Genomic DNA, 72,089 nt, shown 5'->3' on the forward strand with positions numbered 1-72,089 from the left:
CATGGTATAAAGGTCTCTCTAACTTCTGATGTTCCAAAAAAGATAAATGAAATAGCTTGTGGAGCTGATGTAGAGTTTGAGCACATTTGCATAAAAAGATACAGATGTAAAATACATTCACAGAAAAACCGCCAATGTGCGAATATGGTCAAAACAAAACATCTGTGCAGTAGGTTTATACTAGAAACACTTACACTCAGTATTTTAAACTATGGTTTCGAAACGCATATGCTACTTGTTGGAATACAATTTAAAAAAAAAAAAAATGCTCACAAAATCATATAATATATGTACGATCAATGAAGAAAGCACAAGCATACGTGCTTCTCTGTGCAGGTCTGCATCTGTCCTCCATCACGCAAATACATCTTTACTGAACTCGGTCTATGATAGAGCGCCTTTTCCTTCCACTGTAACGCGCCTCAAGCTGTAAGCAGATGCAATCTGCATATGTGTGTGGGCATGTGCAGTACAAATTTACGCTATTCAAGCAGCGTCGGATTCTGTGTGTGTAGATGAGCAAACTGTCTGTCCTGGTGCTTATATGTAGGCAGCTTTATTGTATACGACAGGCTAAACAGTGGCAGCAATGAGAAGGTGATTGGATGTATAGCCAAATTTACTGGTGATAAATTTTGGACAAAGATTGTTTGGGTTTTTATAAAGCTGCAAGACCTGAAATGTGTTATTTTTTTTAACATGTTTTTTTCCCCAAGTTAAAGATTGCAGATCAAGAGATATAAATATATGGACATGGACAATCATGGATTACAGATGAAGACCCTGGATGTTGGTGAGTATTAATGGGAGGTTTTATTTATTTTTTTCCAATACAATTATTTTGGCAATGAGGTATGTGATTTATTTGCATTTTGTCTTGGTGCACTACAGGTCCCAATGGGTCCTGGGTGCCAGGGCATGCTGGCACTTGTGTCCCCTGGGTATCCTGATGTTTGTAGTACTACAAGCACCAGCATGCCAAACTGTTAATGGCAGCCTGGGCTTGCTGGAACCTATAATGTACCAAAGCAAAACAATATATTTTTACTACTCTACACCCATCGCCCGGGGGAGAAAGGGAGGGGGGTCTGCTTGTTTTTTTTGCTCATCCCATCTCCCTTGGGAATCCAGCCCTGTTCTGACCTGGGGCTGGTTGTCATTATGGCAGGGGGACCCCACGTTGCGGGGTTCCCCTGCCATAGTGCCATGGGTCCTGGCAGGCGAAGCCTAATTCTGGTTCTCGTAAAATTGAGGGGGGGGATGCTCTTTGAGTCCTCCAAATTTGACTAGTACCAGCCTAGGTTGGCAGCACTAGGGTTAATGTGTTTGTGTGTTAATGTTTTTTTGTTTGTTTGTTTTTTAATACTATTTCAATGTTGACATTGTGACTGTCAATATTACTACGGTACATTTTAAACATGTCAACAGAATGAATCTGTCGACATTTACACTGTCACCATATCATACCCAACACCTTTGGGCCGGCTTCATGTTTGAACACAAGTCCGTTTACATGTCATATCTTGCGATAAAAAGCTCTGCGCATTCTCAGCCAATAACATGACTGACTTGAATGGTGGAGCTGTGGGTGGGGAAGGGCTGATGGATGTAGGTAATGTACAGTAAATGTGAGCTGACGCAGATGCTACTGATTCACATCCTAGGCTTCTCTTAAGTACGCTTGATTTCAGATGCGTATCATTTGCACCAGCAGGGTCACCAAGAGGAATTTGGGGCCCTGGATTAGCAACTTTCTGCCCCCCCCCCCCCCCCCCTCCTCCACACATAGTAGGAGAAGCCATCGAAGGGGGCGTGGTCACATAGTGATGGAGTGATGGGGCTGCGCCCCCTTGACATGACATGACATTTTATGTATTAAAATGGTGTTGCTCTCATCTATTGCTTACTCCCTCCCCTTAACCCCCCCTATCTCACTCCTATACACAAAAAGCTATTTAAAACAAAGAACAATTAACAGGCTGCACCCTCTCTCTGTGCCCCTGTGCACCAGTAACAGGGCAGATGAAAGTGTCGACTGACAGTGATGACTGGCATAGTGGTATATTTACAAAACTGAAAAAAATGGAGATGTTGCCTATAGCAACCAATCAGATTCTAGCTGTTTAGTACATTCTACAAAATGACAGCTAAAATCTGATTGGTTGCTATAGGCAACATCTCCACTTTTTCAAACCTGCAGTTTAGTAAATATACCCCAGTGTTCAATTTGAGAAATACACACACGTGTGCCACTAGCTTGCACAGAATATGTGTATGCAAGTAAGAGAGACCATAAAAATGCATCTTGCTTTATGTTTTTAGTTTATAGCATATATAAAAAAAAATTAAACCAACTTTATTTTTATTAAGGATTATACTGTTCATTTATTTTATAATATATATTTTTTTGTATACATTTCAATGTGACATTATATTGTACATATGCTTGTGCGTATACTGCACTCTTCTATCTGTCTACATATGGCAAGTAATGTTTAGGCAGGGCATACTTACACCCAGATCCAAACAAAACGCATCTTGAGATCCGCATGGATTTGAATATGTTCAGAACCACTTTCATGTTCTGTGATATTTTTTAAACAGCAACTTGCATGCAAGTTGTGTTCCAATTTGAATCAGGCCCTTTATGTCTCGTATCTCATTGATGTCACTGGATCCAAAATCGATATATTCTCTTTTGTACTGGTCCAGCTCACAAAATATCTGCCTCTACTCTGTGTAGACATCAGGTACAATTTAACATTTTAAGGCTTCTTTAAAGAAAGCAACAGATGACAAAAATGCAAAAAAATTCATGTTTACATCAGCAGCATCAGGTTTAGTCATACTTGCCAACTTTTGAAAATTCATTTCAGGGAGATTGTAAAAACCATTGTGGGTGTGACCAGCTCCGCCCACTGGGCATGACCAGCTACGCCCACTGGGCGTGACCCTCTCTGTAATAAAGGCCAATCTCTATTTCTCTCTATGATTTTTGCAATAAAAGCCCCCTCCCTATGTGATAAAGGCACTGCTCGCTCTCCCTTCACTGTAATAAAAGCCAATCTCTCAGTTTCTCTTTGCTGTACTTAAGGTCTCTCACTTTCTCCCCACTTTATCATTCTCCCATGTCTATAATAAAACTGCCCCCCCCCTTATGTCTCTCCCCCTCTCTCTGCAATAAAGACCCCCCCCCTCTGTAATTAAGGCCCCTCTGTCTCTCCACCCTCTGAAATAAAGGCCCCTCTCTCTCCTCTGTATAATAAAGGCCCCCTCCTCTCTTCCCTATCTATAATAAAGGCCCCTCTTTCTCCCCCCCTCTCTGTAATAAAGGCCCCCCTCTCTCTCCCCTCTCTGTAATAAAGGCCCCTCTCACTCTCCTCTATCTATAATAAAGGCCCCTGTCATCCCTCTCGGCCCCCTAACTACAATAAGCATTCCTACCCCATTAAAAAGTATTATTAATTCATTTAAAATAAATCATCAAACAAGACAGCTTGCAGAAAAATATTGATTAATATTTTATAGTGCTTCAAACTTACAACTGAGTTATCTGCCACCTCCGTATATGGTCCAGGTAACTCAGCTGTAAGTTTGAAGCACTATAAAACATTAATCAAAATTTTTCTGCAAGCTGTCTTGTTGGAAAGCAGTATTAGATGGTAATTACCTGTTGGCTTTGTTATATATGCCTCCGAGTCCTCACTTACTGGTCTCCACTCTCCAGCTGTATATATTTTATCCAGAGGGCATGTGCGTGGGAGCTCCGTGCTCCGCAATGGCCGGGGTGTTCTGGGGGAGAGGCCGCGCGTCGCGTCATCACGCCGATGACGTCATCGGCACATGCGCAGTTTTCAATCACCGCTCCGCCGCAAAATTCGGGATTTTAGAGTACTCTCCCGGGAGTCCGGGAGATTTTCCAGTGTTCCGGGAGTCTCCCGGACGTTCCGGGAGAGTTGGCAACCATGGGTTTAGGAGCTGCATATGAATGCTAACTATCCCCTGCATTGATATCCTGTTTGTGAGTAACACCTACTTAAACTTGGTGTTACCACTATAACATTTTTATTGCTTGCCTTGAATGGCCCATAACGATGATTGCATTTTTGTGACCATTTAGTCACCTTTTGCAGAAATCGGAATCACTCCCTTTGCAAACTATAATTTAAGCAGCTTATGAGATTTTTGCACAATTTACCAACACAGAAAAAAAGACAATTTGCAAGCTTCAATTGAAAAATCCCAAGTATGTAAAGTAGGCAAGATGAATTAAAAAGCCTCAATTCAGTCTGATAACACATAGCAGTCACAACATTATATAAGAAACTGGGAGTGTCACATTGTAAAGGTCTACTGTATATATACACACACCCTGTACAAACAGCAGTATGCATCTGAAAAAAAAATATATTTACATATCCAGTTGCTCAGCATGAACAAATTCATGTACATATCTCCCAAACGAAGTAATACTGTTCAAAGTCAGTTCTTAATATTTTTTGTTACCACAGCGTAAATTACACTTGTACAATTTCTGTACAAACTGTTAAAATTACAGTGCAAACAGTTTTACATCACATGCAAACTGGCAAAAATGTCATTGTATCATTGTGTAAACAGAAAATGAAAATGCTTAAAACAAACAATAGTATAAACATTATATTCAGGAAGAAAATGTCTCCTTCTGTATCCTCCAACCAGGCCACTTTTCAGCTTAAAGATTAATTAACCCTTCACCCTAATGTTGCTCACATACACTGATACCTGTAGTGATTTCTGTCAATTATCCTGATATTGGAATGTATGTGGTCCCAAAACAACCCCTATGCCCGATAGTAATCCAAACTACATTGATCAGCTCATTATTGGTCTTATCAACATGTTATATGCAGTATCATGCCAATGTAACATTTATTGTCCTAAAGTTCAGAGTATAACTTAGGGATCTATCCAGTGGTGGGATTCAAAAAAATTAACAACAGGTTCTATGTCCTAATGACCATTTTAACTATACCAAAAGATAAACCGAAAGGTAGTCTAACAATTCACGCATTAAATACTGCAATAAGAACAGTAAAAGAGGTAAAGACAACTAGATTATGTGTAACGTAAGATTTTAAATATTAAATACCTCATAAACAGTTAGTGAAGATATTTCCATATTGCTGTTTGATTGGCGTCCTCACTTGCAATTTTCTTTGCTTTTATCCGAGCATCATCAGCTGTGTGATTTACCCTTAACCATCTTTGCACTGTAGGAGTAGGATTCCATTCCTTCAGCGGTAGGCCGATAAGACCGATAATCATAATGTTTGATATATTGGAAACAGTTAGCCGACTTCTCTTCTCAGAACATATAATGTTCATCTTTGAAAAACCCCTTTCTGCTTCTGCTGAACTTACAGCAATTGTTCTGACAATATTTCTAGCTCTTTGAACACTTTCAGGAATTGAATAGTTCTCGTTGCTTTTTAACACATTTTCCACAAAATCTCGATACTCATTAATCTCAATTTGGTAATTGAAAAATGTATTAAATACATGCAATTGCTCTTCAGCTGCTTTCCATGGAACTATTACTTCTTCAATATTCCAGTAATCTGGCTCCAAAAACTTGAGAAATTGTAATGCATTATTATCATCAAATTGGCTACAACTTGCTTTTAAATGGCCACAATCCATTAATCTTTTTTTAAAATTCGTTACAATGCCTTGTAAGAGTGTTTTCCGAGGAAGGCCAACAAACCGATGATTTTCTACAAAATCGATTTTTTTGTAGCTTTCTGAAGTAATTAATTCATTAACCTTTTTTTCGTATGGACCCTTTTCTTTTTCAAGCATTTCAAATGCTTTAATAGATCGAATCACAAGCTTTTCAGCCTTTATTATGTCGGTATTTCTTGCTTGCAGTGCATTGGAAAGCAGAGAAATTTCGTGTAAAATATCAATCATTAATGCCAAATCAGTTAAAAAAAATATATTTTTAAGACGGGTAGCCATACCCAAGTACTTGGCATTTGAAGAAAAATAGTGATGTAGTGCAGGATAAGCGCGCCACACAGCTAGGGTTGACCTTAAACTACAGGCAGCCCATCTTGGTCCCAAAATTCTACCAATCTTAATAATTTCAATTCCAAGTTGTTCGGATATTTTGGTAAGTTCAATCTGGTTCTTATTGGATTGATGAAAAATAGTATATATCTTATCAAGGAATATTTTGAAATGATTTACTTGCTTTATTTCCTTTATTGAGTCATCTAAAACAAGTTGGAGGCGATGGTTTAAACAGTGCCATATTATTATGTTTGGGAAGTCTTTTGTGATCCTAGTGCTCACTCCAGATTTTCGCCCAAGCATAACACTTGCACCATCAGAGCAAAATCCGATTAAATTTTTTTGTAAGTAGTTCTTGGTAAGCCCAATTTTATGTAAGCTTTCCAGAACTGAAGAACATATTGTCTCTGCATCTTGTTTTTCCAATTCAACTAGCTCAACAAAAATTGTTAGAGATGAAACTGAGTCCTCAACTTTTAAGAACAGTATTATAACTGGTTTGCAAGATATAGTTGAAGCTTCATCAATAATCAAACATATTTTCTTATCTTTTGCAGTAATTTTACTAAATATTTCTTTTTTAATTTCCTTGGCAATAAAATCTACTATTTTCACAGCAGTTTTACGTGAATGCAATCCTATTCCCATATCTAATCCATTTTTCATTTGCAGTTCGATCTCATCTTCTATGTCTGAAAATGGTTTACATCTTTTTGTCAGGCTGTAAATTGTATTAAATACTCTACAAGTAGTACTGAAATATTTTTTATTCATTGTATCTACTACGTTTGTTATAGTATCCTGCTCACGTATTTTGAAGTTGTCTTTACAAATGTTATGAGCCTTTGATGAAAAATGTTCTTTCATTTTTTTCCTTAGAGAAGCTTGTTGTACCATTCTGTTTTTCCCTGATGCCTCAATCTGAAAACCTTTCCACTCTTTTGACACATGAACACTTTTCTCTTTTATGAAATCATATTTCGCACAATACTCACAACCTAACTTTTTGTTACAAATGCCCAGGTCTTCATATTTTTCTTTAAAATTTTTATATTGTTGCACTGACCAGCATTCCGGAAGACTGTCTGCAATATTGGAGTTGTTGTGATTTTCTATTTCAATTGACGTGCTGCTTTCTTCACACTGTATTGGTTGTGCTAGTGACTGTGTTGAACCTTCCAAGGGCAATTCTGATACAACAGCGGAATCTGACTTTGTTTTCTTATTGAAAAAATCTCTCAAAGTATGTTGCCTTTTCATCCTTGTTTCAAGGGCTACATAAAAAACATTAAAAAAATTGTATATAATAACATTTATTTATGGACATGGAAGTAGAAGCATACATCTCAGCCTCACTCTAAGTACAGAAATCATGGTCCCATGGCAGCATGAAGAATCTTCATCATACTACTGCGCCATTTTGATTCCCCCCTCCACCACTACAGGCTAATTAAAATGGCTCCTCTCCTCTCTGGCCAGCCCTCAGCCAGCCCAGCAACCAGCCCAGCCATACTGACAGCCCCTGAGCTAACCTTCTCCTCAGCAAGCTAGCAGCAGCCTTCAGCCGCCCTTCCCCTCTCTTGCCACATTAAACACTGCAGTGAAAATAATGTGCCTCAAAGCAAAGGTGTTAGTCTCGTTCCATATATATACAAATAAAATAACAATCAGCTCTCATGTTGATAAAAGGAAAACAGTGCAATCCGTTACTTACATATAAGTTTAGTAGAATCCAATTCCGCCTGATGTCACCACAACGGAGACTACCGCACTGCGTGTCCAAACTTTACACCTTCCAAGTTTTTTCACAGTAGCGATGTGCCCCAAGTTCTATTCAAATATGAAGGCGAGTGTACTCCTCACTGTTTAGCCCTCTTTCCGCCTCATAATCAAGCAGACGTATGTAGGTTGAAAGATTCCAATTCTGTTCACTGTCACCTCGCGGGAACCATCAAAAACGTATAGTGGTCAAATTAACCTCCAGAGATACCTGTAATAGCGCGGTATCCCAAATGCTGTTGCAGTGTAAAACAAGTGGTCTCCTCGTTAGTCACGCTCCTTCCTCTCACAGATCGAGTAGACAGATGGATCTTGAATAAAATAACTTTATTTTACATACAGATAATGACAGTTTACACGCTGTCATCAAAGTAAAAAACTGTTTAAAATGTCAAGTGCCAAAGTATCAAATGATAGCGGACCTCTGCGTTTCGTTCTATAAAGAACTTTTTCAAGAGCTATTAAAACTGATTTCTCCAGGCCAGCAGGCAGGGCCGGACTGGGACTAAAAATCAGCCCTGGCATTTACAGCACACAGGCCCACCTGCTGTGGGCTCCATGCACGATATAGTTGGACGCTGAAATGATGTTGCTGGTGCAGTCCAACATGAAGCAACAGCCAGTATTTTTCTTATGTGCAAAATAATAAACTAATTTGCACTCCTTGCATTGTAACATGGTTTGTTCAGGAGCAAACTTACTTCTTATTTTGCTTTGCTTTCCTCATTGACTCAGGCCCATATAATTTAACACAATAGACGTAAATTCAAAATGAAAAAATAAAAATCATTCTAAAATAAATAACTAATCCGGCACGTAGCATACACTAAAAGACTAAATCAGCACAAATACTGCACAACCAACAATGTGTTTAAATAAGTTGCATACCCTACAATAATGAAGCAATTGAAACAAATATGTTACTGAATACTCCTAAATATGAATATTCATAAGTGTTCTCCAGCATTAAATTTAGACAGATTGTGCCATTGTCTCTTACCTGTTCTTGCTCTTCTCTCTTGCAGCTTTGTTGTCCTCTCGCTGGCTTGTGAAAGTTGGAGTCCTGTATTGAAAATGCAAAAATTGTATTATAATGCAAAATGTTAACAAACCCTGAATGATTAGGCTCCTTAGTTCAAACAAAACACTTCATTATGGACAGATAAAACTACCCCATTGTACAGGCATATATAAGCAATATCTGAACATTTGTGGTCAATAAAATATTAACCTCTACCAGCCCCATTTCACTAGTATTTAATATTCTAGTGATCGCTGAGACCACAGAGAGCATCCATGTAACCGTCACGCAATAAAATTATCATGCCTCCCAAAGCTGCTCTATTTATTAAATACCCCCTAAGACATTTCATTACCCCTGCAGGTATTTTCATTACAATAACAACTTCAAACATGTAATAAACTCAGATACACAAAAATAAATTGTGTACTTCCAAAATAGTTATTACTTCCCACTGTAGCTGTTAATATGGACTATTGTGCTCCCTCTAACTAAACCACGCATCTAAACACAACATAAACAGCATTGTGGGGAGTAAACTGTATAAAGATGTATATAATTAGATATATATATATATATATATATATATATATATATATATATATATTTATATACATCTTTATACAGTTTACTCCCCACAACGCTGTTTTTGTTGTGTTTAGATGCGTGGGTTAGTTATTATATATATATATATATATATATATATATATATATATATTTTAACAAAATATGTATAGATAAAAAACTTGTTAATTCATTTAACTACCCACCTTCAGTAATTTTCATTTCCTCCTCTTATAGCCTCCTCTTATAGCCATTAACCGGCAGCCATTTTTCCTTACTCCCCCCTGCATGGTATTTTCATTAGCCCTTTCCTACAGTCCTTGCCTCCCCCTGCAATAAATTTTACTTATTCCCCCCCTGAAGGTATTTCCTTATACTCCCCCCTTAAAGTAATTTCCTTATACTTTCCCCTGCAGTCATTGCCCCCCCTGCAATAATTTTTACTTATTCCCCCCGCAGATATTTCCTTACACCCCCCCCCAGAAACAATGACAAAAAAAATACTCTTTCTTACTTAAAACCAAAACGAAGGACGAATACAAATTAATACCTGAGCAGGCTGCTGGCATTCACTGTGCGCACCCAGCTAGTGAAACCGCGTAGTCAGAGGCTCCTAGGCGACTGCGCATGACATCACGGCGGCTGCGTCAGGATGTCACATCGCGCAGCCGCATGAGGTAATATGCAGTTTTCTTTTCCAGCAGAGCATCGGAAGCTCTGCGTGACGGATCGGGAGAGGGAGCCAGTGCCGCACAGCAGGCCAGCAAACGGTTCTGCCGAACCGCAAGTATTTTAGGAATCGGTTCTATAGAACCGGTGCGAACCGGCTGAATCCCACCACTGGATCTATCTCTTGGTGGGCAGCGGTCTGCGGTAACTAACATTGTGTATTGCTGCATAATGTTGAAATACATAACGTTGTATCGCTGGTATGTATTAAACCCTACCTGGCCTTTGATGCTGTGCAAAACTCTCCCTCCTCTGCGTTGAGGATGGGTTTTCTCGCCGTCCTATCGCTGCACTGATGCTCTGGTCCTTCCTATTTCTATGTACATGATCTGACAACCGTCCGCGCATGTGCAGTTTATTGATTACCTAAAGCTGTGGGACATAGATCTGTAAAAGCTGCTTTTTGATTAGCAGCTGTAGTCATAGGAGGGAAGGTAAAAAGAAACATTTCTATTGGCGCTTATTATCATAGTGGTCGTGAGTTACCAATGCACGAGGTCTGCGTCCTCAATAACACATAACACATAAAGTAAAGAAGCAAATACCCTTTTAACAGTACACTGAGTGGATGGCTTGGGAGAGCCAGCGTGACAGTACAAGTGAAACGGTGTATCTCAATTTTATACTCCGGGGGGGTATTCAATTGTTAGCGAGTTTGGAAGTTCGAGCATGCAAAGTAATTTTTTTGCCATTTTACCTTATTTTTGAGCGCAAAAACTTCTCACGCAATTCTAATCTTTTTTTTTTTTTTTTTACCGAAACGGTGTTATCGCGCTCCAAGCGTTTGTCAATGTTAAAGTAGAGGCTGGCTGCGAACCCTTAGCGGAAAAAGCTATTCAATTGATTTTTAACGCCGAGTGTGAAAAAGGCAAATCTGCTGTTTTATCTCGCACCTCCATGGTCTGCTCAAAGAAAAATTTTTTTTATTAAGTTAAGAAAAATATACATTAAACTGAAAAAATAGGTGTAAAAGTTCATAAAAGTAACCTAAAAAAAGAAAAGTACTTAAAAAAGTGTATAATAATTAATAATTTTTGGAAATTTTCCCCTTTAGAAAAAACCATAGTGGTGCATGTATTTAAACTTTTTTATATTATTTTTTTGTTTTTAAGGGGGGCAGGGTGGTTGTGCCAAAAAGTATCATGTTTTTTTATTTTTTTTTTAAAAGCAAAATCGTTTGCTCCCCACTCTATTTAGTCTTCGCCCTAGTGCTGGCAGGCTATTGATGTGTGAAAAATTTGACGTAGGGTTCCCCCTAATTTAATTGAACTAGCACTAGGCAAACCAGCCGGGGTGATAGGCACTATAGCAGGGGGGGTCCCACGGCCATAATGACTAAACACCCACAGACTGTTCAGCGCTGGCCTGGATTCCCTAGGGATTGTGGTCCGCTGAAAAATGTAAGCGGGTCACCCCCCTAGGGACACCCAGGCCAGTGCCGATAGCACTAGGGCTCTTCCTACTACCCCTGGGCTATGGGTAGTAGGGTAATAAATGGGGATTTTGGATAAAAAAATAAAATAAATTATTTGTGGAACTACATGTCCCAGCCAGCCATGTTGTCCTAAATAGTGTGGGCATGCTGCTACTTGTCTAACTACAAGCACCAGCGTACCCATAGCACCCAGGGCATGTTTGCACTTGTAGTAGAACCACAAGTGCCAACCTGCTCTTACACCCACGGCTGGCTGTGATCTGTAGTTCTACAGAGCAAAATGTTAATTAAAAGCACAACACCCTCATTCCAACCACAAATCTTTATTAAAAATAATAAAACCCCAAGAAATACAGTAAACACCCTCATGTACACCATAGATTTTTATTAAAAAAAAATAAAAAAAATACTCACCATGGACGAAATCCTCAGTTTTATGATGCTTTACTTACACACACTCATTTACGCAAAGTCCCAACAAATATTTGTACCTTCGAAGAAAGGTCCGGCTTGCCCACTGTCCCACAAATATTTGTACCTTACAAATGTCCATGCTTGGCCAGTGTTCAAGAAATGTTTGTAAATTTCAAAAAATTTACCTCCTTGTAAAATCTTTAATTCTGCTGTACAGGGGGGGCCATTGTTGCTTTCAGTGCTGGGGCCCTTCTTCATTGCAGTGTGGGGGCCCATTCTCTTGTGCAGTGCTGGGGCCCTTCTTCATTGCAGTGTGTGGGCCCACTCTCTTGTGCAGTGCTGGGGCCCTTCTTGATTGCAGTTTAGGGGCCCAATCTCCTTTGCAGTGCTGGGGCCATTCTTGATTGCAGTAATTTACTTTTATTTTTTTATAGTAAAATGAGTGCCTTAAGCACTCCTCATTTCAAACTCGCTAGGACCAATAATAGAGCGCGAGGGGGTGCATGCAAAAAAACAATTGAATTGAGGGTTTGTTTTTTTTAAACGCGCGCTCAAACAGGAAAAAACGAGTGCGTTTTTTTTTTTTCCGAGCGCGAAATTTTAACACATCTCGCTAACAATTGAATACCCCCCCAGGAATCTGGTAAGAGGCGGTTTCTATTTTTTACTCCACGGACTGTTACCCCTTTATATTTACATCATTCTGGTCACGGATTTGGCTCTTATAGTCCAGGACATTGCATATATTATTTAAATATTTCCAAGGGTCCAACACGAATAATTGCCCTGACGCTTTCTTAGGAAAAATAAATCAGTATTACGATCACCATTAATACCTGGTCTGAACCTTGATTGACTATTTATTTGATTACAGTCATTATAAAGTAAATAGGTGCACCTTATATATATTTTTACCTATTGTGGTTCTTTTTACATCCAGGCTCTAAGTGGTATATTCATTGATTGTATAGTTTTAGTTGTGGATCCACAGCATTTGCGAGGCTTTTTATTGTTTTAACAGATTAAATAAAATACTTTTAATTGGTGTGGTGGCATGAGTAACCACTTCTATTTACTGCTTTACTTTATAGGAGGGAAGGTGCGTGTAGTTAGCTGGAGAGGGATCCAGGAAAGCTCCTGCTTTCTTTGATGTCTGTCCTCTCAGGCAGATCAGGTTCGGCAAAGCCTTTTGGCACTTGATAATTTGCAATGTCCATAGAGATCTACGGAGACTGCGTTAAGCAGCATAAAATAGGTTAAGGTAGGAGTAATCTGTGATTTGTGCGGATTGATGCAATAGCCGTTCTTTAGAATAGAAATGATTCCTCCAGATCAATCGCCAATAAACCAATTAGAGTTATATATAACATACTGGTGATGGCCCATACTGCCACATAAGATCTCCCCCTTAATTAACTGCTCATAGGGTCATATCAGTGAGAGGTAGAGACAAGCAAATGGAGTTAAAAATGTCCACTGGTAAAAACCAGGCATCTCCTGAGAAAAACAAGACATGTGGGATCCCTGTTTTTATGTAGCCAATAGCTGTTCCACCCTCTGTGCTTGATATATATGTCTGCAAAAGCCTTGATTTAAATACTGCACGTTATGACATCTGGACCACACACTCAATAAACTTAAAATATTGTCTATTTCAGATCCCTTTATGTAAGTGGAGATTGGAGCTGTCTAAATACATGTGGGTCTAGAAGAGGGTAGGGTAAGCAAGTGTGACAAGGTGAGTTTTTAGGGAGTGTTAGAAGGATTGTAGGTTGGGGAGAGTCTGGCAAGGCAAGGAATTCCATATGTGGGGAGCAGTGCGAGAGAAGTCTTGGAGATGGGGATTGGGGTGGTTATAAGGAGGAAAGAGTTGTAGGTTAGAAGTGGAGTGGTTGAGGTAAATGTATCTCATGGTGAGTTTAGAGATGTATAGAGGGGAATAGTTAGATGAAGGCCTGGTGTGAGGGCCATTATCTTTATAATGCTCAATCAGCAATCAGCTGAATCTTGCCATGCTTATCTGGGTACATGTCTGTAAACAGGCTACAAAGTGGCACATAAATCAGAAGGATATGACCCCCCAATGTATTTAAAAGTTATGTTTAACCCTTTTCCAGGCATAGGTCAGTTAGTCTGCTCTCTCGGCTTTTCACTATATAGCATTCTCTTGTTTCTCCGGTAGTAGCTTTTTTGTTTTTCTCCTCCCAAGTAAATGTTGTATTTTCTTTATTTAGTGGCAGATGGGGCTTTAATTTTGTACCATAGGTGAGTAAACAAATTTTTCATTTATAGACACTGTAAAGGGAAAACAGGGAAACATCGGTAAGTTTTACACAGTCTAACTAACAAAATATGTACCAAAATTTATTTTATTCTCGGACATGTCATGATTATAGGAATACCAAATACATATACTTTGTTTTATCTACTTGTGGATCATAATAAAGGTATGCTCGTTGTATGTTTTCATTATTTCTTTTTTGTTAACCCCCTAAAAAACTGTTTTTTTTTGTTACAGTAGCATGGTTGGTTCGGTCTCCTCCCAATTCGAGAAAGCTGCTGATTATTGTCACTAACCGTTACTACCCATTACTACCTGAAGTGTGGGATTAGAGCATTAACAAGATATAAGATTTATGTACATAACTTACTGGATGCAAAGGGGCACCAACGTAAATTTTACGTCTGTGGCACTCACAGCGTTGAACATACATTTAAATTGCACACAATTTGATGATAGTGTTCCTTGAAACAGGTAGTTGGATTACAAAATAATAATCTGCAAAGAAATAAAGTGCTTTTATTGTGAACATAGCTTTCAAATCACAAATCTATTTTTGAATGTGTCATTATTTTGATACCAGAAAATTCAAGACTCAGTTGCTTAGCAACTGTCATAGTAATGATGAAGAATATTTGCATATACTTTCAAAATTAGAAAGAGATAATCAAAGTAGATATATTGTAGAAATCTAAATACCTTCATATTTTACATTGCAACATTGTGAAAACCCTTCTTTAGTCTTTAGGGAATTTTTTGTTGTTGTTGGTATTCATTTGTTTCAACTTTATTTTATATTGAAGGATAATATTACTATACATCAGGGCCGGACTGGGACTAAAAATCAGCCCTGGCATTTAAGGTACACAGACCCACCCCAGTTCCAGCAGGAAAGAAAACATGTGCCGCCGCGCAGTGGCGGTGCCGAACAGGGCGTGACCTCATTGTGTTTTGGGTGTGGCCAACATGGGGCATTGATACATACATTATAAAGATACATTACATTTATCATTTTAGACAAATACACAGGCAATACTGTTAGAAGCACACAGCTCTGCCTTCACAAGCAGTATGTTGTGAAGCGGGACATACCTCCCAACTGTCCTTGCAGTCGGACCAAATCCTGACTAAGGGAGACATTCACCCAAAATTCAGGATTGCCCCACCAGATTCAGGACAGTTGGCAGACTGTCCTGCTCTCTCCTACCTGTCTTGGTCACTTAAACCACTTGTAGCAGCTGGTTTCTTTAGCTCAGTCTTGATCCTGGAATATTGAATGCCCTATTTTGAAAAAAAAAAAATGGGTACATGAGATTTAGAAAACTCCCCGGTGTTAAAACAATAGCACTCACGTTTTATAATTAGGCCTCCCTCCAGTCCCCACAATAATAATATTCACATTTAATAAGTAGACCTATTTCCCTCCAACCAGCCCCAACATTAAATTAACAGTATACCCATTTACTCAAAACATATTTCCCTCCCTCCAAACAGTCCCAGCAATAAATTAAATAGCATTACAGTTTAATAAATATAGCCATTTTCCAAAACCATCCCCGACAATAAATAATTCATATTCACATTTAATAAATAGCCCTCCTCCCCAAAATCAGCCCCTTATTTAACTGATAGCCCTAAACCACCTCAGCATTAAATTAAAGATTCCTTCACCTCACCTTAAATAATTAGCCTCCACCTACACTTCACCATTAAATAGCCTACCTCCCACACTATGTTAAGATCCTCCCTTCCCTCACATATTATATTAAAATACTGCACGCGCGCGCACACACGCACACTATATGAACATGGCCAAATGCCCACTATAGCAACATGGGGCCACACAGAAACACTATTAGCCACACACACTATTTGCCACACAGCCACACTATTAGCCACACAGACAATTTACCACACAGACACACTATTTGCCACACAGACACACTATTAGCCACGCAAATAGCCCCACACACACTATTTGCCACACAATAGCCACAAACACTATTTGCTACACAGCCACACTAATAGCTCCCACACACACTATTTGCCACAGACACACTATTTTCCACACTAATAGCCCCACAAACTATTTTCCACACAGACACACTATTAGCCACACACACTATTTGCTATACAGCCACACTAATAGCCCCCACACACTATTTGCCACACAGACATATTACACAAACAAACACAGACACTTACCTTACTTCCAGCAGCAGCACTCAGCGCGCTGCCCGGCAGAAGGAGAATCAGTGACAGCCGCCTATGCGAGCAATCACATGGGACAGCACCACGTGACAGGTGCCGTCCCATGTGATTTCTCGCATAGGCGGCTGCCACTGATTCTCCATCCGCCGAGCAGCGCACAGAGTGTTGCTGCTCGGCGGACATGGGGACCGGCCCCTCTGGCCATCGGCCCTTCTGCCATTTGCCAGAAAGGCCAGATGGCTAGTCCGGCACTGCTATACATATACACAATGTTGACAGACATTAGTATTTTTTAATATGATTCTTGATTATGAGAGAAAAACCACCCAACTCCCATAAAGGATTTATATCCCTGAATATTGTATAAAGGGATTAAATTTACTGAAACTATTTTATAATTTAGGCTTCATGCTTAATAATATACAAATTAGTATACAGTTTATCATTTGGTAGAATTTTTTTTAAAAGGATTCTGTTTATTGCTGAATGCTAACATTGAGGTTGTTTATATTTGAAAAGTTCTACATGCAATATTTTCTCAGATCCAGTGATCTGATAAAAAAATAGAGAATGAACTACCAGTTAAATACAACACACATTTAAAAGCTATAACCTCAAAAAAAATGTTTTTTTGGGGCATATATATACTATAGTTTTATACTATCCCCTTCTACAGTCTATGAGCAAAGTAAAGGTGATGCCTCTTTCCCTGTTGTCTGTCATGTAGTTGGTCCTATCTCAAAGGTAGATTGACATTGGTACATTTTGGGGCATATTCAATTGGCAGCGTTACTATTAAAAGTAACGCGGCCTGCGCATTATTACCGTTATTACGGCAATAGTGTGCGTAATTACTGTTATTACGGTAGTTCTAATGCCTGCTTTTTTTGTGAGCAGAAAGCCGAGTTAAAACTACCGTTATAATGGTAATATTTTTAACTCGGCGGTACTTTGGGGGGGAATTGAATTCCCCCCTTTGGAGTAAACTTCTCATAAATCTATTTTACTGACTTGCTGAGATTTCATTTTACAATGCAATGCAGATTATATTATGTCAGTTTTGTTACATTTTTTTTTTCATCTTTTGACCACCCAAAAAAATGGATCTGTGTTATAAAATTGTGATTTGATTCATCTAAAATACTGACCAGTCAATGATAAAACTGGTGTATACATGAAGGCAATAGGTAACCATAATCATGGGAGACTTTTAATCAACTGTAAGCATCCTTGCCATTTTTGGAGCAGAGCTACAAGTCCCAGCATACCCTTCCAGCAATAAGATGCTATATATTGGCATAGCATGCTGGGACCTGTAGTTTCACAGGTTAGCCAACACTGTTATATACCTTCTGTTTTCTGGAAGCACCACTGTCATTGAATTATTATTTTTTTTGGCAAATGAGACTCCAAGGGGTGAATTCAATTGACCACGTTACTGTAAAAAGTAACCCAGCCTGCACAATATTACCGATATTACGGTAATAGTGCGCATAATTACTGTTAATACAGTAATTTCAATGCCAGCCTGAAATTACAGTATTAATGGTAATCGACTCAGCGCAGCATTGTATCGGGAGAAATGAATTCCCCCCAGGAATATGCAATAAAAATTCTATGACTTTCAGGTTAAATGCATCTTATTTAAAAAAAAAATAGTTCAGCAATTTCTGATATGCAATAAATTATATCAGAAATATCTTCTGACACTTGGGGGGAGATCCATTTCTAGAAAAAATCTGTGGAAGATGTCTCTGAAACGGCGTCTTGCACACATTTTTTGTCCACAGAAATATCCCTAGTTTGCTGGCACTCCATTGAGGTGGCCATTCCCACAATGTTGGCTGCGCACTTTGCCGGCCGTTACGGTAAGAACCTATGCTAATTGTTCTGTGGACCTCTATAGAAAAAAATGAGCGGAGATTCCTGTAAAATCTGTCGGGAGATGTCTCCGAGGACTTTCCGGAAACACCTAGCGCTCAATTTAATCTCCCCTTAGGCCTCCTACTCACTGGTGTTAATTTCATGTGTATTACTAGCATGTAACTATGGGTGAAAACAGAAACCAATCTCAAGGTAAAAAGTCTAGTAACCTCCAACATCAGAATACTTATTAAGTAACAAATGCGGGTAACATACATTTCATTTTGTCAGTGGGTATAATGCCTTGAGTACCACTGGCACTGTGTTATAAGGCTCTTATAGAATGTCATTACTGCCCACGATTACACTGTAGTGAGCCAATGTCCAGGTTCCATGTGTGTCCCAGTGCTAGAAGGAATACGGTAGTGTAAGCAGCAGGGGGTGTGGTTCGAGTATAATACGTTTAGCACTGGGGATGCGACCGCCTTAGTTCTAGGAGCGGCTCCTGGCGACTGTTCCTCTCGGCTCCACCCCCTTCTACGTCACTCGCTCTGGTAAGTATGGCTGCGGGATATTTTTTCGCGGGCGCTTTACTCGGTTCAATAGCATGTGCCGCAGCCATTGTTTAATTTAATCCCTTAGTCAGGAACCGAACCTGCTGCATCCACCCGAGGATACGGGTTGGTTGGCTCGTGTGTGACACCTGTAGTTAAGCTATTCGCATTTGACCGGGGGTGCACAGATGTAAGCGGTATATCCCTGCCGGTGACAGCGAGCACGGTAATGCTACGGGGTGAGCGGGTGTATTGGAGCGCAGCGGTTTGCTTAGTGAGAGCGCACGCGATACGAGGCTCCGCCTCCTGGAGGGCGGGCCGACTAGAACCTTGGAGATCCCGATGTTTAAACCTCATTCTCTTCTTCTCTTTACCCAGAGGGCAGCGCGCTCCGTCCTTGTTTGTTTCGCCATTTTGAAGGAGTCGAGACGCAGGGAGAAGGAGCAGCCGCCATCGCGCCCACTCGCCCATCCTTACTTGGCTGACACTGTCTAGGAGCGGGTCCTAATCACACCCTGCAAACATGAGTTCTCCCATTAACGTGAAAAAGCTGAAGGTGTCGGAGCTCAAGGAGGAGCTGAAGAAGCGACAGCTGAACGATAAAGGGCTCAAGGCCGAGCTCATGGAGAGGCTGCAGACCGCCTTGGACGAGGAGAGCGAGTCCGGCGGCGGCGGGGTGGTCAGTGCAGTGTCGGATGAAGGAGCCGATGCGGTGGAAGGAGCTGATCTGGAGCAGGGAGGTGGTGAGGAGGAAGAAGAGGAGGACGAGGAAGGGATGGAGGTAGGCGGGGAGAATGGAGCCGAGGTGGCTCAGGACGAGGCTGCCGAGGGGGAAGAGGCTGCTGAAACCGGCCAAGATGACGAGAATGGGGACGATCAGGGTTTCCAGGAGGGTGAGGACGAGGATGAAGACGATGAGGGCATCCCCGTGGGGCTGGAGGAAGAAGAGGATGAGGAACAAGGAGACGAGAGCAGCCGCGGGAAGGAGCAGGAGAAGCAGGGAGAGAGCGTGCCCAGTGGGCCGCGGCCCCTCATGGCCATCAAGTGCGACGAGGCCGGAGGCTCCGGGAGAGGCGGTAAGTGCCCGGGCGGGTATTACATTGTGGTGGTTCTGCACGTGTGCTGGCCACGCCCACATCCCATGCACGGTGCCGGTGACCAGAGGCCGCAGGTCACGTATCTCGCTTGGCTGGGTGTAGTGACGTCACGTCCGGCCAAGGCTCAGAGACCCCTAGTGTGAGGGGCTGCACCTGCTCCCCTTCCATCCGTTCTATCCCTCCATAGCTTATTGTCCGAGATGGGGGGGGCAGTTAATTTACCCCGCTATGCATGAAGGCTTTCCCAGCATAGTGTACACTGGTTTACATACACCTTACTACATTGTAGCTCAGATGATCCCTGAACTAGTGGAATAGTAGATGCTTGGAGGTTATATATAGACTTATTGCCAGAAGCCTTTCAATAAGTTCCTGTGCATATATTGTGTTGACATTTTTAAGTGTTAGCAAGTCTTCACTTACTGGCTGTATTACATACAAGTGTTTTCTTTTAGCGATTTGTCTCTAATTGTACATTACTGCTATTTTATGTCAACTTTGTGGCTGCAAATGTGATATCATTTTTCTCATTTCCTTGTCTTATTGGTGTAAACAGTTCATAGTATATGGTGTTTAACTCCAAGGTTATAAATACTCTGTGATAAATGTGTAATGTTTTTTCTTGTAATACGCAGTTTCCCCATTCTTGCAGTCTTGTCTCCACACCATGCTGATTATCTTACATCTTTATTTTTTGAAAGCTGTTTGTAACACTTGTATGTACAACTCTTGTATACAAGGATTGCTAAAACTTATAGGGTGGTTTACTGCAATGTCATGACAAACTCGTGTGCTCTCAATTATTTAGTTGGTTTGTTTCTTAAGTTTGCAGTAAGACTATCAAGTGTTGCTCTGAATTACTTTAGTTGGAAGTGGATCACAGCTTATATGCTTGTAAAAAATGGTGATCTATTATTGAAATTGTTGTTAAAGCACTTTTAACACTGCAGTTGGTGAACAGTTGCCCAAAATGGTAATAGATTGGTATGACAATCCCTTGACTGTGTGGATATTTACTGATTTGTTTCTGAGTAAATATTTTAATTGTTCTGTGGTGCTACCATAGGCTGCAAAATTATCTAGAAGCCCAGTTAAAGCTTTGCACACATATAATTCATGTTTTAAATTTAAGGTCTACAGAGTAGTTTTGGAAGTCTCATTCTTGTGGCACATAATAGTGTCTATGCAGTGGTGTGCTATAGGAACATGAGGCTTAACAAGTCCCTCCTATGTTGCAGATGGTAAAGATCAAAAGGATAAGAAAAGAGGCGTCAAAAGGCCACGTGAAGATCACGGCCGCGGTTATTTTGAGTATATTGAAGAACACAAATATAGCAGGTTAGTTTGTACAACTTATGCATCTTTTTGGTCTTTCACACTTTCTCGTTTTCTAACTTGCATAATTATTGCAGGTCCAAGTCCCCTCAGCCACCAGTTGAAGAGGAAGATGAGAAACTGGATGAAAAAAATGTTCTCCTTGACACCTGTAAGTAGATGCTTCAAAGTAGTCGTTTTTTTTTTGTTCTGTATCTTAGAAAACCTCCAGGCCATTTACATTTGCACAAAATTTTGGGTGTTGTTGCAATGCTAGTGTAGTTAAATTTGCTATTGGCCTCATTTGTGATTAGCTGCTAATTAAGTTACCTGATTAAGGGGAATACTCAGTGGAGTTTCATCTGCTCTGTTAAATTATAATTGAGGCAATATATCATGAGTTATTTTTATATATTTGCATGTACATGGTTTAACTGCCATTTGGTGCTTTATTTGTGTTCACAAGCAAGCTGAAATGTAAAATGTAAATGTTTGACTTTGTTTGTGTTCAGGAGGATGATTTTCAATGTCAGACCAGATTACACATGTTATATGAGCTTTAAATACGCTAGTAAATATATATGAACACCAGTGGGTGTGAGGTCTTAAAAACAAAACTGTTTTCAAATACAGCTAATGTAATGGTTTGCCTGTGATTTCATTGAGGATAGTGAGTTATTTAGTGCTTTTTGTTACTTGGTTTCCATTTGGCATCATGTATGTTACTTGCACGGGTCATTTTACATTTGTAAATTGTTTATTTGTTATAGATAATTGTGACCTTCACTTCAAAATTTCACGGGATCGCTTAAGTGCTACTTCACTAACTATGGAGAGTTTTGCTTTCCTTTGGGCTGGTGGCAGGGCTACATATGGCGTTACTAAGGGCAAAGTGTGCTTTGAAATGAAGGTGAGTGGTATGCTAGAATAATGGTGGTTAATCCGCTTTCACCATTGTTGATCGCCAAATGCCAAAATATATTCTGCTTGTTCCAGGTTACAGAGAAGATACCTGTAAAACACTTGTACTCTAAAGACATTGATGTACATGAAGTGCGTGTTGGTTGGTCCTTAAGCTCCTGTGGATACATGTTGGGTATGTAAAATCTAACTTTGTATAAAATTCTTGGCTGGCATTTCAAGAATTATTTTAGTGAACTTTTTTAACAATAATTGAGCATCATTTTTTCCTATACTTTATAAACTATTATTCCTATACATCATCATTTATTTATTTAGCGCCACTAATTCCACAGCGCTGTACAGAGAACTTACTCGCATCAGTCCCTCCCACTTTGGAGCTTAGTCTAGGGTCAATTTGATAGCAGGCTATTAACCTACTAGTATGTTTTTAAATTGAGGGGAAACCCACGCAAACATGGGGAGATCATACAAACTCCACACAGATAAGGCAGAAGTGCTAACCACTAAGCCACCGTGCTGCCCATACACAATGGCACAAGCTTGGATAGATTAAAACTCAAACATAAAAAAGCAAGTTAAGTCTGCTATGGCTGTATGATATTCTAAGAAAAACTGCAATTCAATTCTCCCTATAAACATTAATTTCTAAGAACACTAATGGCTTCACTAAAATTACCTGTAGCAATAAGATTGCAGATATTGGTGGGATAGGCTGTAAAAGGAAGATGCAGTGATACAGCATTTTTTTAGTGAAGGACTGTCCAATTCTGTTTTAATTCATATAGGTTTGACTTTGGTCTGGTTTTATTTATCTCCTTATAATTTGAAATCCTAGGTGAAGATGAAAAATCGTATGGCTATTCGCTAAAGGGATCTAAGTATTCCAATGGTATTGCTGAAGACTATGGCGAGAAGTACGATGAGAATGATGTCATCACTTGTCTTGTTGTAAGTTTTACTCTAGACATTGTAGAGACTAATTTATCTTTCCATAATAAGCTTTGAGGCTCAGTACCCTTTATCTTTCTAGTTCAAGTACCTCGTACATATGTATTTAATGGTGGAATAATTACAGGAAAGCTGGCTTCGAAGGCCAAGCACCAGAACTGTCCATTTTGGTCACCCATGTTGCAGTTTTGTCCTTCGATGTTCCTTGTGCTTCACTGGGGCCTGTTGATATTGTTACACCTAAACATGTGTCCTAGAACATAACAAAAAGCTAGCAAATTAATTTTTAAAATTTTTTTTCTATTTATAGAAAACACTTTTTTTTTTTTTTCAGTACACCAGTAGTGCATCCCCAAAAACATAAGTTGTGTGATGTTAAGCTGTTAGTGTTTGTACAGATGAAGTTGTGTGATGTTAAGCTGTTAGTGTTTGTACAGATGAAGTTGTGTGATGTTAAGCTGTTAGTGTTTGTACAGATGAAGTTGTGTGATGTTAAGCTGTTAGTGTTTGTACAGATGCCAGTGATTTTACTTAGTCCATAGCTGAACAATTAATGTTGTATGTTTTTGATTTTTTTTTTTTAGAACTTTGAAGGTGACGAAGTTGAGCTTTCTTATATGAAAAATGGTCAGGATCTTGGAGTGGCTTTAAAAATTGGCAAAGATGTCTTTTCAGACGAGGCACTATTTCCACACGTTCTCTGCCACAATTGCGCTGTGGAGTTTAACTTTGGCCAACAGGCTGAACCATTCTTTCCAATTCCTGAAGGATATTCATTTATTCAAAATGTCCCACTTGAAGATCGTGAGAGAGCACCTACAGGGCCTGAATTGAAAAAGGACTGTGAGGTGAGTGGTGTGTTTATATTGGATGCCCTGTGCTGTACTTTTGCATCTCCTTAGTTTTCTGTAGTAATATAATCTGCATTTCATACATTGTATATTTGCCTTGTGTTCTCAGGTGATCATGATGATTGGCTTGCCAGGAGCTGGAAAAACTTCATGGGTCACTAACCAAGTTTCAGAGAATCCAGGGATGTATAATGTCCTTGGAACAAACAACATTATGGAAAGAATGATGGTAAGATAATATACTGAAGTTTAGGCTGAGATGATTTGTTGAAAATGCCACTAAACCTAAATACCATTTAAGCCAAAAAAGGCATGTCATGCACATATGTATGCAGCACTTCCCATATCCTGATCACATATTCGCTTTTGACATAAATAAGTTTCACTTTCATTGATTTAATTGTCATATTCTTGCATGTAGTTTGACAGCTCTCAAAATTTTTATTTTAGGTCGGCAATAAAAAGATGACTGACGCAGGAAAACTAAATGCTTTGCTTCAGAGGGCACCACAATGCCTTAGCAAGTTCATTGAAATTGCTGCTCGTAAAAAGAGGCACTTTATTCTCGATCAAGTAAGTTTTCCCATAAGAGAGACGCAAACTGATCCATATTTTTAGTTTTTTATTTTGTGTAGGGGAGTAAGTTTCCCTGAAATAAGTTATGTCAAACACCTCATAGTGACAATTTCAAAAACTCAAAGCGGAGACTAGATTATGTACTATTGTGCATAATAGGCCGGTTTCATGCTTTGGAGCCTATTCTGACAGCAATAGTCCTTGTTTGAAATTCAGAATTGGTTTTACCGAACATGTGAAATGCTGTAGAGCAGGTTTGGAGAACCTGTGGCTCTTAATGTGTTGTGAAACTAACAAGTACCAGCATACACTGCCAGCTATCAACTGGTGAAGGATGCTGGGGCTTGTAGTTGCATAACACCTGGGGTACCACAGGTTGTCCAAACCTGCTATTCTGTCTGTAAATAGCATTGAGGATTTAGAAAGACTTAGGCTGTGCTCTGGACTTCTGGGTAATATTGCCCAATTGTAATATTGTGAATCATTTGCAGGAAAACAGTTATACATCTAATAAGGTTTGCATGCCTTGATATGACTAGGTTTGCAAAGCTTTATATTGGAATAAAAAAATTAAAGAAAAATAGACTTAATAGCTGCTTTTGTCTTAATTCTTTTAGACAAACGTGTCTGCTGCTGCTCAGAGGAGGAAAATGTGCCTGTTTGCAGGCTTTCAACGTAAAGCTGTTGTTGTGTGCCCAAGTGATGAGGTGTATAAAGAGAGAACCCAGAAAAAGGCAGAGGTTGAAGGCAAAGACCTTCCAGAACATGCTGTTCTTAAGATGAAAGGTAAGCTTTACAGTCCCTTTCTTAGTATATACCTAAGTTTCAAAGAATAATGGTACATTGTGGGCCACTCTGTATAGCATGCTAGCTAGGATAGTAGCTTGGCGGCTCTTTCCTACTGTATTTTCTAGTGGTAAACGGACAAAAGCCTAAAGGTTACTGTTATGCTAGAGTTGAGCTGTAGATTTAAAATGTTAATGTTGTCTTCTTTACATCCTTGTCATTGGGTTGTTTTTAACGTTTTGACCTTTCTGTAGGGAGCTTTACTCTACCAGAAGCCAGTGAGTGCTTTGATGAAATATTTTACGTTGAGTTGCAAAAGGAAGAAGCTGAGAAACTTGTAGAACAGTACAAAGAGGAGAGCAAAAAATCCCTCCCCCCTGAGAAGAAGCAAAATCTTGGAGTGAAGAAACTGAACAAGAACAAGAATAACAAGACCAGAGGTGGAATGCCACATGGGCATGGCGGGCATAGAGGCCGTGGAGGTGGAGGCTTCAATATGCGTGGAGGAAACTTCCGAGGTGGAGGTAAGTTGACCGTATTAAAACAGTGCTCAGAAAACTCTGGCTTTGCGTTTCAAATGGATTAATGCTGTTTAGGCTATAAGTGGAAAGCATACACTAGTCTCTCACTGCTCGGTCTCAGCCATATTTACTCGTTTAAACATCTGTTTTGTCATGGCTCTTAATGCCATCTGAGCCTTTTGCTCACATCTGCTTTGTGATCAAAAAGTTATGACTTGGGAAATAATTACCAACTCGTATAAACAAGCCCTAATTGTGTTACTGGAATGAGTCTTGCAGTGACTTGTAGGTAAATATTCACCACATTTTTGTTTCAAACTTGTGTATATTTAGGTGTAACTTAAGGTGTTTTATTACAATATATATTTCTCTTTCAGCTCCAGTGAATCGTGGAGGATTCAACAGGAGGGGAGGTAACATGCCACAGCGTGGAGGAGGAGGAGGAGGAGGCGGCGGTGGTGGAGCTATTGGCTATCCATATCCTCGTGCACCTGTCTATCATAACAGAGGTGGCTACAATAACCGTGGGAACTTTGGCCGTGGTGGAGGTGGTGCTGTTATGCCCAGCCGTGGAAACTACAATCAGGTAAGACTGGTTATGGTTAGTGTCATAATTCATGACCATTAAACCACTTCAAATGCTTTAGGACCTTTTGGCTGTGATTTTGCGTTCATTAATCAGTTTGTAAACTCTGTTACATCTGCAGAACTTTAGAGGAAGGGGAAACAACCGTGGCTTCAAAAACCATTCTCAGGGTTACAACCAGTGGCAGCAGCAGGGTGTAAGTATCTCATCTGTGCCATTCTAGGCGCCGTCCATTAGAAGTGGCCTTCTCTGTACTGAAACCGCTAACTGAGGCATCTGACTCTAGCTTTAGCCAATTTCATTTATATACGCCACATACTATAGGCTACATAAGACTTAATACTGAATTTCTTGGTATCTAGTCTGTATTGGGCTCCTAGATATAATGAACAATGGGGTGAAAAAGAAATCAAATGTTACACATAACCTAAGCAATTCTTGTTGGCATAGAAGCTTACAAGCTTGTTAACATGTTAATATTTACCCCTTTTTCTAATTGCAGCAATACTGGGGTCAAAAGCCATGGAGCCAGCAGTACCACCAAGGATATTATTGAATACCCAAATAAAAATGAACTGATACATATTTCTCTTCAAAACCTTCACAAGAAGTCGACTGTTTTCTTTAGGCTAACTTTTTAAAAACATTCCACAAGAGGAAGTGCCTGTGGGTTCTTTATTGGTTTTGTTTAAACTTCTTTTGTTTTTTTTTTTCTTTGTTTGTTTTTTAGTTACTTGGGTTCATTTTTATTTTTTTTGTACATTTTATTGCAGTTTTAAAGTGATTCATAAGAACCTCCGCATTGTGCACAATAAGAGGAATGTGTCAGTATTTAAGGGTTCTACTTTTTTTATCTGTAACGTTTTTTTCTTTTCTTTTTTTATCATACGAAAAGTAAAGATGTTGCTTTGTACCTGGTGTCTTTTTATTAAGGAATTTACTCCATTAATTAAGCCCATTGGAAGGAAGTCAGGATTTACTGTCAAAGTTTACATGTTGACATTCAAATTGTAGACTTGTGTAGTGGACTGTAGTGACTTAAAAATTATGTAATTCTCCATTGCCTCGCTAGTTTTAGGATGGAGCTTCCTAAGTTGAGTGCTTGACGGCTATTTGCAGTCTAAGGGAATAGATTGAAAAAATAAAGCTTGCCGAGCAAATTTGAGAGGTTGGAGAGTCAATGGCTCTTAATGTTCTGCTTTACCTGTGGAAACCGCAGACTTTAACTTGTGAAGGTTTAACACTGTTTTTTTTTTTTTGTTTTTTTTGGAATTGTTAAACATTTTGATTCTGCAAAGAAAAGGCTTAACTGCCTGTTTCTTATTAAACTAAACTTGTTGTAAATCTAGTTGTCTGATGGGATCTATATGAAGTTAGCTGTGTTTGTATCTCCACTTCCCCTCCCCTTGCAATATATAATTTGCCTAGTATGCTTGTAGTTGCACCATTAATGTAAACGAATGATATTGTGAGTTAACATTACTACATAGCATTTTTTTGCAATAATGTCAGTTCTTTATATTTTGCCTGCTAACCTTTTACAAGGGTGAGCTGGAATACATCCGTAGAACTTTATTTGCAATAAATAAAAGTGAATTACACTCTTGTGTTTGGGATTGTCACAGACTTTTAAGAAACCTAATCCCTGCCCCATACAACTGCCATGTCTGCGTTATGCTTAGACTTGCTGCAATTAAAGAGCTCAAAGGAATGTGCTGATGTCCACACTCTTTCCACTATAAAGTAGTGGATTGGGATTCCGTCCATTACAGCAGTTTGGCCTGGTCCGTATGCACATCTTTAAAGGCCATTGCATGGCAGTCGCCTCAGATATACACCAGCTGCTTTATTTTGCTACCAAAGACCTGTGCAAAGCAGTTCAGCGGTGTCCCAACCCTGCGATGAGAAGCATGGTGTAAAGTAACCCGTTACACGGAGGGATTTTCACCTATATCCCAGCTGAATGGTACAAAATACTTTGGAGCAACTGACGTTCTGTGGCTTAATGCCCTTAAGGTAAAGTTTGACAAGCTATAACGGCCTCCCGTCTTTTAACTATGGATGGGAGCATCTCCTATGAACTGACTTTGTAAATAAAGTACATGCTTGACCACTATTTTAACTAACAAGTTTCTGGTAAGTTGTATACCTCCGTTAATCCCTTTTACATAAAGGGATCTTCCCCTCTTCTAGTCTGAAATAAAGTACTCTTTAATTTCTCTGGTGCCTTTTTTAATTTCATGTGTGAACATTTGAGAAACAAAGCCATCAATATCTTACATGATTGTGCTTTTAACAAGTTTTTTTGCTTTCATATTTTGGAGCCTTGTTTCCCGAATTGAAGTACTTTGGTAAAATGGATAATATCTTGTTAGTGTTACAATCTTAGACCTTGTTGGAAGATTTAGTTAAAGCTGGGAAATGATATGGGGGGGGGGGGCCCCTACTGTGCTTAACCGTAGATGGTAAAAACCTTTATTCAAATACACAACCGGTTATCTTGACAAGCTGGGTAATGGTATGTGGCAGTGTTTTTACTCGTGGTGATAGTGTTAGTAAATCTGCTGAAACAGTCTCAGCAGTCTGACCTACACTTGCAAGTAATTACTGAGCAATACAGTGCAAGCTGGATACTGGCTGTGCAGGAGTTATGTTGTTTCCAAAATGGTATTGCCTCTTTCAGTGGCTAAAGAGCTTTCTCAATGTTTTTTTTTTTCAAAGTATTTTCTTTGTTATAAAACTACTGCAGTCTTGAGTAAGTATGCCTTAGGTTGTCTTTTAGCTTTGAAAAGTGGATAAGGCTTCCATCCTGTCATCCACTCTAAATGTAAACAGACATTTTGATTTTTATTTGGGCTCTATATCCCATGGATCATGTTGGTTTGCATTGGTGGATTTGAATCACTGTTTTCTGTCTAACCGTCGTGGTGAAAACATTTGGAGACTTGCCTGGTTTGCCCCAGGCATGAGACAGGGACAGCTGGCTAATTTGCATGTTTTATGTTGACAATTTGACAAGGAAATGTCAGTTTTCTTATATTGTGTTTTTGTTTTTCAGACTCCCTTTTGCATGAAATCACTAAAATGTGAGTAATTTTATCCACTTTTTCTCCCACTAAATATATATAGCTGTTTGGCACTGGTCTGCACTGTTTATGCCATTTTTCTTCAGTTATCTCAGCAAAGCACTGTGCAAGTATGATGTGAAACCTGGGGTTATACATCATTTTTAACTGCATTGTCTAAAGAAATTGGTATTAATGAGTTGCAGTTATGTGGGCTTGGGTACCTTCTACCCTGCAATGTTCAGTTTAGAAGTTGATAAGTATCCACATGTCGCACCAACCTCCCGTGCATTCAGGGGTTGGAGACAGTACATGACTGAACATGAACACAGCCAGCACTGATTTTTCTTCCACTTTTTTATAAAGAGAGTCTGTCGCCAACTTCTTTATTCTCCGGTTTAGTATATTATGCTCAATGCATAATGGCCAACAAATTTTCTGTTGCCCAGGCAAACACTAAAGTAGCCATCTATGCTTCCAAGTCAAGCAGGCTGGTCAGCTAGCACTGTCCTGTTGTGTAGAACATCTTGTGCATGCTAGTCTTGGCCCTAATACAATTGAAATTCAACTGTGAAATACATATAGCTCAGATTTCAGACAGATTAGATACCACAACTGTTTTTGGGGAAATGGCTTGAATTGTAAAGCTAACTACATTTGAAGTCTAAAATAACAAGGTTTTTTAAAAAATTAATTTTGGGGTCCAGTTTTCTAGCTTTGATTCTTTTATTCAGACCAGAGAATTAGTTGAACAAAAAATAGCTTCAAATTCTCAGTGCTGACTATTTTACTCTAGTGTTTGTTTCAGATTTTAGCTAACCTTAGTACATCCTACCATGACTTTAATAAATCTCCAGTGTACTGCTGATTGCAAAATACATCCTTGCTGTGTGTTGCATCATGCAGTATTTGTCCTGTGTAACACTATTGTTCTGTTTCTTTCAGTAGCTTGGTCTATGTAAAACACCAAGTTTACTGGTAAGTACTAGTTGCCATGGTAAGTATGTATGGTTGCTGGTAACCGACTGGTAAGTATCATATTTCAGGTGAGACCAAAAAGTTAACACATCGAAAATAGTTTGTAAAGAATAGGTAGTGATGAGCGAAATCTTAGTGAATATTTGCACAGATAGTTTTGCAGCTGTTCTGGTGTGATAATAGAGAATCATCTTTATATTCCCCTTTTGCTTTGTCATTCAACTGATCAGCATTGTTTTGTATTTTAAATTCTCATTTTGCAGAACCTAGTCTTTGAATATAGCTGGGATAATTGTTCCAATTTGCAGTGTGGTTGGAGGAAGGACCAGGAACTATATAAGGCAAATCCACTGTGAAAGTTTTGCAGTCAAATACAGAATGGGGTGAATTTTTTGTGGACTTCGCTCAACTCTAGATATAGGAATAGTATTCTATTTGCCTAGAAAACAGTGTCGGGGTAACTTTCCACATTTGGAATTTTCAATGGTTCTTGTGTTACAATAATACATGCTCATCATCCTTAAGCACAGGAACTTGGGGGGTATACCCCTTCTATACATTATGTAACCACTGCCTAGTATACGATAAGCCTTGATGCACCTGTTAACTATGGATTTTTGTGCTCTAGACATCTGTTAGAGATGGCTGCATTGCGGCTGGAAGTTTTAGTCCTGCATGTTGCATGGTCAAGTGCAAAGTATACAGTGCTTCCCTTAATACAGTGGTTCCCAAACTGTGTGTCTAGGCCCCTTGGGGTGCCTGGGCAATCACACGGGTGTTCCTTAGCCAGGACCAGTGGTAAGCAAAGCGGGTGACTACTTGGTAATTATTTTGGCTCAGGGGTGCCTTGAAAATATTATGGAGACCCTAAGGGTGCATTGAACTGAAAATTAGGGATCCACTGCCCTAATGAATTTCAGAAAGTGCCGTCTGTATTTTTCTTGTAGTAAAGCATAGTTTTAAGGTAGATTATCCTGGCTTTTTATGTTGGAGAAATGTATAAAAATCTGCACTAAGTTTCATTTTCTGTTTTTTTTTTTTGTTTTTGTGTGAGGTGGTTTACTTTACACTTTCATATGTTAGGGTTTGTTCACATCAATGCTGTATAACTGCAGTTTTCATGCACTGTCTTTACCACCACATAACCTAATAGTCCATAAAAGGAAAATGGGCGTGTTCAGACCTGTGTTGATCAATTGGAGAAGAATACTGCACAGAGGTTTTATGACTGTTTTGTTTTAAATATATAGTAGAAAGAGTTGGTGCTACATGAAACATAAGAACTGTAGGATTTAGAATACAGGATACTAGTTTCGAGAGGGTGCATTAGCACACATCACTACAGCATATTTTGTGAAATCGCATGTAGAAAACACCATAAAAATATTTTCCACTTATTGTTGTGAAGTGGTGTTCAAACGAAGTCTTCAAAATCGTTCCCCATCATCTGAATTGCTTTAGTAGTGGGCTTTAAGCTTGTGTGCACCTAGTTTGGATACCACAATCTTTAGCAAGGTTTGGCTACTTCCTTACACATTTTAAGTCCTTTTTAGTCATGTCAATGTAATGTCTTCTCCCACTCAATATAGTTCTTTACAGGTATGGTTGCAAAGATCAGTTCTTTTGAATTAGAAAATTCCTTCATAGGTAATGTTGAAAATGAAACAATACAATTCTTGAGAATAAAGGAGTATAGTTTTTGAATAGATGACAAATATATTTTACAAAATAATCACCAATAAGGAATCTAAACGATTGTAGCAAGTTCAAAAAGAAATGCACTAAAAATAGAAGCTAGAAATATGACTTGACAAATCTTCTACTTATTTTTGTCACGTTATCAAATGGATATTTAAAATGTTTAATCTCCACCCACAGTTTCCAATTTCAATATCAAGCCATTTAAGGATTAAGATTAGTTTTGCTTCAGACTTTGCTTAAGCCTTGACCATTGTGTAAATATTTTTCAGTCTATAAAGCAAATCTGGGATATTAACACTAGTAATTACATATAGATGGTAACCTTGCTCAATGTAGCGGTGAGGAAACAATGGTGGTACTTCTGTATATATTCCAAAACAGCTCTGATTACCCTGTATTGTTTCATTTGTTTATCTGCACCAAGGGCATATGGGTCTTGCTTTACATGGGTACAGATCTGAACTGCAAAAATACAAATCTGGAAATGTCGAACTAATGGTATCCTAAATGGAACGTGAAAAGTGGGCATTTAGTCTTGCCCATTGAATGGGGTGAATGTGGTATTAGTTCAGGTCTGGTCAATTCACCTCTGCACAAATAAGGAAATTCTTCAAAATATGACCAGCTATGTATATTTCAGAGTATTAAGAAACTCAATTGTATCTCGTTAAAACTTTGTTCCATATGTAATTATACTGTGCTGTATGTCTACAAGCACTGAAACTATTGGTAGCAAAAATCCATCTAGTGCTGCTTTTACATGAGTATTTTGCAATAAGGCAATCTGATACTTACACGCATGCAGAGTACTGCTTCTTGGGCCTATGTACGACTACTGCTGCTGGAAAATGGCATATACACAAATATTTGAGTTTTTTTATTTAGCTGCCCATGTGAATAGCAGTAGTTTATACTTCATATAGTTTCATTCAGGGCAGCAGATTTAAAAAAATCATTTTAAATGACCCTCCCCTTAATCAGTCTATAACATTCCAGCATCTACATAGTTTGTATGATTTGTTAGAGATGCACATAACATCAATAAAAACTGGTGCAGAGGGCTGTGCATATATAAGCTTACAGTTTTAAAGTGCTTACTGTGAAACTGGCTAAAAATAAAAACTTGGTGATAATGCCTGGGCCACTGATCAATACTGCTATAGCAGTGTAGTGTGCCTGTGATAGTGTTGGTGTGTGCAGGGTATTAAATAGATGACCATGGACATCTGGCAGCACTATGCTGGCTGCACTGGAGGAGCGAAGTATGTAGGTTTTCCTTCAAATATGTAAAAGTGAGTGGCAATTTTTGTACAGGCTGACAATTTCTTTCCAACTTTCTATATACATCTCTTTATATCAGACCAGCTTTTAGAGCTTTTTGTAGAGTAAATCAGTATGTATGCCTAACTGTTCATATAGAAAAATCCCACATCCTGTTCTTCAAAGACTGAATTTGGAAGTCCACAGCAGTAGCAGTTGAAAACAGTCAGATTTAACCTACAGCAATACCCCAGTAACAGCCAGGTATGGTGTAAAGTGTATAAACTTGGTTAAACATAGTTACATTGCCAACGGAAACATCTGCCAACTATCTGTTTCTATGGGTACAAATGCAAAAATGTTCTTGGAGCCAATTTCCCCACTACTCAAAGCTACCACATTTTCTGTGGACTTACTACACAAGCATTTTGCTTTTCAAATGCTTTGATATAAAGATGGTGGAACAAGGGTGGCAGACCACAAAGGCTGCTTACCACATCTGGTAAGCCTCAAACTTGACTATAAAAAAAGGAAGTAATATGGTCTTTGCCATGAACTGTTGGCTTTAACATATAGCGGAGGATGTGTATATGCAGCTAACCATCTACAGTGAGACCAGTGCTTAAATAATGGTCATGAAGAGATGACCATGTTAGTCAGCAGGCTTAATGATAGCCTTTCTAGCTTCCATCCTAATGAAAATCTAAGGGTGCCCTAAATACATACTTCACTTAAGAAAAATAAATGGAAAAATTTAGCAGGAATCCTTGTCAAATATCTGTTAAGGAATACCCTTGCTTGATCATAGAAATATATTTTGCCAGTATGACCTACATTTTAAATTGTCCAACAAATGTATAACCTCAAGGTCTGTGGGCCACAATAAGTCATTAAATACCTCTGCATGAGCTGCTCTAGAACCCCCCCCCCCCTCTGTGTGCACAAACACCCGTTCACCACCACTGCTAAAATGATTGCTTTCTGCTATCGTGAAGATATTGTTTTTTTAGCATTATATTTACCATTGGGATAAAGACAGTCACTTATTTCAAATATCTCATGAGTGACTTTTAGTATAGGTATTTCTAGGATTGTAATGAATACAAGAATTGCTTGGTGTTGCAAACAAATGCACACCTTCATGTATTCAACCTAGTAATCTGTCCAGCTAACATGCAGTAAGAAAAGTGGCTACATACATGTTTGGGTGCATTAGTCCACATAAATGTGTTATAATAGAACATGCACTGCTGAACCAGCTGCCACTGGAAGTCAAAAGGCAGCAGTTGCAGGTACCTGGATGAGGCATCTAGGTCCTACATTGAGTACTTTTTGGGGTGTACTGCTACTCTATGGCCTTTAAATTTACAGTTTTATATTTTGCTTTTCCTCTTCATAAAGAACAGCTTTATAAATGTAAACGTTTATAGTATCTTGGAGAAAGCGTACAATTGTTTCCTTTCTGAACTACATGGAGAAGGAAACGCATTCTGTCCCCAGAAATACTGTTCTAAGATTTGTTGGTACAGTAAGTAGTGAAGAAGCTGTTCTTGGTTAGTGGCATTTTTGAAATGCAAAAGAATCTGTCTGGTTGTGAAGGGGTAAAAGGAAATAGAATACATGTAATTTTGAAGTGAAATTTACTAGTTTAATGTAATTTATAGAATCAGATCCAATTTGTCTTCTAGAGCTTATATGGGAGCAAAAGTTCCAAAACGATTGGCTATGTTTAAATGTAGCTGATCCCAACAGTTCTTTACATTTTGATTTTAATTGAATGTATTGGTACTGTCATTTCTGTTTGAAACTAGATTTATTTTTGAGTGCCAAGATTTGAAGTACGTCCATGCAGGTTTCCAATATTGTGCTGCACACTTAACAATTAGATTGCATCGCTTCAACACGTAAGGAAAATATTTTAATACCTAAAAGCAATCTCAACAGTGTCATCCCCTGCCTATTGTACTATTACTACTATTTGTAAACCATAAAAGCTGGCCATACATTTTCACCCCATGGGTCCTGGTTCTGATCACTCTTTAGACCCGGTTTCTTTTGTGTCCTGAATACATTGTGATATTCTGTATGTCATTTGAAGCTTTGTTTTATTGTTTCACTGCACTTATCTTTATTTCCCTTTTGACCACTCAAACAATAAATATATATTTTCAGTAAGCTCTGGTAATTATAGTTTAAGCTGTCACATTTCATGTATCTGCAAAAAGGGTCTCCTTACAGTATGCTTTTAATTACCTTAACTTTGTCATATATTCATACTGATTCCATGTACCCTGCTGTTCGTGCTGCATTTGCAAAACATCAAATTGTTGAAGTGAAATAATTTTAAAAAAAATTAATAAAAACCCTTTACAAAAAAGGAGCTTTTAACCCTATTGCATAAAATTGTGATGCTGCTTTGGTAGTACTCACCAGCCTATTATATAAATAGTCTATTTTAGGACCATATTTGAAGAGCTACATGCTCTCCTTGGATTAGAAGTGGTGTGGCAAAATGTTAGACTACTTTCAATGCAATGGTTTATATGAATAAAATTATTTAATACCAGAAAACTTGTCTGTCGTCATTGTATAGAGATTTGGTTACTAATCTCACAGCTGTGGGAGACCTTTTCAGACTCATTATATAGCCTTATTTTCGGACATTATGGGGGGTATTCAATTGTTAGCGAGATCGCTGAAATACTCGTGCTGCAAAAATATTACCGTTAATACGGTAATTTACTCGCTGGATTCAGCGAGATATTACCGGTAATATTTTTGGAGCACGAGTATTTCAGCGATCACGCTAACAATTGAATACCCCCCTAATGTATGAATAGACTAGCCAGTGCCAGTACATGTTTTGGGAGGCTTTGCTTTCAGGACTTTTTTTTTTAACAAAATATTTTTATTTTTATAATACAATCAAAAAGAAAAGTTGGGGGAGATGGGGAAGTTCCATAGGAACAGGGGGAAGATCACATCAGGGAAGGAAAGGTAAGTTGTGCGATACATTTGCTCACCATAAAACACGTACATATACAGAAGTTTTGCTTTTTGCCACTTAACAGCTTAACATATTGTAGTTCGGTATTGGAGCATGACAGGTCTAGCTGTAGAATAGGTATAACATTGTAATGTAATCAAAGGAGGAGGCAGAGGATATTTTTTTTTCTTAAGTCAATGATTACCAGGTCTGTATTTGATGTAGGCAGAGGGATTGGAGATATATATTTGGTACAATATGTTTTTGCTACCAAAGCTGCAATTACCCAAATTGCAGCTTTGGTAGCAAATATATATTGTACCACATATCTATTGTGTACTTGGAGATGCTGAGGATAATGATGTAAAAATGCCAATGTGGTTGGGGGATCATAGTTTTCACCACCTGATTTATTGGGTGAAGGTAGCTCTGATCAAAGGTTATGCAATATGGGACAGTTCCAAATTAAACTCAATCATCCCAACATTCCTCCAACAAAATTTTTTTAAACATTTGACTAGGATTTTATGGAGTGAAGTATAAATTATGCATTATCTTCGCATTTCTGAGCAATACATTTAGAAAACTAGAACCAATTTTTAAAAATTCACTGCCATGCCTTGTCTGTTAGACATATTTATTCTGTTATGTTCATCAGTGGGGGTTAAAAGGATTTCATACCCTGAGGATATACCTCCTTTATGGCCAGATATGTTTATTTTTAGATTGACAAAAGAATAGTAAGGTATTGACCTGGGATGGAGTACAGTGGGGAATTTGTAAATATTTATAGAAGTCATGGATAGGGAGATTCTTACTCCCACTTCAATGGACACTCAAACACTGAAGACAAGTAAGGCTGTTATTACTCGTACTACAAAACATCTGAGCTGCTATTGTGGTATGTGATTTATGGGAAAAGTTTTCATATGGTAAAAATATTATTTATTTGTTAGGCGCCACAAGGTTTGCATAGCGCTGTACATAATACAAACAGGAGACCATACAGGGTGACATAGTACAGAGCAATAAACACAAAGTACCAATACTTCAAAACTCCGGGCAGACATATGAGCGAAGATTGAGTAGAAGAACAGGTATGGAGACAGGAGGGGAGAGGGGCCCTGCTCATATGAGCTCACATCCTAAGGGAGGGTGGACAAACAGGCACAGGAGGGAGCCATTAAAGTAAGGGAGAGAAAGGCGGGGCTGGTGGAGGGGGAGAAGGATGTTTGCGAAGGTGCAACAAGGTAAGGGTTAAGTGGATTGTTGGTAGGCTTTGAGGAACAGGTGCGTTTTGAGTGCCCGTTTGAAGGAGCACAGACTGGGTGAGACGGATGGAGTGAGGGAGGTCGTTCCAGTGGAGGGGAGCAGCTCGGGAGAAGTCTTGGATTCTGGAGTGGGAAGAGGTGATCAGAGTGGAGGAGAGGCGACGGTCATTGGCTGAGCGCAGGGGTGTGAATGGTGAGGAGGTTGGAGATATAGGGGGCAGTAGACTGGGAGAGGGCTTTGTAAGTGGTGGTGAGGAGCTTGAAAAGGATCCTGTAGGGGAAGGGGAGCCGGAGCGGCGTGAGATAAAGATGAGTCAGGCAGCCGCAGTGAGAACAGAGCGAAGGGGGGGCGAGGTGGGATAGGGGGAGGCCAGTAAGGAGAAGGTTGCAGTAGTTGAGGCGGGAGATGAGACCGTGTATGATGGTTTTGGTGGCATCTTGTGAGAAGAAGGGCCGGATGCGGGCAATGTTACGCAGCTGGAAGCGGCAGGTTTGGGCTAGAGATTGGATGTGGGGGACAAAGAGAGATGAGTCAAGGGTGACACCCAGGCAACGGAGCTGGGTGACAGAGGAGATGGTTGAATTATTAACCATGATGGAGAGGTTGTGGTGAGAGGGGAGCCTGTGGGGAGGGAAGACAATTAGTTCAGTTTTAGAGATATTAATTTTGAGAAAGCGCGAGGACATCCAGGAGATGGCAGAGAGGCAGTCAGATACACGAGAGAGGAAAGTGGGAGAGAGATCAGGAGAAGATACGTAGAGCTGAACGTCGTCAGCATAGAGGCGATACTGAAGACCGTAGGAGATGAGAGCCCCGAGTGAGGAAGTGTAGAGCGAGAATAGTAGGGGGCTGAGAACAGAGCCCTGGGAGAGGGAAGGGGGTGGAGGCAGAGAAGGTGCGGTTGGCGAGATAAGAGCAGAACCAGGCGTGGACAGAACCAGAGAGGCCAAGAGAGAGGAGTTTGCAGAAGGAGGGTGTGATCCACAGTGTCAAAGGCTGCAGAGAGGTCGAGGAGGATGAGTATGGAGAAGTGACCCCTGGATTTGGCTGAGAGGTCGTTGGTGACTTTGGCCAGGGCAGTTTTGGTAGAGTGGAGGGGGCGGTAGCCAGATTGGAGAGGGTCGAGGAGGGAATTGTCTGAGAGGTAATTGGTGAGACGACAGCAGACTATCCGCTCAAGTAATTTGGAGGCGTAGGGGAGAAGTGAGATGGGGCGATAGTTGGCGAGGGAGGTGGGGTCAAGATTGGTTTTTTTGAGGATAGGAGAGATGAGAGCATGTTTGAATGAGGAGGGTACAACACCTGAGGCGAGTGATAAGTTGAGTAGGTGTGCAAGGTAGGAGCAGTCAGTAGGAGAGTGAGCGAAGGAGGTTAGAGGGGATGGTATCAAGCGGACAGGTGGAAAGGAAAGAATAAGGGAGCGAACTTCAGATGTGGGTTGGAAAGAGCACCAGAGTTGCGTGTTGGATGGGGGTGGAGCAATAAGGACAGGGGGGGAGGAAGAAGAGATGTTAAGTCTGATGGCCTCAATTTTGGAAGAGAAAAAAGTGGCGAAGTCAGCAGCAGTGAGGGAAAGTGGGACTGGAGGAGGGGGGGGGGGGGGAGAAAGGAAGGAGTTGAAGGTTGCGAAGAGGCGGTGGGGATTAGAGGACTGAGAAGAGATGAGGGATTTAAAGAAGGTTTGTTTAGCAAGGGAGAGGGCAGAGCAGAAAGAGGAGAGGATGAATTTGAAGTGAAGGAAGTCAGCGAGGGAGCGAGATTTCCTCCAGAGGCGTTCGGTAGTGCGGGAGCACTTTTGGAGGAAGCGAGTGAGTTTGGAGTGCCACGGTTGAGGAATAAGGCGGCGGCGACAGCATCCAGGGCAGTAGTGAGTGAATGGTTGTAGAGAGAGGACGCTTGGTCTGGACAGGCCAGGGAAGGGAGAGGAGAGAATCAAGAGAGGAGGAGAAAGAGGTAAGGTCAATCGCTTCAAGGTTGCGTCTGGTGAGGGTGACTTTCGGCAGGGGGGGGGGAGGACAGAGTAAAGGAGAGGAGATGGTGGTCCGAGAGTGTGAAGGGAGAGTTTGAGAAATCAGAGAGATCGCAGAGGTGAGAGAAGACTAGGTCAAGGGAGTGGCCAAGACAGTGGGTGGGGGAGGAGGTCCATTGGGTGAGGCCAAGGGAGGTGGAGAGGGTGAGAAGTTTGATGGTGGCAGGGTCAGAGCAGTTATCAATAGATGTTGAAGTTGCCGAGTATGATGGAAGGAAGGTCAGAGGAAAGGTAGTGGGGGAGCCAGGCAGCGAAGTTATCCAGGAAAAGGGAGGTAGGGCCAGGGGGACGATAGATGACGGAGACACGGAGGTGGATAGGAGAGAAGAGACGGATGGAGTGAACTTCAAAGGAGGAGAAAGAGAGGGAAGGTACGGTGGGAATGACCCGGTAAGTGCAGCAGGGGGATAGGAGGAGGCCCACTCCACCTCCTGGACGCTCGTCCGGTCTGGTGGAGTGGGTGAAGGATAGGCCCCCATAGGAGAGGGCAGCAGGTGAGGTGGTGTCAGAGGGAGTGAGCCAGGTTTCAGTGATGGCAAGAAGGTTGAGAGAGTTAGAGATGAAGAGGTCATGGATGGAGGTCAGTTTGTTACGAATGGACCTAGAGTTCCAGAGGGCACATGAGATGGGGAGGGAAGGATGAGGGGAGATGCGGATAAGGTTGTCGGGGTTGATGGAGCGAGGGGGGGTGTGAGAGTTGGACCAGTGGGGGAGAGGTTATTGGAGCACAGGAAAGAGATGGGACCATGAGAGGAGGACCGGTAAGGGTGACTCGGGGAGAGGATGGAAATGGGAAAGGAGCGGGGCGGCATAGTGAGAGATGTGGGGCAGGAGTGAGCGTGAAGAGGCAATAGAGGCAGGAGGAGAGTACTCGAGTAAAGTTAGATGACACTAACGGAGCGTGGAAAGACGGGAGGTGAGTTGCACAGAAGCAGACGGAGTGAAACAGAAGGGCGGTGGCAAAGCAGTGTAACCAATGTAAATGGAGAAGAGGAGTGGCAAAGCAGAACAATGTACAGTAAACAGTAAAATAAGGTGGAGTAATTAAATAAATAGATAAAATTAAGTTAAATAAATGAGTCATTGTAGTACTGCTCTTCAGTCTTCATTACAAAACCAGGATAATGCACATCTTCAATATAAACACATGTTCCAAGACTTAAATAATAGTGGTTAGCTCTTCTGCCTTGTTGTTTTAAGGAACTTAAACTGGGCTCCACTTGACAGGTACTGATGTGAATGGGTCACACCCCCCCCCGGAAAAAAAAAAATCTCCATACAGCGCTGCAGACTTGGTGGCACAATATAAGTTAATGGCAGTGAGCATGTAGGCTATTGCCATTTGCCTTTCATAACCATTTTCCATAGACCATACCCCCTTCACAGGTTTTGATTACGTTAGGCTGTTGCTTGCTAGTGCATCCTTTCCATAACTATACAATGATTAGTACATTTTTACTGTATACATTCCAATGTAGGAATATCACCTAACTTTAACATAGATTTAATAAAGATTTAAACCATCCTACTAACCATACGAAAGCACATGTCAACCATGCATCTTCCTTTCAAGTCCTTGACACAAGTGCTTGCACATTTTGTACCTAACATGAATTGGCTCGTCACACTATTTTCATGCAATGACTGCACGTACAAATCTTGGAACAGGCCTATGCACCAAAACATTCTAAAGAGGCGGAGAGTACTGTACATTATGTTGGCATGATCCTTGTTTCATGTAACATTTGTGTGGACAGGCAGTATGGTTTTTAATTTGGACAAATGGTTCCAATGCTGAAAATAGTAACCATGCAAGGCTATAGCATCAACAGTAATTTACTACAATGTTGAATTTTGAGCTAAGCTGCTGTCATTTTAATAGTAATTTAGGAAAAATTGAGTAATTTAAACCATATTGGTATTTAGTACAGTTCCCCTATAAATGGTAACTGCTAATATATTCATATAGGCCAACAAAACATTTGAAGGGGATTATTTGAGATGCACAACAGTAAATGCCATGGAAGTGATCCTTTTCCTCTTCACTATAGTATATTGTTTTAATATGTCCAAGACAACTCAGGCTTAAACAATCACTTCTAATTGATCTCTGTACAAGTTGCCTGTAGTCCATGAGTGTGGTTGCTGGACCATTACTGGTCACTTTTGTAGCTGTCATCTACAACAGGTTTAATATCCGTGCCTTCATACATGATCTTCTTTTTTATGCCATCTTGTAATATTCTTTGTTGAATCCTCAGCTTTGCATGATTGTATCTACAGTATACCCTAAAATAAAAACCATTGTCAGTAACAGTGCAAGTAAAAATATTAGATAATAGTTTTCATCCAAACATGTATTGGGTAAATAATAAACTCTTATACCCCTTTGCAGAAGACTCAGTAGGTGGGAGATGCTTCTCTACCTATCAATTTGGCGTAAGCAACTGCATTAGTGGTTGGTTTGTGCACGGAAATGGCCAGTGCGGTCACATCAAGTCAACAAGTTGTGCTTTGTTGTTTAATATTTTTGAAGGAGAGAGCCTTAACATAATTACTTTTTTTTAACCAAACTTTCATAGAAGTAATTTGGTAAAATGTTCTGAATTCAACAGCCTTGAATCCCAGAATGTAAGTGAATGTATGATTTGGGGCTTAGCATTATTGAGTGGAACTGTATTCCAAATAAGTTGTGTTGGGAGTATTTGCACAGTGGCTACATGGGGCTGTTTTCAAACAGGCAATTTAAAATGTCCTTTTAGTTATCCCTGTAAGACAGGAGCTCCACAAGTTCATGTTTTCAGAATTTCTTTAATTATGCACAGGTGTCGTTCTACTTTTCTGTGGCAGTAATTATGCCAACTGTTTCTATAGACAGAAATTGTGAAAACTTGACCTGTTGGTAGCTCTTGAGACTGTTTGAGCAGCTTCTGCTGTAAGAGAACACTCAAGTTCAAAATAAACTATCTGTAAAAATTGAAGTAGTCCTATGGACATAATACATACACAACTATTTTATTACTCTGCCTTATCCCTGCCAGTAACCATACTTTGCTTATAACCATGGCACAGCTGTATGTACTTCTACTTACCTGAACAGTTCTTGGGTCATAGCTGCTAGATGGGCTTACAGCATTGGAAAGTTTTCAATTTACCCATAACCCCGCTGATTACTCTCTGTATAGTAGACACGGGGGATACTGTGTTCTACATTTATCAATTCCCTGTCATTTTAAAAGGGGATTTTCATTTTTTTAAACTTTTTATTTGTAAATGTATAAGGTTCATAAATCATTAACATAGATTTATGGACTATGTATTAAACAGGGAGGAATTACAGTTATAAGGATTAACAAATAACATAACTGGGGAATAAAGCCAAATCATAACTGCATTGTAAATACTGAGTATCAAATCAATTTATAATTTATTTTTCCCTGTAAGTTAAAAGCAAATTACTTCAAAGCAGAGCCCTGCTCTCAAATGATCTGTTTATGTGGTGGCTCTGTAGACCCCAGAATTACCAGATAACATTGACCACCTTATAGGAAACTGAGCAGCTTCAAAGCCCTCTGGGGTGAGTTACATCCCGGCATAGGAGTGTGACACCTAGCAGGAGATCTTACACAAGGAGGCCACATGATGGCTTGCTATATTTTATATAGACAAATATAATTCCATTTCATGTTACTCCTTACAATCAAAATAATTAGTGATCAAACATTCATAAATAGCATGATGAAGAGCACCCCATATGTTGAATAAAGCATTCTGTCACAGAGAAGTTGAGGAAGTGGGCACCAATTCAACTAATATATGTGACATAAGTGTTTTGGTAGCTGGAGATTTGTAAATTGGTATCGATTTATTAATAATAAAATTGGGTCTCTGAGGAAAATTGTTGCATTGGGAATCAAAACAGAAAAGATGTAATTGTGGTTGCGAGGCGAGGGACTACTTGGTAATTATTTTGGTTTAGGGGTGCCTTGAACTGAAAAAGTTTGGTATTCACTGGCTTAAATAAATATGGGAATACATATAAAAATACATTCTTAGATCCAATATGTATTGCCTAGGTTCAAAGAAACTGAACATTTTACTGGGCAGAGCAAAGCTTTTCTACATAAAATAACTTCTGCTCTTATTTCATTATGTGTATATACTAAAGAGAGAACCTTACCAACAGCCCAAGGTACTAAGAATGAATCCCCCAAAAGCCAAGTCACAAGAACGTTTGACTCTGCCTGCAAGCAAGAACAAAAAATATTCAGATCTATATATGACCAAAAGAATCCACACCAGTGCTACTTCAAATGCAACAGCTAAATAACAAGAGTGCAAACCGAATTGGAAAATTAAATACTTTTTTTAATATATAAAATCACATTTTGGATCCAAGTACATTAAAGGTGAACTAAATATTCTGATATTTCTTTCTTGCAATTAGCTATAGCAATATATCTGTTGTGTAGATACAGCTGTAATTAAAGCACAGACCTGAGCTCATCTGGTATCATATACAAGGGCATCAGAAATAAAGCAGGACACATGTGGGCTGATCATCACATGTATTATATATAGGGATGTGCACCGGCCACTTTTGGTGTCTCGTGTTTTGGATTCGGATTTGCTTGAGGTTTTGGGTTCGAATTTGTTTCGCAAAACACCTGACGAAAGGTTTTGGTTCGAAATTAAGGTTTTGGATTCGGATTTATCTTGAAAAAAAACATAAAAAGTGTTAAAATCAAGTTTTTTGGTTTATTCTCCTACGCTATTATTAACCTCAATAACAATCATTTCTACTAATTCCCAGTCTATTCTGCAGAATCAGTGAACTTTGTAATATTGCAGTACCAATGGACTTATACTGCAGGATTGTTTTTGGATATTTTTTTTTTATAACTTTTTTAAAAAAAAATCGTGCTGTGCTGTGTCCTTCTAAAGGCATTGTTATTTCCCCAGCACAGCACAGCACGAGATATAGCAGGACAGAGGACCACCTAACACAACCTCCCTCTACCCTGATCAATGCCCGAGTGAAGATGGCGGCGGCTAGCAGGGAATTTATAGGATCCGAGTATCGCGAGATCCGACAGCGGGATTATGACTCAGAGCCTCGGTTTCAGTTTTGCAATTGGCGGGAATACCCGGATCTGTCTCGGATCGGCAACGTTTGGGTGGGCTCGGATTTCAGATATCCGAGCCCGCTCATCTCTAATTATATAGTGATTAATGGCAAACCACAACACGTTTAAGGAGGTTGAGTAGATTGCAGTTTTTTTCTGTAAAGCAACTTTATACAACTTTGAACTTTTTTTTTTTTTATTCAACCATTGCTCAGAAAAATGTAATCACAAGTATAAAAAAGGGGAGGATTGATACTTTTAATGTGCAACTTTTCAGTTTTTAAAGTGTATTTGTTGTACAGACTGATACAAAGTGAGCTTTTGTAATTACCTTTTCATCTCCCCAAAGCTAACAGGAGCACAGTCAAGCTATTTTTTTTTTTTATAAAAATGCTCTCTGAATTGTGTAAATATCAAAACATAAAACAGTAGCAGAGCTAATATTTTTTAATTTTTACATACAGCCACTTACTTGTCGCTAGAAAATGTCCAACACCAAACAATAAAGAGCCAACAGACCCATATAGCACAGATTCACGTGCACACGGTGTCTTTTTCACATCGAGAATCCATAACAACTTGAAGGACTAAAGGAACAATAAAACAGAAGGTATAGGTTAATAATATTCTCATACAAAAATCTAAAACATACATATATACACATTATTATACACAAATGGACTCCGCACTGCCTTAACACTGACCTGTGCAAGCACTCAATATAAAAATGACTAATAATAAGGTGTTTTTATTATTATTTTCAGTGTAGTTGACTGTAAATACATATTACCTTGTGATTCTCCTGCCCCTCTAATACGCTGAAATGTCATATTTGACAGCACATTGTGGCGAAACCTAGCACAACTGGAAGATTGGTGAATGCACATAGCACTTGCACTCTTGTAAAGATTACTTGCTCTTTTGGGTAGCGAACTGACATAAATCCAATCCTGCTTTGCATTGTATGAATATACAGGGGAGTGTCCTCTAGACTAATGTATAATAGCCTCTACATAGTCAATCAAGAACTGCAGACCACATAGACAATATATGCAATGCTGATATACTAATCAGGAAAATGCATTTGACTACAATGAAATTAAAGTAACGTTAATTGATTTGTGGATATCTAGATGTCTTGGAACTACAAGTCCCGCCATGCCATGCAGACACGCTGCGACAGATATGATGCAGAGCAACAAGTTGGTTATAGGACTGCAGCACTGTCCTCGACATAAGATACACCATGGAAAACTAAATCAAGTTACACGAAAACCACGGGAAAGAAATTGATGGAGCGTCCTCCACAAAATGCATAGTCCACATATAAAATCTTGAGCGCAAACAGTGAAATGTTAATAGCTCATCACCTTCTCTTTGGCTACTTCTTCCTCGTCCGCCATGTTGGTTGGCACGATCAAGCCGACCTTCAGCGACCAAGCCTACCAAGAGCAACAGAGACGAAGATAAAGCCAGAGCGTCTTACGTCACTACGTGCACTACGCTCTAGCTGTTGTATAGTCGGTGGTTAGTAAGGCGGGATGGAGGTTGGAGCGCCATGTTAGTGCCTTGTCTTGCTGGGGTGATTAGCTTTGTTAACATTGTAAAATGCGTGATGTCATATTCTACCTCTTTCCAGTCAAATAAAACCTGAAACTCATTGGTGGTAATCGAAGAATTCAAACTAACTGATTTAAGTGACAGCTCACACAGATTATATAAACATAAACTAATATAGCAAATATTGCTGGCTCTCTAGTGGTGTGATGTAGATATCAATGTAATAAAGAATTTCTAAGGCTTTGTCACATACACATTTATGATGGTAAATGTTTGACTAGCACCCCCTAAAGTGTACACATGTATTCTGCAGTCATAATTCCTGCACTTGTATATTTATTCCATGTACCCTCTACTGTGTATGAATGTTTACTAAACAATTCTTTATGTCATGCTTGTTTGTTTTTTAAATCTAATTTGTTTTGAATATTTTATATTGAATCAAATGCATGCAGTTCTAATACTTAGTTGAACAGCTGAAAGCAGCCCTTGATGCTGTCTGAGGTAATCTGGGAAGTACATGCACTACAGCTTGACTAACCACATACCAAATGTTATCCTCTGGATTGCTTTGTAACTGGCTGGTGTCCCAGACCTTGCAACTATATACTAGTTACAGAAGTTTACAAAATAGTACTACTCGGTGTTCCTGCTTTAAGCTACTGAATTCAAACTAAAAATTCTTGAGTCAAGAGGACCCACATTCTACTACGAGGCTGAAGTTAGCTTCTTATTCGGCCAGCTTCTTATTCGTTTCTAATTCGTGCTCCAGCTTCTGATTCAGAAAAGCTTATATTTAAAGGATTAAATAAATTTGGATCACTGATTTCACATCAAATAAACACTGAAGGGGGTCCCTTATACAAAATGCATTAGTATTTCGCCTGACCCAACAATCAAGGTTATGGGCATGAAATCAGGGGTCAAAGTGGGCAAAGTCACCATATTTTATCATTTTGAATAAGTAGCTGCAGTTTTTCAAAGCTTAAATGCCGTTGGGCCAGCAATTTGACAGAATCAACACAGGGTGGTCAGTTACATATAAAACATCTGTCTTTTGCCTGGCCCAACGCTGTTTTGGCCATGCAATCAGATGGCAAAGTGGGCACAGATAGCATTTTGAGCATTTTGAATAAGTAGCTGCAGTTTTTCAGGGCTTAAATGCCGTTGGGCCAGCAATTTGACAGTGGGAATCAACACAGGGTGGTCAGTTACAAATAAAACATCTGTCTTTTGCCTGGCCCAACGCTGTTTTGGGCATGCAATCAGGTGGCAAAGTGGGCACAAATAGCATTTTGAATAAGTAGCTGCAGTTTTTCAAGGCTTAAATGCCGTTGGGCCAGCAATTTGACACTGAGGGTCTCTCCATTCTTGGCTATCTATCCTGTTTTATCACTATTAGATTTTGTGGAAACCCTTTTTTTTTGTTAGTAAGGTTTACATACATTTAAAGTTTGCTTTCATTACCTGACAGTAAAGGATGTGTGGGTGGTATTATAGATTGGTGGCGGGGTTGTGGTAATGAAGACTATTGTGCTAAGGGTTGGCATGTTTCTCTCGTGGAAAGTTTTTGATTTGTTTTGTGTTTTTTTGTATTTTTTTATATTTGTGAAGTGGTGTATTAGTTGTTTTGTTTTGTGATGAGATTGTAGTAGAATTGGGTGTGTGAAGTTTTTGTTCATATTGGTCTTTTTTACCCTTTGGATAATGTATATAGTCTATTTTATCTTGGACAAAGTGATACTGGATTTATTTTTGTTGCAATTTTTAATAAAAACATCAACCCTTGAAAAACTGCAGCTACTTATTCAAAATGCTATCTGTGCCCACTTTGCCACCTGATTGCATGCCCAAAACAGCATTGGGCCAGGCAAAAGACAGATGTTTTATATGTAACTGACCACCCTGTGTTGATTCCCACTGTCAAATTGCTGGCCCAACGGCATTTAAGCCTTGAAAAACTGCAGCTACTTATTCAAAATGATAAAATATGGTGACTTTGCCCACTTTGACCCCTGATTTCATGCCCATAACCATGTTGGGTCAGGGGAAATACTAATGCATTTTGTATAACGGACCCCCTGTAGTGTTAATTTGATGTGAAATCGGTGATCCAAATTTATTTAATCCTTTAAATATAAGCTTTTCTGAATAAGAAGCTGGAGCACGAATTAGAAACGAATAAGAAGCTAACTTCAGCCTCGTCATTCTACTTGGGTTTCCCTGATATATGCAGGGTCGGACTGGCCCGCCGGGGGACCGGTCTATCCCCCGGTAGGCCCCGACCCTGATCGCTCCCCTCTTCGTTGGTGGGGGAGCGAATAACTGAAGACAAAAAAAACCTTGCGTGTCTGCGGCGCCGGCTCCGTGCGTACTGAATGCCGGGTGTGACGTCATCACGCCCGACATTCAGTGAGGAGCGCCGCAGACAGAAGACAGAAGAGAAGAAAGAATCAGATAGAAAAGGTAAGTGAGGGAATGGAAGAAAGAAGAGAGCATGAAAGGGGGGCATGATGGCAGAGTGGAGGGGGAGCATGAAGGGGAGCATGATGGCGGAGCATGAAGGCAGAGTATGATGGCAGAGTGGAGGGGGAGCATGAAGGCAGAGTGAAGGGGGAGCATGATGGCAGAGCATGAAGGCAGAGCATGAAGGCAGAGTGGAGGGGGAGCATGATGGCAGAGTGAAGGGGGAGCATGATGGCAGAGTATGAAGGCAGAATGAAGGGGGAGCATGAAGGCAGAGTGGAGGGGGAGCATGATGGCAGAGTGAAGGGAGAGCATAAAGGCAGACTATGATGGCAGAGTGGAGGGGGAGCATGATGGCAGAGCATGAAGGCAGAGTGGAGGGGAAGCATGAAGGCAGAGTGGAGGGGGAGCATGATGGCAGAGTGAAGGGGGAGCATGATGGCAGAGTGGGGGGGGAGCATGATGGCAGAGTGAAGGGGGAGCATGATGGCAGAGTGAAGGGGGAGCATGATGGCAGAGTGGAGGGGGAGCATGATGGCAGAGTGAAGGGGAAGCATTAAGGCAGAGTTAAGGGGGGAACAAAAGCAGCATGAAACAGGGTGATGAAGGGGGGGGGGCAAAAACAGCATGGAGGGCGCAGTGTGATCATAAGGAGGCCCAGCATGGTGATTATGGGGCACAGTAATGTGTGTGTGATGGCACAGCGGGCTTGTGGCAATGTAATGTGTGTGTGGTAGGTGGTAGCTAAATAATGGGTGCTATTTTCTTTGTAGGGTGAAGGTGGGACAATTTAATTTAAGATGGGGTGGTTTGGGGGCTTTTAATTAAATGTGAATATGAATTATTTAATGGCAGTGACGGTTGCGGGAAATAGGTATATTTATTATACGTATTATACATAAATGTGATTTATTGCAGGGGCTGTCTGGAGGGAGGGAAATAGGTTTATTAAATGGGAATAATATAACTTTAATGTTGGGGCTGGAGGAAGGCCTAAGTATTAATTGTTGGTCCTATTGATTTAATGCCAGGGCTGGTTGGAATCTTCTAAATGTACCCATTATTTTTTCCAAATAGGGCCCTCAACATTCCAAGATCCAGACAAGCAGCAACTAAAGAAACCAGCAGCTACAGGTGGTAAAAGTGACAAGAACAGGTAGGACAGTCTGTCAAATATTCTGAGTCTAGTGCAGGCTTGGCTAACCTGTGGCACTCCAGGTGTTGTGAAACTACAAGTCTCCGCACACCCTTCCAGCAATAAGCTGCTATATATTGGCAAAGCATGCTGGGGCTTGTAGTTTCACAACACCTGGAGTGCCACAGGTTAGCCAAGCCTGGTCTAGTGGGACAATCCCGATTTATGGTGACTGTTCTGCCCAATCTAAGGGGCAGGTCAGACTGTGTACTCTTTATACACACACTGCATTCTTTATATACTACACTATGGTGCTAGCTGTCCTTCGTGGGCTGACCACTCCCCCTCTAGCGTCTAGTCTCGCCTCTATGATGACTGGCCACACCCCTTCTGTTGGGCCCCTAGCGTTGCAGTTCCCCGGTGGGCCCTTCATGCCCCAGTCCGACACTGGATATATGCACATACTGGCTAGAGTGAATATGCTAGCCCAGAAGTGTGCTTGTCGTTGCGTCATCATGAGTGACATTGTGTCATCACATGTGCAAGCCGACAATTCAGGAGGTACAGCAAGGACGCGGGTGGGTAGCCTACCATCCCAGTAGTTGAGAGTCTTCCAATAGTCCTGGGAAAGTAGACATGCATGTGTTTAAAAAACAACAATGTTGTGTCTCTGGGCTCTATAATAGCAGTTATGTATTTGTATTTTTTTTACTCTAGTGATTAAAATGTTACCTGTCAGATGTAGGTTCTGCTATTTACAAGACATCCTTTGAATTTTCCTAGAGAAATAAAATTTATTCTCTGTTTGTATAAAAAGAAAATTGCTGCCATCTCAGAAATGGGGACAGGTGTTGCTGTACTTTATATATATTTTTTTCTGTAGTGATATATAGGTGTGGCCTTAACTAGAAAAATCAAAGGAAACCATGGCACGATACACAAAACGAGAGATAATAGTATTTAAAAAATATATAGTTTTAATGTCTCAATAAATATAATACATAGGCCTCATAAATTGGTAATTGAAACCAAACATTTAAAAAACTTGGACTGAAAGCTGTATAAATGAAATCACAAATGGTTTCTATAAACAGACTAAATTGATGAGTATGTCCATGTAACTAGTAAATATATATTACATATAAGACTTTATCAACAGAAAAAACGAGTCAGATATTGTACACTGGGATCGCTGTTTGTTATCTTATATTGGACTCATTTTAGATTTACACTGGTACCAGGTTTTTTCCCCTCCAGAATTTATGTGCCGCAATTGATCTAATTGGAACTTGATACCATTGCTGAAATCAATCGCTACAGTTTTTTGCATGTGAAGACCTACTCACCTTTGCTAATAAGAACACAACTGATGGCGAGGAAACATACTGCTGTGCTTCTGGGTAATGTTCTCCGACATTTGTGTAAAGAGCACTAGGATGGAGTCATAAGCAGGGAGCTGCAGCATTGGAACTGCTGAGACAATTAAGGGAGTTATATTATTTCCTATGCAAGTTCTTTGCCAGTGACATTCCATCAGGATCTGGACATGGAATACCATCAATATACCAGCATTTTTTTGATTGCTATACATCTTCCAACATATGGGCCAATTTTCTGGATATATTGGAGGGATTTTATTGTTATTTGTATTGTGATTATATCTTTATATGAACTACCATATAGTTACTAGTTACATGGATATACTCACCAATTTAGTCTGTTTATAGACACCATTTGTGATTTTACTTATACAGCTTTTAGTCCCAGTGTTTTTTTAAATGTTTGGTTGCAATTACCAATTTATGAGGCCTATGTATTATATTTATTGAGACATTAAAAATATATTTTTATATACTATTATCTCTGGTTTTATGCCATGGTTTCCTTTGATTTTTCTAGTTAAGCCCACACCTATATATCACTATTCAGCGCTGCTTTTTCTTTTTGCTCTTTGGATGTTTTTGTTTAGGGGCTAGCAATAGCTCTGTGTAGCTGAAATTTGTGTTTATTTGGTGTGGTGCAGCCCAACGCAGGATTCCTTTTTCTTGTGTAAATTTTTTTCTCTAGTGTTTCAAGTAGCTTACCTCTCAGATTGTCCTCTATATATAATCTAACAAAGAAATTCAGTGATTTATTTACCTTGCAGTATAAAGATCTGTACCACTAATACCACTCCAGCAAACATATGTAGTCATTGCATATTTTCCTTCCCAGTGTTTCCTAATCAGGATCAAATTTTCTCAAAAACAATGAGTCGAAACACTGCTAATGACTAGTACTTTTTAATGGTGTATTAAGATTAGTCCAGAAATAAAAGAAGCAGCATCTATAATAAAAGGAGCTTAGAGAGGATCAGTATAGACCTATACAATATAAAAACCAGTGATGGTAAGCTTCTGTATTATTGTAGTGTCAAAATAGGGTCAGATTTTTGCGGACCTCTACATTTTTTTTATTTTGTTACCATTTAGTAACGGTTGGCAACCCTGATAACTGGCGTATATTTATGTTTCCTAGATCAGCCATTCAGTGATGGCCATATTGGAATACACATCAAGCTTGGATGCCCAATCAGTTCAGATGCAGTTTTTACTATGAAGGTCTGCAACATAGAGCTAACATTATTACAATGTAACCATGCAGCATGTTATGTTCGTCTAGTCGCTATCGATAAATATTGTCTGCTGTGATCAAAAAGAGATTTAATAGCAAGATGTAACAAACAATTAAATAAAATAAAGTACAGCCCATACATACGCAGCACACTGGAATTTAACATACAGTCATTCAGTCCTGAAGTCTGTGGTCAAAATAGACTGAATGATGGTCTTCGTGCCTGGTTTATATACAGTTTGTGGTACATAAAAAAAAACTGGTACTGTCGTGACATTTTTCCATTGGTTCAGGATTTAGGACAGTCCAGTACAATGCAGGTCATAGGTCGGTTCAAACGATGCTCTCCAAGGGTGGAGGTCAACTCTGCAACAGCTGTCTATGTGCATTCCCGCCAAAATATTGGTTAAAACTAGTCTAATAGCATTCTAAACACAATATCATTTTGATCATTAATCCTCCATTATCTATTATCATTTGTACAGTATAGTATGAAGAGGACAAGATTGTTTTCAAGTCTACCTGTATGAAAAGATTCTTTGGTGACAGGAGTAAAAGTAAAAGCTGCGGGTTTGAAAAAGTGAAGATGTTGCCCATAGCAACCAGATTCTAGTTATCATTTAGTGAATTCTCCAACATCTAGAATCTGATTGGTTGCTATACTGTACAAATGCCAATTATTAATTTGAAACAACTTCATCCAATTATTTGTCTTTCGCAGGCCACTCTTTGATAGTGCACAAAGCTATCGCCTAATTATACTTTCTAATTCAGGATTATAATGTAAATCTTCGTTAACCGTGATACCTGTAATTCTCATCATGATTAGTGTCTCATTTTCTGTATTTACCTCAGCAAAACGCTGTCCACACTTCAAAACAGTAGGAACACATCTCACATATCATCATCATTTATTTATATAGCGCCAGCAAATTCTGTAACGCTTTACAATTGGGAACAAACATTATTGAAACAATACTGGGAGATACAGACAGACAGAGAGGTAAGAGGGCCCTGCTTGCAACCTTACAATCTAAGGGACAATGGGAGTTTGATACACAACGGACCCTGCTACATCATATTGCACATTTGACCAGCTAGGATGCAAAGGTAAAAAATATTGAGTGGGCTGTGTGATCAGTCACACAGCAATGTTGGTCAGAGGGTTGTTGTCTTGTGTTAATGTCACGAGCCGAGGCTCCACCACTGGCCGCAGCAGCTCGCCTGTCTCTGCTGCGGGCGTCCTGGCCATCATCATAGCTACTGGGTCGTCACTTCCAGCTTCCTCGTCCCGGTTGCTGCGCCTGGGGCTCGCTGCTGCCGCCCCCGGCTGTTTGTGTAAACTCAGCCTTCCCTGGCTGATTGGCCCATTTATATTACAGCCATCTGGCTGATTATACAGCTGTGCTCCCTGTATACTTATTGGCCCTCAGTACTATTTAAGGCAGCGAGGACTGAGCCTCACTGCCGGTTACAGCGTTCTGAAACCAGTTTGCTGTCCTGCTCCTGTACTATTTGGGTGGATACCTTTGGATTGCTTTGCCGTGTATGACCTTCTACCTGTACCTGGACTCTGAACCATTGCCTGTGGCCCTGACCCTGCTTGTACCAGACGTCTCCGCCTGTGCTCTGTTAAACCACTCAGACATTATCATTTCTGTTCCAGTCCGCAGATCTCTGGCCTGTCCCTACTCCGCGTATTACCTCCCACTCTTGAGTGTCGCTGTGCGACCATAAACTTGTACTACACTAAGTGTAAGACCTGGGGGCATCCGAGTACCTGTGAGCATAACCAGTCTCTGCGGAAAAGGTGGCTGCTATAGATGAAGGCCTCTTCTGCTAGCTCTCAAAGTTTATGGCGCATTGGTGACGCACTGTTTTATAATATAAAATTGGATTAGTTGAAAAACAGGCAACCAATGTAGAGACTGACAGAGTGACTCAGCAGAGGAAGAACGGTTTGCAAGGAAAATCGATCTAGCCGCTGTGTGCAAAACAGATAGTAGGGGTTCAAGTCTGATTTTAGGAAGACCAGTAAGGAGGGAATTGCAATAGTCGATGCAGGAGATGATGAGTGCATGAATTAAGGTTTTTGCAGTGTCTTGTGTGAGATATGTGCGTATTCTGGAAATGTTCATGAGCCAATTACTATAATGATACCAAATATAAGAATAAGGAACTTACTTATTGTTACGAAACAATTCCACAAACTATGTCTACAATTATAGCCATGGAGCCAGGCATATGATGAAAAACATTGTACAGTTTATTGCAGAGAAAATAACAATCCAGGATGCAATGAACACAGACTGGGTCAGAATATAAATCAGATTTTCAAGAAAAGCAGATAGCAGGAGAAATGCAATTGTCAGGTTACCTCCAGGAGAGATACAGTTGATTGAAATATGTGTTACAAGGAAACAGGAACTGGCTAAGCATGGATATCCACAGACAGAAAGCAGGCAGTGATCCAGGGAACAAACATAAGCAGGGACATCAATGTCCAGCAAAGGATACTTGAACAGGCTGGCATATATTAGACACAATCAGGTATGAATGATTAACTAGCTGTGCTAGTTCACCCCTGGTAGTGGGAAAGGAAGAACAGCAGCACCCCTGGAGGATCACAGGTACTGTAGGGTAATATAAACAGAGACGCAAGGCAGATCATAACACCTATACTAATATTCATTTCTTCATTTCTTGTATCCATTCCCCTAGACCTGAAAACCATTTTGCAGGGTTCAACCATGAAAACCATCCTACTACCTTTTCTCCCATTTCATACAGTGAAGAATTATGGTTGTTACGAAATTCCCATTTTAATTGTAAGTTTTCGTCCATTTTTCGGTCAATTAATTCTTTGGGGTCATTGTATTATTGGTGATGTATGTGCAACATTTGACACCAAATTGGATGGCTAACATCACAAAGTATTTACCAGTAATAGATGTGAGATAATTTAACACCAACCTATGTTGAACTTACTCCTTTTTATAAGTCTGTAGCTCCTTATCCATTAACCTGAAAGTGTCGTCATACATTTTGCCAGGTCTTGTATATACTTAAAATTTAGGGTTCCTCGAGCGATCCTGGTTGGGTCTAATGCGACCATAATTTGAAATCCTGTAGTTTCACTAATTAACTTTGTAGCTACAGGTTCTTAACCAGAATCATTTCTTTTGCCACAATGTTCATATTGTGTGTGTACATATGAGGGTGGTGATGTTCTATGGATATCAATCATTTCATCATGTGTAACAGTCATAACCTCTGAAATCAAATTACCTAGAGAGAACATAAACCCACTGGAACTCAGAGTTAACCAAGAGAAAGCCTTTCTTCCATCAACATAATACACATCATCTGGGAGGACATAGGGCTAGATTTACTAAGCTGCGGGTTTGAAAAAGTGGGGATGTTGCCTATAGCAACCAGATTCTAGCTTTCATTTATTTAGTACTTTCTACAAAATGACAGCTAGAATCTGATTGGTTGCTATAGGCAACATCCCCACTTTTTCAAACCCGCAGCTTAGTAAATCTAGCCCAGTCTCTTATCATGTGAGAAATTCAGACATAACAATGACCGATGTATGGAGTATTGGTAAAGCTTTAGACTGGGGACCTAGTGATATTATATCTCCCTTCTATGGACCTCCCTCCCCGTAATTCGAAGGACCTCAGAGATGTTTAGTGGGAACGGTTCTAATCCTACATTATGTTGTTTCTGAGGCACATGAGCACACCCAGCACTCAGTTTGGTTTAAGACCTTACCCCCTAGGGAATGATAATCATCTAGGGGATTCCCACCCAAATCCAAGTTACTATTGGACTGGCATTGCTGGATGCACCTCTCTTCAACTAGGGGGTCACATTACTTACAGATACAATATTCCTCAGATAATAACCCCTCACACTGTCTCCGAGTTCTAGAGTTGACAGACCTTTTCATTACCCCTGAACCGAGTTTGGTAACAGGCTGTACTGTACTTCAACTCCACTTTATCAGTATCACTAACGGACCCTCTCTCCATCATCTGTCCGCCGTCACAAGAGTAGAATGTCCTAAAAATAATAAAAATGAGAAAAATCCTGGAAAAAGAAGAATAGAAGAACCGCCACTCCATGCTGGGATAACAATCTGTACAACGTCCTTGGCTTAAGTGTTAGTAGCTGCAATCTTTAGGTCTCCCGGAACAGGTTTAGGAGTGACAGACCTGTGGTGTCAGTCTCGGCTTTCCCTTTACCTTCTCCGGATTGTTGACTTTCCTGCAGTGAGTAGAATGGACCAAACTGACTCTTTCTGCTACTTTCAGAAATGTGGTACTGGTCAACAACATTTGGTACGGGCCTTTCCACCGCCCTGTTAAACAACCTGAGCGTAAGAAATTGCGGATCATGACATATTCCCCAGGTTCAACATTGTGAGAGTACCTCAGCGCCGTGTCCCGACTATGCAGGGCAGCCGGGCGCGGGCGCAGTTAATTAGAACAGCCTGTGGGCTGATTACCCTCATTAATTATTTAGACACTGCCTGGAGGCTGGTTGCAGTCCCTGATTCGCTGCAGTCAGTATTTATGGCAGGGAGGGCTTAGGCTCCCTGCCGGTTATAGCGTTTCAGTCCTGTGCTGTGCTGACCTGCTCTTGGATATCTTTCTGCTGATCTGCTGTTGTGACCATTTCCTGTACCTTGGACCCTGCCTGCTTGCCTGTGACCCTGACCCTTTGGTGTAATATTTGACCATTTTTCCTGCTTGTAACCCCCGACCTCGGCTTACTTCTGATCATCCGTTACCATCTGCTCAGCCTCTTCTGGCCTGCCGCTGCGGTATTGCTTAACAAACTTGCACTACGCTAGGAGTTAAGTCCAAGTACCTGTGAGTGCATAAAGCTCTACGGGAAAGGCGGCTGCTATAGGTGAAGACCTCTGTAATCTGTTCTGCAAGTTCGTTATCAGCCCGGCAGCCTAACAGTGGCAAAGCTTCTGGCCACGCCAATCAAGTTTCAGCCATTATCTTACTCAGTTTGTTCTTAATGGTACCTGTGACAGGATGGACCACCTATGCCACCCTGTCTGTTGTTGCTGGGAACCGGCTGGACTTACTTTGCCACCGTTCCCTTTTGTTATCCCAAATGCGCCCTCTTGCCGCACTAGGAGGGGCTTACATGAGCTGCCACCACTGGACTCCTATACCGGCATCCAGAACCGGGTTTCTTCTGTGTAACCAACGCTGCTAGCGTGTCTCATTGCGGTTGTACCTGGGCTGGTAACTCCGGACCTCTTACTATGGATCCGGGTTGCTGTGAATGGATCCCCCCTGGCCTATCACATTGACCAGGGAAGCTGGGTAGCAGGCAGAGCGGTGGTACTGGAAACGCTTGGGTCTAAACCTCAGAGACAGCCGGCGAAAAGATTAGATTTAGGGTCTAATCTGTAGATCACAGGAATACAGCAATATTGAAGATGTTTCCAAGCAGGTCTTTGAAGCAAGATGTTATTTGGTCTCACACACTGGTGGAAGATACCAGTGTGATCAGGTCAGATGAAAAATCAGAAGAATACATTACATGCTCACACAGCTCATCTTTTATACAGTTCTGACATAGGCTATTTTTAGAATCAGGATGCAACTCCGTTTACCAAAACATTGATTTACATGCATTGCAAAGCCACTACTAATATTTGCAACTAGCTATGAAATTCTTAAAAACCTTGCTGTGATTTCCTGGATCTTATTTCAGAGGCAGGAGACCCACTAGCAAGTTAAAAGGTCTGACTGGCATGAATACTTCAGACAGTCACCGAATACGCATTCCCACAGAACAAAAAAAAACAAAAAAACAAGCCACTTCCCCACATCACAATGCACTAAAGACTTGGTAAACAATGGCTCATTGTATCAGATATATACATCAGAAATAGGCATATCCTATAGCAAGGGTAAACAGAAAAAACAACTTTTCTACCCTGGTCTCAGAGATAACGATTTCCTATCTCACAATATACGCAATATCAAAAATAAGTGCTCATGCAATTACATAAATAAGTGGCCTGCGCTATTTTCTTTAAATCAATTTTTACCAAAAAGTTATTTAATAGTGATCCAGTCACAGTACCGTTTACCCTTTCCACTGGCTTGTGGTCGGTAAGGAGTATGAAGTCTGCTATCAATTCCCATAAGTTTACACATGTTCTGAAAGATATCACCAGTAAAATGAATACCCCTATTGCTTTCTATAATTCTAGGGATACCATATCTGCATACAAATTTTAGCAGTAAAGAGAGCAATATTAGTGGCAGCTGGAAATGCCTCTACCCAGTTAGAAAATGCATCAGTACACACAAATACATATTTGAGATTCCTGCAAGGTGGTAATTGAATGAAGTCAATTTATATTACCTGATAAGGTCCGTCTGTAGACGGATATGGGATGGCTCAGTTGGTATTGTCTTCCCGACATTTTTCCTCAAACAGGTAAGGCAGACATTGCCTTCTTACTGGCTGGAAAGGAAAAGCCTGGTGCACACCAGTATGCTCTAACCAGCTTACATATACCTTCTTTACCCAGATGATTCAGACCATGTTCAGCCTCAGGTAGGCCTGGGAAATATGCTCTGGAAGCCACGGGCCTACCTTGTCCATCTCTCCAGAGGACTCTTGACTACATCCCTTTGCCTTCCAGACTGCTTTTTCCTGTAGGGAACACAAATCTTGCATTTCAATACATTTTTGTGTTTGTCATCTGGAAAACCATCATCTTGTCAGTTGACATGTTTACAGATAACCCTGCTACTCACTTGGCAGCTTTGTCGGCCCTGCTATTGCCCACTGATATTGGGTCTTCTTCGTATGTGTGGGCTTTGCACTGGATGACGGCTACCGCCTTAGGTAACTGTATCGCTGTCAAGAGTCCTTTTATGTGCTGTTAATGTGCTACTGGTGTGCCTGCCACTGTCATAAAGTTTCTAAGACGCCAAAGGCCCAACGAAATCATGCACTATCCCCAAAAGTGTACCCAGGCGAATATTCAGTTGACCGCGAGATGTTTTTTGTCCTGCCGCGTTAAAAAAAAACAAAAGCCACACGCGGGTTTTTAACTGCTATAGCGGCCATTTTTAGTTAACGCAGCGTGTAAACTCGTGCGATTCAATTGAAAAAGAGCGCTGCCCTCGTGCGTTAAATCGTTTGTTTGCGAGTTTTTAGGGGAGTGAAGGGGAGTTTTAACGTAGTCATGTATAACAGAAAAGTAAAGATTGGCATACATTAGATTGCATTACACAACCATTCTAGTTGATAATATCTAGATTACACTACTTTCTTTAGCATATTTATTTAAAATATTTTTTACTATAGAATCATCTATACCATGTCAAAACACATTAGTACATACATATTTGTACCAAAAACATACATAAAAATAAAAAATCCCAAATTATATTTATTTTATGTTTTTTTATTTTTTTTTCCATTATTTTTTTTACAAGAAAATCAACTTTTACATGTTAGACATTACTGATGAACATAGTTTATATATTTTTTTTCATTATTACATGAATTCAAATAGTTTTTTATTTTTATCACACCCCAAAGTGGTGCGAGATAAAACAGCATATCTGCCTGTTTAACGCGCCGCTTTAAAAAACAATTGAATAGCTTTTAACACGGCTGCCTGTAGCACACCCTATACTTTCAATAGACCTTCTACTGGATCATGAAAAGACCGTTTCATGAAAAAAAACCGGAGTGTTAAAAATGGAATTGAATTGCAGGTAAACTAAACTTGCTCGAAAATAAAATAAAAACAGCTTTGAAATGACTTAACGTGGTCAATTGAATACCCCTCCCTAGAGTCAGTGTATATATTAGCCGATTTACCCTCTGCCAACTCACACGCTCTCCTTAGTGCCACGAGTTTGGCGACTTGGGCTGAGTGAGGTGGGCCAAGGGTTTCAGCTTCTATAACATCCTCATCATCTACAACAGCAAAACCGGTACATAGTTCTTCTGTGTCTATGACAACTCCCATCCGTGTAAAACGTAAAATCTACATTTTCTAAGGAGGTGTCATGTATGTCAGGTCTTGCAGTAAAAGTCCGGTTGAGACATTTCATACAATCATGTGATTGTTGAATGTCCAGGAGACTCCCGGGAGAGCAAGTCAATTTCCCAGTTCCCAATAAAAAGTTGGAGGGCGGGGCTTAGAAAGCACATTGTGCGTCATTGTGGCCCTGTCCCTGCTGTAATTGGCCGGAAACTGATCGATGTTTTGGGGGCTGGGGCAAATGATGGGCCCCGCTCCAACACACCCACCTCCCCCTGATCTCACAGAGGAGTCCTTGCCAATGTTGGCAAGTATGTGTGTGTATCAGTATACCTGCAAAATTCACCTTCAGCTAGAGCCTTTCCTCCTTCCACCCTTTGTGCATCTCGAGGCACATATAGTAGGATGTAGCTGGATTTAAAGTATTGCACGGTTTGAGGTGATATTTGCAGGTGCCATCAGAGCTAGTTCCCACTTTGTGTACATGTCTAGTTAGAGCTGAATTTAACAAAGCAGATACTGCATGTGGTGTATAGACAGTTGAATCATGTCCTAGTATTACATCCTCTTTCTTACTTACCAGAAGAGCAGTTGCTGCTACACTTCTAGAACACGTTGGGAGTGATCTTGCCACAGTGTGCTACTGTGCACTGTAGTATGCTACCAGTCTGCTAGCATCACCATGCTTCTTTGTCAAGACACCTGCTGCACAACCATCAGCTTCCATGCAATATAGCTCAAAAGGCTGTTCATAATCTGGTATTCCCAAAGCAGGTGCTTCAGTCAGACTCTCTTTAAGGTTAAATAATGCCTGCCCTGACTCCTCTGTGTGTGTAACACGCTCAGGCTTTCAGGATGAGACTAATTCCTTCAATGGTAATGCCAGAATAGAAAAACCTGGAATACCCCTGGGGCTATATTTACTAAACTGCAGGTTTGAAAAAGTGGAGATGTTGCCTATATCAAGCAATCAGATTCTAGCTTTCATTTTGTAGACTGTACTAATTAAATGATAGCTAGGATCCGATTGGTTGCTATAGGCAACATCTTCACTTTTTCAAACCCGCAGCTTAGAAAATATACCCCCTAGTGTTGGCTATTGCCCTCCAGCAAAGCATTTGCTGCTATGAGCCATGCCGGCAACTGTTAGAAACCCTCTGAAACTTGTGTATGCCTCCTTTGTGGGTATCTATGCGATTCCCTCCTAGGTGGCCGTGATCTTCCTCTCTACAGTACTTCCTTAGGCGTCTCTCTTTAAGGCAATTAATACACTTCACTGACGTACGTCGCTTATAATGTGTTAGGAGTTTGTATTTGTGTATGTAGTCCTTCTAACGCCTGGATACTTACCATCATTAGCCTATCACTTTGCGCCTCTTTCTCCTTACCTATATTTTTGTCATGCTCCACAACGGACTCCCTAAGAGCATCTAACATGATACCCTTCCAATTAGGTAAAGAGGTTTGTACCCTGGTCTTTAGATTTTCCCTGAGACCATCCATTATGCACATCATCCTTTATGTCCGATATCCCAGTGTATTGGATCATTGCTGTCAGAGTTCTGGCAAAATAATCCGATGCATTTTTACTATCCTTTTGTTTTATAATGAAAATTTGGCTCCAGTTTACTACTACTGGAAAATATATATTAAGGTTATATGTTTAAAATTTTCCTGATTATTGTCATCTATTAAGGACTTATCTTCCTCCAACATACAATCCTTAATAAACTTTTGTATATCAGGATTGGGAGGAAGACAGGCCCTCAACACTACTCACCAATATTTATTAGCTGGCTCATATGCATTACCTAAATCTTTAACAAATTTCTGACATTTGGTCAAATATTTCCTAGGGTCTGGGAAATCAGACATAATTGAATGCAGCTCAGATCTAGTCCATGAACAATGCATGGGAACTACATCGTCTTTGTCTGTTTTCCCATTGGGAAATGCTATTGTACGGACAGGATGTAAGCCTACCAAATCAATCACTACATTCTGGACTAATTACTGGAATTACGGTTTCAGTACAATAAGTGTTCCCCCGCCTATTGGTTTCTCACCAATTTCAGCCGCTGCCCCTGCTGTTGGGACCGCTCCCTTTCCTTGTCTGCGTGGCACCACTTGCATGTTAATTGCATGGGCAATGGCTGAAATAACAGTGGGTTCATTGTCTTTGTCAGAAACATTACCTTTAAAATGACTACGTATAGGATATAAATTGCTTGTTTTATTTTTATCATTTTTGGCATGGGCTGAACTTTTTCCCCTCGTCCGCATATGGCGGCGTGGGCGCGCTTGCGCTTCTTCCGCTACGCACGCGCTACTCTGCCACGTGTTCCCTTCCTATTGCCACAGTTTTAAACATTGGTTATTGTTTTTAATGCTCAGTTTTAAAGACTTTATCAAACAGATTTTATCTCCAACAGTACTTAATACCTCTAGAGAAAAACTACCAATCGTAGGAAAGGGTTTCACACATTCATTGGTCATCTTGACCCACTTACCACAGTACGCCGTTGCTTACACACCAAATTATACGCGCATAATATATCCTGCCGAACCTGTTGGCCCTTTAACTAGTACCTCATTGATCATCTTGGATGTTTGTTTAATCACCCATGTGGAAACAGAATCCTCAACGGTTCACAGCACAAAACTCCAGCTAAAGATTTTTCCACTAACTTCTTCTCCACTGTGTACCACTAAACAATACACACGATTGTCAGCGTACCCAGCGAGGTCCCTAACACAGGCACTTTCTACTGGACTAACGGAAATAAAAAACACTTTACAGCATAAAACAATATACCCCCTTTCCAGAGAGGTTATTGTTGAGTACTCTACTACTGGGAATGAGCAGTAAATATTTACCAATATCAGCCTTTCCAGCGTATTTCCGCCCACAACTTCCAATCACAGTTGCATCTGCAACACGTGCTGTCCGATTGCACCTCTTACAGATACTAGCCATCAATAAACTTTACATTTACTATTGGGATTGCAACGTAAAACCGTTGTTTTCATATCAACGTATACCATGTATACTTACCACGGTTATCTTTATACCCTGTTTCTTTCAACAGTAACCTGGAACCTCAACTTTACTTTCACTTCACAGAAAACAAAGGTGTATGTGAATTGTGTGATTGTGAAGAAAAATACTTTCCCAAATGGTTGTAATAACTTCTCAGAGGTTTTAAACAATTCACTTCACTATAAAATACAACAGGACTATCTATCAAAACAACGGCTTAAACATGTGGCAAATATACAGGGAAATATATATGCATACGCTAAGCAAACAGATCACATCAATATCGCACAATGACAATAAAAATAAACAGTTTTTCCAAAATACTGGTTATAACCAGTCTATTAGCATTTCAAACACAATATCATTTGATCATTAATCCTTTATCAACCATAACTAGCATATGCAAGGTTCGATCGCTTAGCCGATTGTAGCGGATGTCTAATGGTAGAAAGTGGATTAGTATGACACTAAACAGGTTACATTTCCTATATCCTGAACCTTAGATATCAATAAAGTGGATTTAACATTATTTTATTAAACTTAAATCTATTACATTTGATTATAAACAACTATGTGCTGGAACTTTATTAAGGTAATTTACAAATGAATGCGAGTGTAAATGTATGTAGAAGTGTTCGCTAGTGTTATTGTGTAATACGCCCTTCATGCCGTAGTGTGCTATATGGATATTTTCAGAGAAAGCCAATTAAATCGATGGTTATTCATTTGAAACAACTTCATTCAATTATTTGGCTTTCACAAGGTGCATTGCATTTATTATTACTATGAAATAGATGGCTTGCAAGTCATGTGCAGTCTTACGTTTTATCATCATTTGTACAGTATAGTATGAAGAGGACAAGATTATTCTCACGTCCACCTGTATAAAAAAAGATTCTTTGGTGACAGAGGGGTAAAAGTGAAAGCTGCGGGTTTAAAAAAGTGGAGATGTTGCCTATAGCAACCAGATTCGTTATCATTTAGTAAATTCTACAAAATGAAAGCTAGAATCTGATTGGCTGCTATAGGCAATATCTCAACTTTTTCAAACCTGCGGCTTGAGAAATTTACGCCAGAGCATGAATTGATTTTTTTGGATGACCAGAAGGGGTAGGCAACACAAGATTTGTGATTACATCTGAAGATGCCCTTCCAATTAGGAAACATTTTTAGTATATACTTTTGAAAAATTGTGCTGGGTATATTTTATATGGCATTTCAGTATGTAATGGAAAGCTTAATTATTTGGTTTAAGACTGAGAGCAGAGGATCCCTATTACACTTGTTCTTCAAAGTTATCATGGACTTGACAGGCTATGTCGGCAGCAATAAAATAAATATCCAGAAAAACAGCGCTCAAGTGTACCCTAATATCTCTTATAGACGTAATAAAACAGTCAGGCATCAGTAACTTTTCAGATAGAGATCCAGAGGGTGAGCTTACTTAAAGAGTGAATGTGTCAGTAATAGGGACATTAGGCAAAAGTGCAGCCAAAATAGAACTTGACAAGGTTAAAGCTAAATATTAGAGCAAACGTAACAAAATATCCAAAGAATTGAACAATGCGGTCGTAAGAGCAGTCAAATTTTACAATAAACGACCCCCCGCCCCCTCTATCTGGGAAGATAAGCAGAGAAGGGGAACATGGAGGGAGAGCAGGAAACAGACCCACCAACCAGGGGGTACATGTCAAGATTGTCTTGTCAATAATATAAAGTTGGTATACAACTGTCTCACCAACAGAGGAGTCAGTAGTTACTAGGGTCCACCAAATGCTGGTTAATACTACTAACCCTAACTAAAGGCAAAACAATGCCTTTAAAGCCATTGCCACTTTAAATTTTCATTGCAAACTCGCCGAATAGCGGCGACTTGCAAAAATCGCAAATACATTTACCCCAAGGAGTAAAGCCAAGAAAGCATGTAGGAGATGCAGTATGTAGATCAGGAGTATGGCTAGGACCATGACATCGGTTACTGTAAAAGGACCTGTGGTAGCGCCTTACATGCGCACGTTGTCCTCTTATTCTGTTCTTAGATACACTTTTATGCACTTTTCCTTACAAAGTGTTGCTTTACTCAGTCTTTTGACAACACTAAATAACACAAGCTTTACAGAACTATTTATCCAATAGTCACTGTATCTCAGCAGTACTTCACAGTATATATTCGTTATAAATAACCAATACTAACAACATATGTATGTATTTAAATCAAATTATTTTACTGTTAACACAGAAAAGCTTATATTCACAGTTCACACATATATCATAACGTTGTTCAACATAACATAGTATATCAATACAAAATTAACCCTATGTTTACCACCTTTTCCCTTACACTATCCTTGATTTACATATGTATCCTTGATAAGAATCAGTATTTATAATATTGATTTAACTATCGCAGATATCAGACTATAGCTACACAGTTATATGTATATAAATAGTTAAATCCACATTACAAATACACATATAGCTTTATGGAGAGATTATATATATATATATATATATATATATATATATATATATATATATATATATATATTTTAATGATACTTATCAAGTCCTTGTATCCTGGATCCGATTCTTTATCTGCAGTGTAGGGAACGTTCCTGTAGCATAGAATCCTTTCTTGTAGCTTAGTGTAGGTTTTCTGTAGTATAATGTTTATATTCTGTAGTATAGTGCAATATATATATATATCTTCTCTGTAGTGTAGGGTGTCCCTATTAGTGTAGTGTTCCTATTAACCCTTTCCTGTAGTGTAGTGCTTGTTGTCCAGGGGCAGCAGGCAGCAAGAGAAGGGGGTAGTCGTGAGTCTGGCTTTTTTATAGTTCAGACCCGGAAACTCCCAGCCTCCCTGGCAGCAGCAGCGTGCGTGCGTGCGTGCGTGCGTTCGTGTTCGTTCAACAGTAAAAAGCAAGTGACCCTCCTAGTGTCCCAACACTATGTCTGTTTGGTCAGTTTCAGATAACAGCTGTGATACCCGAGTTGTATGTGGGGTATTACAAACACATGCAAAATAGCTAATGTTGCCATGTGGCTGAGAGGAGGGGAAATTCTTTGAAAAATGCATGAAATGGCTTGAGAATCATATCAAAGGAGAAGATTCTTCAACAGTTGCCAATAGCCTAAGCTTACCATTTCACATAATTAATTTTGGTTTGATTTTAAGTACTACCGTTTTATTAAACACACACACACACTCATATATAGATATCTATCGATCGATATCTATTGTGAGGATACCACCCTTAGCTGGGATGGCAGTTACCCTCTGTGGGATTCAACTCACTTGGGTAGACCAAAATATATCCAAAATAAAACTTTATTACTACAGCACAATACCACAAGGCGTTCATAAGTTACAGGGTAAATGGTAGCATGTATCCTATAGCAGCCTCTTGCAGTCAGCACTGCAAAGTAATAATCTCGGTCTCTTTCAGAGTCTTATCCTCCCGCAATATTACCACTACCAATTAGCAAAACAGTTATGGTGTCGCTGATGTCTTGTACACCAGGACCCTTCAAGCTAAAATAGCTCTTGTAGCATTCTCCTTTCCCTATATTCTTCGCTGTATACACCAGAAGTAGGGCCAAATGTCTCAAACCTCTCCCCCTTTCAGCAGGGATGTCTCAGTTAACCCTTTAGCTGCTAGACCTACTGTCCCTGTTACCTTGATTATACAATGGATTGGCTGGACTCAATTAGCTATTTTGGTTGAATACACTAAACATGAGGTTACAATATTACAGCAGGGAATGACACTGCACGCTTACATGAAACATCAAGACTTGACACATTGCAACAGCAATGTTACGCCATCTGAATCTGGGACACATTTTGATACAATAACATTTATATTGATACATTTTCCAATGCTATTTCAGCCAATATATTGCTGTGGAGACACATTGCATATCATTTAGAAGTTCTAACCTGTTTACCTCTCAGACTACCTTTTGACCTAGCTAATTACCATGGGCTGCCAGCTAGTTAACTCAGACATTGTTCTGATTACAAACCAAATCTCAGCTGCACCTCATAACAATAGACATTTGAGACAGATGGTAATTACATTAGCAAACACAAGCAAAATTACTGCAGCTGTCCTGTTATTTTCACACAGTATGGCAATAATCTTTATATTTATACTACATACAATATTGCGGGCAATAGCAAATCATTGCCCCAAATCACCTCATTGGACATTCCCACCCTAACTTCAACTTCCACCAGGTTGTTACAATGGTCCCAATGCAACTGGACTTGGGCTATTGGAATCTTTGTCCATTCTCCATCCCAATTTTAAAATACTTGTTGGGGATAATTCTTCTGGAATCCATCAACTGGGGTCGTACCAGGGTGATGGCTGCTCCACAGTCCCTAAATCCTTGGTCTTTTCAACCATCCACCCACACAGGTTTCAAGTGCCTGTAAAAGCGTCCTCCTGTTTGCCTCATGTCAGCCACAGCATTGCAAGTGGCACATACCCTACCACCCTGATGCGCCAGAGGTGAGGAGGGGGGGGGGGTTTGTTTTTCCAGTGGTGGCTCCTGCCAACAACCCCTGTGGGTGGGAAACGGTCTAACTGACCTCCTTTCCTGGGACACTCCTGTCGAAGATGCGCCCAGTATCCACAATGATGGCACCGCTTCCAGACTTGTCCCAAGTGAGGTATCGTTGGTTCTCGGTTGCTGGGTTGCTTTGGGCCTTCACTCTGCCCCTTTTCTGTTTTTTCCCAGGACTGTGGGTTACGCTTTGTCACCCAATCTTGAAGGCTGGAAAATATCTCAGTCAGCCCTGCTTTTACCTGCTCAAGTCCTTTTCTCCGGATCTACTGACCGAGGATGTGCTGCAGCTCTTGACGAGGCTGACCATAGTCATAGCTTCCACTGCGCACTGCTAACTGGGCTGGGGTGGGGGGATGTTTGTATGGTAGCTGCAATCTCCTGAATCCTTACTGGCTGCTCCTGTAAGAGTAGGTCAAAGTCTGAGGGTTCCAGTCGTGCCTGCTCCTTGGGCAGTGAGGTCACCCCAGTCTCCTTGACCAGTCACCCACCACATCTGGGAAGTTTTCCTGACTTTCCTTAATAAAGTCCACCTCAGAGAGTTTTGCAGATATGAATGGTCCGCACCCAACTCTTTGGCTTCCCAGGATTTGTGCAACATAAATCCCAACTTGGGTGGCTACCACTGCTGGGAAATCTGCTATTTCCATCCTGTCATTGAGTATTCACAGGTCCCATTTGCTTAGTTTTTCCACTAGTTGTGGCCTGAAGTCATCCTGGGTAGTGCAATTTCCCGTGCCCAGAGTTCATCCAGCTTTAGAAAGTTATAGTTGTTCATGGCTCACATTTCTTGCATCTCCTCCGATAGGCTTCCTCTGGGTGCTGTGTAGCTCGTGCTGTGCTGTACCTACAAAGCTCTTGGATTGCAACCGCTTGCTTCCTTTGCAGCTTTCCCAGTTCTTGCGACATTGAGCCAAGTGACCCCACTGCTTGTCACCAACTGTGAGGATACCACCCTTAGCTGGGATGACAGTTACCCTCTGTGGGATTCAACTCACTCGGGTAGACCAGAATATATCCAAAATAAGACTTTATTACGACAGCACAATAACACAAGACGTTTACAAGTTACAGGGTAAATGGTAGCATGTATCCTATAGCAGCCTCTTGCAGTCAGCACTGCAAAGTAATAATCTCGGTCTCTTTCAGAGTCTTATCCTCCCGCAATATTACCACTACCAATTAGCAAAACAGTTATGGTGTCGCTGATGTCTTGTACACCAGGACCCTTCAAGCTAAAATAGCTCCTGTAGCATTCTCCTTTCCCTATATTCTTTGCTGTATATACAGGAAGTAGGGCCAAATGTCTCAAACCTCTCCCCCTTACAGCAGGGATGTCTCAGTTAACCCTTTAGCTGCTAGACCTACTGTCCCTGTTACCTTGATTATACAATGGATTGGCTGGACTCAATTAGCCATTTTGGTTGGATACACTAAACATGAGGTTACAATATTACAGCAGAGAATGACACTGCACGCTTACATGAAACAATAAGACTTGACACATTGCATCAGCAATGTTACGCCATCTGAATCTGGGATACATTTTGATACAATAACATTTATATTGATACATTTCCCAATGCTATTTCAGCCAATATATTGCTGTGGAGACACATTGCATATCATTTAGAAGTTCTAACCTGTTTACCTCTCAGACTACCTTTTGACCTAGCTAATTACCATGGGCTGCCAGCTAGTTAACTCAGACATTGTTCTGATTACAAACCAAATCTCAGCTGCACCTCATAACAATAGACATTTGAGACAGATGGTAATTACATTAGCTAACACACTTTATTGTGTTATTTTGTGTAACGCACAAAATTACTGCAGCTGTCCTGTTATTTTCACACAGTATGGCAATAATCTTTATATTCATAAAACATACAATATTGCAGGTAATAGCAAGGGCAAAATGTACCTAATAACATGAAACAATACATATAATACACCGATGCTCTGATGTACATGATTAAAAAGTACATTAAACTGTGAGAAACGGGTGATTAATACAAAGCTCTCAGTCCAGTAGCAAACCATTTCCTCATATATATATATATATATATATATATATATATATATATATATATATATACATATATATACATATATACACACACACACACACACACACACACACACACATACACACAAGGTAAGAAGAACACAGATACTGAAACTTGCATCCAGTATACCAAATAAGGGAACTGATCCATATTTCTTGTCAGGGGCACAAATCCACAAAATATACGATAGTCTCAGTAAAGATACTTGACAATGAAAGTTTAATTCTACATTAAGACTTTGTCTTGTGTTGAGGCACGGTAGCAGTTTTACAAGTGCACAAATATAAACAAAACAACTATTTAAGAAAACTGAAAGAGCAAAATAAAATAAATGTAAAAATATAGTGGTCTGCAGTGCGGTCTCAGGACAACGCCCCTCCGCCTGTGTTTGTCAAATTTAAATTTTGTACCCAACATTTAAAATGCTGCTTATATAGGCACAATTCAGAACAGGACATTGATGAGCCTTTCATTCTTTTATATAAATCTTGGTAGTAGCAATGGGCTGAGTTCCTAAGTGATCTATGCATTTGTTAATCCATATATAACTTGTTGCCATTTATTTATTTGCTGTGGTAACACTTTGGGGAAAATTATGTTAAACTTCTTTGTGTTGGACCAATTTTCTGGCAGTATAGTGTAGATGGCCAAAGGTGCAGATACGTTTTGGAATACTGATCAAACACTCTTCTAAAAATTTGTAATCCGCTTACAAGGAAATGTTTCTTGGTCACCTAGTGTCAAATTTAAATAAGGAAATATATATATATTATATATATATATATATATATATATATATATATATATATATATATATATATATATGTTTTTTTTAAAGTTTACTAAAAAGGCCCTTCATACCAGTCAGATCATCAATTATGAAGAGTACATTTTGGTACAGTCTAGGATCAAGTTTTGCATATCAGGTACGTTCCGGTTATTAAAGATGGTTTTAAAAATCTCTGTAGCTGGTGCTTTTGCCGTTGAGATATTTTTCTTTTGGTAGTCTGGGGCTTGTCACTATAGGAGCAATCTGTAACAAACTTTTATACCATACCTACTTAAATATCAGTTTATTGTTTACATAAAATGTAAATTACGATGTATGATGGGTATATGTAAACATAAGTCAGTGTTTTACTTGAGGATCTATAATATAAATGTCTAGTGGCGTGTGTTAGTCTGTCTGTGTGTGGAAAAAATAAAACCAAGCTGCAGCGCCACCTGCTGGGCGGAGTTATACACTGACTTACTAAATTCTTAGTGTGTGTGGAAAAAAAAATTCAGAAAGGGCTGAAATTTGGTATACTAAGATGTTTTTAATTTGTTAATTTAATTTGTTAATTGTTAAAAGTGTTAATAAAGATTTAAAAAATATATATATATATTTCTTGAAGGAGAAGTGATAGTTGGGAGTGGTTGGTGGTTGCCGGGGGTGACAGTGGGGAGTGGTTGGTGGTTGAGGCCTGGGCTATCGCCCAAATGCATGATAAGAACCTTTTTAACACCTTAAGTAGCTTGATTTGACTAGAATGCATGAGTATCATGCACGGGTTAACTTGTAATTAATATCCACGCTGTGTAAAATCGGGAAGAGCGGCAGCCAAACTAATGATGACCTGCACCTGGAGCCGAACAGCCTTGTGACTGTCACTCCTT

The 72,089-nt window shown here is 40.0% G+C and overlaps 3 protein-coding genes across 4 annotated transcripts; 1 reads left to right on the forward strand and 2 right to left on the reverse strand.

Annotated features, from left to right (window-relative positions):
* Window positions 1-4,955: 4,955 nt before the first annotated feature.
* Window positions 4,956-7,843, reverse strand: LOC142142952 (E3 SUMO-protein ligase KIAA1586-like). The gene is made up of 2 exons (XM_075200705.1): window positions 7,769-7,843; window positions 4,956-7,328 (listed from the first exon to the last, which is right to left on the reverse strand). Exon 2 carries the CDS (start codon window positions 7,312-7,314, stop codon window positions 5,143-5,145), a length of 2,172 nt encoding a protein of 723 aa, XP_075056806.1. The 5' UTR covers window positions 7,315-7,328; window positions 7,769-7,843; the 3' UTR covers window positions 4,956-5,142.
* Window positions 7,844-18,828: 10,985 nt separating this feature from the next.
* Window positions 18,829-28,109, forward strand: HNRNPU (heterogeneous nuclear ribonucleoprotein U). 2 transcript variants are annotated; one of them, XM_075203553.1, is made up of 15 exons: window positions 18,829-18,905; window positions 19,284-19,981; window positions 21,241-21,340; window positions 21,415-21,488; window positions 22,087-22,226; window positions 22,313-22,412; window positions 23,076-23,188; window positions 23,773-24,036; window positions 24,149-24,268; window positions 24,490-24,612; window positions 25,233-25,401; window positions 25,656-25,925; window positions 26,300-26,508; window positions 26,630-26,704; window positions 27,011-28,109. In XM_075203553.1, exons 2-15 carry the CDS (start codon window positions 19,429-19,431, stop codon window positions 27,062-27,064), a joined length of 2,364 nt encoding a protein of 787 aa, XP_075059654.1. In that variant the 5' UTR covers window positions 18,829-18,905; window positions 19,284-19,428; the 3' UTR covers window positions 27,065-28,109. The 2 variants fall into 2 exon arrangements, with proteins under 2 accessions (XP_075059654.1, XP_075059655.1); XM_075203554.1 differs by lacking the exon at window positions 18,829-18,905 and adding an exon at window positions 18,998-19,131.
* Window positions 28,110-37,420: 9,311 nt separating this feature from the next.
* On the reverse strand, window positions 37,421-46,386 carry COX20 (cytochrome c oxidase assembly factor COX20). The gene is made up of 4 exons (XM_075203556.1): window positions 46,296-46,386; window positions 45,398-45,512; window positions 43,980-44,043; window positions 37,421-42,088 (listed from the first exon to the last, which is right to left on the reverse strand). The coding sequence occupies exons 1-4, from the start codon at window positions 46,326-46,328 to the stop codon at window positions 41,953-41,955; spliced, it is 348 nt and encodes a 115-aa protein (XP_075059657.1). The 5' UTR covers window positions 46,329-46,386; the 3' UTR covers window positions 37,421-41,952.
* Between the last annotated feature and the right edge of the window lie 25,703 nt (window positions 46,387-72,089).

Source organism: Mixophyes fleayi, chromosome 3 (genome assembly GCF_038048845.1).
Source record: "Mixophyes fleayi isolate aMixFle1 chromosome 3, aMixFle1.hap1, whole genome shotgun sequence".
Taxonomy (NCBI): domain Eukaryota; kingdom Metazoa; phylum Chordata; class Amphibia; order Anura; family Limnodynastidae; genus Mixophyes; species Mixophyes fleayi.

What these genes read in the sequence shown, in the direction of transcription:
- COX20 (XM_075203556.1), bottom strand. Translation starts at nt 46,328, where the DNA reads ATGGCGGACGAGGAAGAAGTAGCCAAAGAGAAG. An exon ending in AAGAAGTAGCCAAAGAGAAG is followed by an intron (nt 45,513 to 46,295) that starts GTGATGAGCTAT and finishes TTGTTCCTTTAG; the next exon opens with TCCTTCAAGTTGTTATGGAT. An exon ending in CTTAGTACCTTGGGCTGTTG is followed by an intron (nt 42,089 to 43,979) that starts GTAAGGTTCTCT and finishes TTTTTATTTTAG; the next exon opens with GGTATACTGTAGATACAATC.
- HNRNPU (XM_075203553.1), top strand. Translation starts at nt 19,429, where the DNA reads ATGAGTTCTCCCATTAACGTGAAAAAGCTGAAGGTGTCGGAGCTCAAG. An exon ending in GAAGAACACAAATATAGCAG is followed by an intron (nt 21,341 to 21,414) that starts GTTAGTTTGTAC and finishes TAATTATTGCAG; the next exon opens with GTCCAAGTCCCCTCAGCCAC. An exon ending in ATGTCATCACTTGTCTTGTT is followed by an intron (nt 23,189 to 23,772) that starts GTAAGTTTTACT and finishes TTTTTTTTTTAG; the next exon opens with AACTTTGAAGGTGACGAAGT.
- LOC142142952 (XM_075200705.1), bottom strand. Translation starts at nt 7,314, where the DNA reads ATGAAAAGGCAACATACTTTGAGAGATTTTTTCAATAAGAAAACAAAG.